Consider the following 72,089-nt stretch of genomic DNA (forward strand, 5'->3'; position numbering starts at 1 on the left):
CTAATATGAATAAAGTGGGAGTTAAAGGATCTCCTTGTTTCACCCCTCTTGTAGATCTGAAAAAGCCTTGTGGTTGGCCATTTATCAGAATTGAATACCAATTGTTAGATATATTATCCTGAACACCATATCAATCAACCTTTCCCCAAATCCCATCTGTCGTAGGACTTTAGTCAAGAATAACCAAGATACCCTATCATATGCCTTTGCCATATCAAGCTTGAAAACCACATTAGCAGGCTTGCTCTGATTCTAATGTCATGAACAATTTCTTGCACTAACAGAATGTTTTCTCCAATGTTTCTCCCCTTAACAAATCCAGATTGTTGAGGTGAAATAAGATCTGGTAACATCTTTACCATTCTGTCATGGATTATCCTTGAAAAGACCTTACTAGTAATGTTACTCAGACTTATGGGTCTTAAGTCTGAGAAAGTAGTAATCTCTTTCTTTTTTTGGAATAAGTACCAAATTGGGGCAAATAATATACCTGGGTAATTCATTTCCACAGAAGAATGCCCTCACCATCTAGGTCATTTCTTTGCCAATTGTATCCCAGCATGCTTGAAAGAATTTTCTGGTAAACCCATCAGGTCCTCCAGCACTATTTGCATTTAAGCCAAAAACTGCTCTTTTAACCTCTTCTTCCTTTGGCATTTCATGCATTCTTTCATTTTGTACCTCACTGATCATTTTAGGGATATGTTTTAACATCTCAAAATCAGTAGGAATGTTTTCTTCACTAAATTGACTTGTGAAGAAACTGATGGCCTCCCTTGCTATGTCTTCCTCTATCTCTAAACTGATGGCCGCCCTTGCTATGTCTTCCTCTATCTCTAACCAGTCTCCCCTACTATTTTGAATTCTTTTAAGCTACAACCTTCTTCTTTTTCCAGTGACATGAGCATGAAAAAACTTAGTATTTTTGTCTCCATCTTTACACCACTGCATCTCTGCCTTTTTTTTTCCAGAACTTTTCTTCAATAGCATAGAACTTTATCAACTCTGCCTGTACTTTTTGTAGTCTCTGTCTATTTAAACTAGTGGGATTTTGCTCAAATTCTTGTTCATGCACTTGAACCACCTCCTCTAATGTGGCAATTTTCCTAAATATATCCCCATAGGTCTCTTTGCTCGAAATAGAGAGGGATTTTCTCGCCTTCTTAAACTTATTGTGAAAGTTAAAAAATGGATCAGAACTGAAATTTGAAGCCCAGTTATTTCTAACCACTTCCTGAAAAGTCTCATGCTCCAACTAGAAATTTAGGAATTTGAAAGACTTCTTGATTGGTTTACTATCCTGTTTGAGACTTATCAATAAAGGAGAATGATCTAAACCTTGCTTGATTAAGTGTTCAACTTCTAAATTAGGATAAGTGTTCTGCAAAGCTAGATTCCCTAGGCATCTATCCAACCTTTTGAAAATGCAGGCCTCATCAAATCTCCCATTCCACCAAGTGTACATGCTCCTTGTGAAGCCAAGATCCACCAACTGACTTGAATCAATGCAGTGTCTGAAATCTTCAGTCTCTGTATACTGAACTGGAAGCCCTCCATATTTCTCAGCAGCCTCTGTAATCACATTGAAATCTTCACCTACCAGCCAGGGGAGATGCATATGTGTAGTAATATCATATAAATCATCCCATAATGCAATTCTAGTTCCTCTATCAGTACTAGCATGGACTATAGTCATAATAACTTCATGTTCTCCATCAAAAGAGGTGAGCTTGAAGGACAATAATTGATCAGTGTCCTTCAAAATTTCCAATTGAAAACCGGTTTCCACAAAGATCCATATCTTCCCATTTATATTGTAAGCAGCAGTCTCCATATTCAACCACATTTTATACATATCAATATGTCTAAAATGTTGAAATGGCTTCATAAGGGCTATAACATTGAATTTTTTTTGTCTGTGTAATAAAATTACTCTTTCAAAGGCCTGCTGAGTGTTAACAGATCTAATATTCCAAATGAGAGAGCAATTCATTGAGAAGTGGATTTGGCAAGTGCTTTCCTTGTTTGTACACCTCCTGTTAATTTAGGAGGTACACTTTTGTCTCTTTGTATATGTTGCCTAGTCTCCTTTCTTGCCTTTTTAGCCTGTTTTGGAAAGTTTTCTGCATTACTACTAACTTCCAGCAGCTTTCTTTCTTCATCCACATCATTTCCAATGTCAATATCATGTTCCTCGTCATTGTCATTAATTGTCTGTTGATTGCCATTTCTGATAGTGTGTTCCTGCAGCTGCATATTAACTTCATCTACTGTTGCAAAGTTCGTTGTCTCCCCTGTTATGTCCTGCATTGCCCCTTTGTTGTTATGAATTTGGTTGTGATTTTCTTTGCTCATGGTTGTATCTATTTGGCCCTCTTGACTATCTACTCTGGCTGATGTTCCAATGGTAACTGATTTCGCAGTTAATCCAATTTAGGACAAATTATGATCATATGCTGCATTGTGATTATCATCCGGTGGCTTTTTTGGAGTGTCCTTTTCTCCTGAAATGGATTCTGCTTGTCCTCCAACAGAAATAGCTTGACCTGATCTCTGATGATTATTTTCCTGATGTTGCCCTATCAGAGACTTTTCATCTTACTGCTGCTTATTGTCTCTGTCAATAGACAAACTATTGTAACTTTTTTCTGCATCAATATCTTGTGGCGTTATCATTAATTTTGCTTGCTGCTCTTTGACTGCATCTGCTTGTGTTTCACCTATTTCTGCCTTAGTTGATTATCTTTGTTGTTGCTATCTTTGTTGTGACTTTTTGTCCTCTTCCTTTTCTCCTCTTCTTTGTTCTTCTCTATATCCTTGCAAGCTTCACTTTTCTTGCCAAAAGATGGCTCTATCCAAGGCTTGGAAGTCTCCTTTTGGTCTTTAATGTTGGATGTGTGGTGTTCCTCTGATTTCTTGTTTGTCTCCTCGTGCATCTCCTCGGTTAAATCCACCAAAGTATCATATTTGTTTGCTATTACTGTAGACTTAGAACTCTGTTGTATCACTGATTGTGTTGCATTCTTTGCATTGCTTTTATGTTTCCTGTTTTGCACTATGCACATTCCAATTCTCATACACCAATTTTCCATTCTTGTACACTCCATTTTGATTTAAATCGGCAGCTAGTTGTTTCTCAGTTGATTTGTTGGCTTCCTCTTTGGCTTTACCCTTAGCAATATCATGTTTTTCTTCTTTTTGCTCCTCTCTTTGTGGCTTGTGTTTTGGATGCAGGATCCAGCAGCCATGGACATCATGGCCTTGCAATTTGCAGCGTGTACAATATTTAGGCAAATAATCATATTGAATTTTTTGCCATTTTGATCTCACCTCTCCTATCTCCTCATCGAAGCAATTGATTTGAATTCTTTTTGGTAAATCTTTCAACAAATCCACTTCCACTTTGATCCTAGCACAACTAGGTCTCGTTTGATTATTTGTGGCCTTTTCAAGCACCAATGGTGTACCAACCGCAGTTGCTAGAGAGAACATTGATTCTTTGTCAAATAGGTTTGTTGGTAATCCAGGAAAAGAGATCCAGGCAATGGCTATGGTTGTTTTCTCATCCGGATTAAACCATGGATCCCATTTTATAAATCGTAAGGGGAAATATCTATTTCTGACCCTTAATTCCCAAGCTTTTGATAGTAACGCTGCATAATCTTCCAAAAGTGACAATCTAATCAAAATGTGGCGCTCCTCCAAGTATCCCATCTCGCATTTTCCTTTAACTTCCAACTAGATTGGCAACATTTTCCTCAATTCCGCTAGATCTGGCCTTTCATAGGAAAATTTTGCTACAATAGAAAATTGTAAATTTTGTCGCCTCGTTAACTCTTCGAACTCCATCTTCGTCCATGTCATAGTTGGTTCTCCATGTAGAAAAGTAATAATTTTTGGTTCAAAAGGTTCAGTAGTTTGTTGTGTCAACTCATTAGGTAATGCAGTAGCATAATTCATTGGTGTAGGGTTAGTGTTATTTGTATCAGAATTGACTTCACAGATCTAAAAGATAAACAGTGACGTAAAAAACATGCACTAGTAGCCAATTCAACTCCATTTAAAGAAAAGGCTCAATCTGTAAAAACTACCCAAAATAAATATTATGATCTCAACATTCACAATTTCTCTGCCATATCTCTTCCCCTTCTTCTCTTCTTCTCTACCCTTCCTCTATTCTCCTCTGTGGCCCCACTATATCTCCTCGACCACTCCATCTCTTAGAATGATTTAGGGACTGTTTGACCATGATTTCAAATTATGATTTGGAAGTATTGATTTAAAATTAGATTAATTTGAAGTTAAAATTTATTTGGACATGCAATTTGGATCTTAAAAGTTGTACTCTTTCTTATAAATATGAAAATCTCACAATTTATGAAAACTATCAAAATTTCTTCAACTCTTACGATCTTTCCAAATGAGCAAATCATAGTTCACAAGCAATGTATCGGAATATCATAAGGCGTCGCATTAATAAATTTCATAGCTCATGTTCCTTTTATAAATAAATGCTTGCGATTATATGTGTTACACCTGGAAAATTTCATGTCGTTATATGGTAGATGGACTAACGCAGGGTGAGAAGTATATGATGTTTCTACAAGTAAGAAGTAGTGCTTAATGGTTCTAATGAAGATTCCAAAGACGTTTGAAGCAAGAGAAGAGATTTCATTGAAGAATGTTAAGTATAAGTCATGTCTTGAAAGGGGTTGCAAGTACCGAGTTAATGTTGATCTAATGAGGTCTTGAGGAAAAGTTATAACGCTCCTTCAGTTGTTAATGAAGTGTCAAACAAGTGCTAAGAAGGTTCCATAAGGATTGGAGATCAAACGAAACGACGGAAATAATTTCAGAAAAATGGAGTTATACGACCACTTATACAGTCCGTATAACTTTATACGGTCCATATAACCCCCTGATGGTGAAATACGGACACTTATACGGACCGTATAAAGGTCCGTATAAGTCCCGACGGACTGAATAATTTCCAAGTATAAATACATGTTCCCACTTTTAAAATTTCATTCTACCAATTTCTCCACTTCTCTCTAAGTCTCTAGAATATTCCACACACTTCATTTACAAGAATTCAAGGGAAATCAAAGATCAACTTCATCAATCCAAGGAAATCAAGTGCAAGGAAGCTCGTTAGGGTTGCTAGAAGTCAAGAATTTCTTTGGAAGAGGAACTAAAGTTTTCTTCAACTGAAGCATTTCTATTCAAAACCCATTCCTACACAATCAAAGGTGAGTTTTATGATCATTTCATGTTATTTAGAATATTGAAGGGTTGAAAGACTTAGATTATGGAAGAAGGTAGAATATGGAGCTCAAATGTGAAATAATGGTGTTCTTGAATAATAGTTGACATGAACCATAATTTTTGAGATGTTATGAGTATAATCTTGTTATAAATAATTCTAGTATGTTTCCGATTATCTAATTCTAGTACGAATTCTCTTGAATGTAGAATCGTGAACATCGGAGGAAAGCATTTAATTGATAAAGTTAGAGAGACATCAAGGTATGTGATGCTAGTCCCTTCTTTTCTTAAGGCGTGATTCCTATGACATGACTCCCTTTATCTTCCTATGACTTTCTTACATTCCGGAAACTATGAGTCTATGTTTATAAAGAGCTTCTCATGAGATAAAGATAAGAGATATGTTACGAATATGATAATGATGATGATGATTCTAAGTCTAGAGATTTCAAAGCTTATGATACGATATTCTTATGAAGCTAATGATTCCTTGATGTTATTCATTGTTGCTAGACTCACCTTATAATGCTAGTTCCTTCAAGGTGAGGCATGATGATTATGACTACTTCATAATGGAATCGGGGGTCCTCGACCTTACGTCACCCCGATAGAGTTATAGCTTGTCATTGAGTTTTTATGCATGCTTTATGATAAGTATATGGTGATGAGATTACACCGTGCCTATATGGCCGGGCAGACACCGCTAAGGCGGGCGGCATATACACCATGTCTAGAGGGCATGGGCAGACACCGCTAATGGGCGACATGAGATGTTTACCGCGGATGCGGGAGGCCTGGACGCGGGCTAATGATGATCACACCGTACTTATATGGTCGGGCAGCTTATATATGCATACTTGATATGATGATGTTTATGATGTAAGTTAGCATGCATTACTCTATCTTAAGTGACATTCAGTTACAGGTTGTTTCCTTACTTGATGTTCCCTCATCTCTTTGATATGTTATTGTTGTATATGCCTTACATACTCAGTACAATGTTCGTACTAACGTCCTTTTTTTTTTTACGCTGTGTTTATGCCCACAGGTAGCCAGGGAGGTGGCCCAGATTCCTAAGAGCTACTCAGCAGATTTACAGGAGCACTCCATTATTCCGGAGGTGCCATTTTTGAGATGTTATTTTGTGTATTTGGGCACGACGGGGTCCTGTTCCGTCCTTATGTCATAGTACTCTAGTAGAGGCTCATAGATACATACGCGTGGGTAGTAGTGGTCTCATGGATATATTAGTGTATATTCTTGTACATTATTTTTGGTAGCCGTGAGAGCTTATATATGTGTGTGTGTTGCCATGGAGATTGTGTATGTCCAGGTTGAGCAAGATGATTAGCATAGTAAGTGGTGCTCGGTAGCCAGCTCCGGGTACTCGTCATGGCCCCCTAGTCGGGTCGTGACAATATGCTCTTACAAACTTTAAAATACACATAATTTTGAAGATCCATTGGTCTAATAAATCAACAATAGCAGTAACTAGCTATACTTTACTATAGTCCTCTCACATGGTACAGACAATCTCTTCACATCAAGTATGGGTCTTTTTTGGAATTGAAATCCTACCTTTTAGGTGAATTTGGAATTTGAAATCAAAATTTGAAATTGAAGTTGAAGTTTTGTTCAAATGTCATAAACAAATACTGAATTCAAATTGAAACATCAAATTTCAGCTCCAAATTGCATGGCCAAACACCTACTTAGTGTTTGAAGTGGTTGGTAAAGGTTGCCCAAGTCTGAAATTGTTTGAGAAGGTGTGAGTCTTGTGGAATTGTGGATTTCAGGTGTTTGAAGGAGCTTTGACGGTGGTTTCACGTGGTGGAATTTCGTATGTTCGGATCTACGATGGTGGATGGTATTTCATAGAAAATAGGAAGTTGTTAGTGGCTTCACGGAGCCGTGGTGGTTGTTCTAACCTTGGTAACAATTGTTAGTTGCTTGTTGAACTTGATATTTCCAATTGTGGAATCACAAATTTTGTCGTTAGTGTATAATCAATGCATACTTGATGAATAATCGATATATAATTGGTGTATCTTAATGTATAAGTGTTTATCATATCTCATCTTCCTTGGATTTCTTCCTTTTTTTAGCTTTCGGAAGAAATGTATAGATTGCATTTTGGGGTCTTTTTGTGGTGGACCGTTAAGTTAGACCCAAAGTGCATCTCTTCGCATCCCCCAAGGACACATTCGTTATACATCTTGATTCCAACATTTTTTCACCTTTTAGTCTTTGGACTGCTGGAAAACCCTGTAGTTTCAGCTTTATTCAGCCGCTATACGAGCCTTGTAACACTCTATTATTACACTACACCACCATGAGTAGGGATCCCTCACTTTTCCCACATTTTCTGTTCCCTGAAGAGGAATCTAGCTACAGTCAAATATTCTAGTAGACACATAGTCTTTCAGTTTATCAACACTACCTCCTGACTTACTGGCTTGGCGTTATCGTTCCAGAAAGAATGTTAGTCTTTGCATAATGGCAAAATTTTCAAACAATAGATTGGAAGTTTAATTAAAGGAGCAGCAAAAGGAAACAAAAAAGGTTGCTCCAGTTCCAAGAGCACGCAACTTCTAGCCAAAATATTAGAAATGGCTTGGCGTTATCGTTCCAGAAAGAATGTTAGTCTTTGCATAATGGCAAAATTTTCAAACAATAGATTGGAAGTTTAATTAAAGGAGCAGCAAAAGGAAACAAAAAAGGTTGCTCCAGTTCCAAGAGCACGCAACTTCTAGCCAAAATATTAGAAATGGCTTGGCGTTATCGTTCCAGAAAGAATGTTAGTCTTTGCATAATGGCAAAATTTTCAAACAATAGATTGGAAGTTTAATTAAAGGAGCAGCAAAAGGAAACAAAAAAGGTTGCTCCAGTTCCAAGAGCACGCAACTTCTAGCCAAAATATTAGAAAAGGGCCACTGTTCCTCTTGGACAGGGGAGTATGGAGGTATACCATTTTCAAAAGTGATTTCAGTGACTTCCAAACATCTAATTAAGGTATTTAGTTAAGGCAAATGTTTTCCACAAAAATTGTTCTTAAAATAAGTACTCCCTCCGTCTCAAATTATTTATCGTTTTTTTGTTTTACACGCCTCTTAAGAAATAAATATCTACTTAGCCTTTTTTATTTTGGTTCAAAATAAGTGTTCGCTTACATAATTAAGAAGGAATTAACTATATTTTTAAGCGTCCAATTACATAATCAAGAAGGAATTAACTATATTTTTTCATGTTTGCCCCTATTCACTCAAGGCAATAAATAGGCAACAATCTTATTAATTAATGGTTGATTAGTCAAAATACCTACTTAGTTAGTGTTTTCTTGTAAGTGTTCAGTGTTTTCTTAAGAGGTGTGAAAAAAACCGACCGGAAACTTATTTTGAACCAGAGGGAGTATCAATTAGGAGGGATATTTTGACCTACTTTACCCTTATTTATGTCTAAGTTGTACTCTCTATCCATTAAATGTTTACTCTATTTATGTGTCATCTCCATTAATGATAAAATTCAACTAAGAGTAAAATAGAAAAAAAAATTAATTACCTTAAACTTCTAAAACGATAAATAATTAGAGACAATTATTTTTAATAACCACAACAAATAATTTGTGACGAGGGAGGAAGAATTATTTTTTATGTTTGATAAGTAAGCTGATATTATCCCAAGAGACGTGCACACTTATACCCCCTCCGTCCCATTTTAGTTGTCCACATTACTATAAATATCCGTCCCGAAATACTTGTCCATTTACAAAATCAACATAGAATTAATTAAATTTTTTCTACTTTGCCCTTAACATTAATTATTTTTTAAAGTAACTGATATGAAATAAAGTGCAATTAATTGAAGAGAAATAAAGGTAATGTAATAAAGATAGATTTTTATTTATGAGTTCTTAAAGGACGTGTAAAGAAAAAATGAACACGTAATATGGGACGGGTAGTGGGATGAGAGGAGGAAGGGAAAAATGGGGAGGGGACTGGCAGTTAGGAAGAAAACAATTAATGTGGAATGTCTCTTGTTGTCCGAAGCAAGTTATTTTTCTGACTTTTAAGATACTTCTTTCCCAGGAGAAAAACATTTTGACTCATGAAAAGTTGTATCAAAACACCACACTCGGGTAGACTGTCAAATTATATCATAAATGTTGCCTCGAAATATATGTAGTGCAAATATGAGAATGAAACGACAACTTTCAAGCAAAGTCATCCACGCATTTATGTGTTCAATGTGATCAGAAGTCCTTTCTGATAACCAATATACCAGATGATGACTTGTTCATAGAAAACATTTTCCTAAAGAATCATTTCTAGTCAATACCATACACCGCAAAATAAGAAACTTTTGGGGACCTTATAACCCAAGTAGGTCCATAATTGCCCGACGATCAATCGCAGAAACAGATCATCTTCTATTTTAATTGCTAAAATTCAATAGCGACCGGCAAAAATGGAAACCAGGAGGTCCATCTATCTACAAACATCTAAAAGTAAATAATTAATATTCAAGACTGTTCAACGATGGTAACAGTACACAAAAAATGGAGGCAAAAGTTCACTTCTACAATTTACGTGGGTACAACTTCAGCATAATCCGGTGATATCTGCAAGAGAAACAGCCCAACGACAACCAGCAACACCAACTGTAATAAAAAACAAGTGCTGTACTTACAGACTCTCTTCTGTAGCTTTAGCATTTCATCGATGGTCATGATATCTTCACCGCAATTCTCAAACTTCGTAGCCTGTGTTTTAAGCGTTGCAGCCTTCAATTCTGCTTCTCCAAGCTTTTTAACAATCTGCGCTTGTTCTGAAGCTAATTTCTTTTGTTCTTCCAAGAGGTTAACTTGTTCAACTGCTGCAACTCTCAACTTTTTGACCGCTCTTGATACAGTCAAATACTCAACTTCAGCTTCAATTTTCTGTCGGAAGAGAGCCTCAACCTCACTTTCAAGGTCGCTAGTTCTCCGATGCAACGCAATTCCAACACTCTTTTCTTCCTTTTTTGAGCAACTATTTGAGATGGTGATAGAATCTTCTTTTTTAATTTCTCTGAAGCTCCAAAGTTCTGCAGAGAAAGCACATCAACCAATTGATGTAACTGGAATAATGAAACTCCAATGAGTAATTGATTTTTCAAAAATGTAAGAAATATAGTTTTACCAAATTTGGTAAAAATAAACACGGGCAACGCCGAGGACTATATACTAACACAAGGAAAACCAAATGCAACGGGAAAAGGTTAAGGAGTGAAACAAACTGGTCAATGGTTACAAATCCCCCAAAATACGCTTTGAGATCCAACACTAATAACTTCAATATGCTGAACAACACATCCTTACATGCAATGAGATGGTGTCTAAACTACCCTGAGCTACTTAGGCCTCTGTCCACTAGATTCTTTAGAAACAATGAAGCGTATCAATAACCCTCAAGCTAACGTAACGCATCGTGCCTCTTGGTTGTTCAATTTATGTACTGTTTCAAATAAAGACCAGCTTTGATGTAGCATCATCAAACAGGAAAATTAAACAAAACAATTGCAGAAGAATCAGCCAAACATGTGAAATCATTTTTTATTTGCTTGAGAGGGTTCTACAGCTTAAATAAGTCACTTCATAACTCAATGCTTTATTAGTTATGTGGAGCTAAATATCAGAAGCCAAACACCGTATTACTAATACTGCTAGGAGATATTAGCTTGTGTTCTTCCAACTCGAATTCTACCCATATCCAAGTATCCCCATGGCGTTATTACTCTCCTAATCACGGCTTTACCCGAATTAAATAGCGAAAATTTACAGGGCTTTACGGGCAATTCATGGCGTGGGGAATGAATATAGTGGGCAAGTTGCCACAAGCCCCAAGTCAACTATGCTACATGCTAGCATCGACTGACGTGCTTCTCCAAATGGTTGAAGCCAGTGACTACGCCAAAGTAAAAGAATTGGATATAATTAACTTTTTTTGAAAAAAATATAATATGCAGGTTCAGACTGTCAAAAGAGACCGCATGTGATAACATCTCACAATTTATCGAAAAAGGATTCTGAGCCTTGTGTGAGGAGTGGGTTATTCAATTAAACTTTTCAACCGCAAGATACCATCAGTCTAATGGACAAGCTGAGTCCAGCAACAAAATAATAATCTCCTCATTTAAAACATGGCTGAACCAAGCCAAAAGAGGTGGGGTGACAAGTTTCCCACATAAAATAGAGGACTATCGAACGACCGCCCGCACTTCAATAGGTGAAACTTCTTACTTCTTAGTTTATGGAGCAGAACCCTTGCTTCCTATTGAAGCCGGTGTACCCAACCCAGATACACGTGGGGAAGAGAGGAACCAAATAAAGAAGTAACAACTGACTAGACTTCATAGACGACTGAAAAGAACAAGCATATCTCCCAAGTGCATGTACAAATAAAAAATTGCTTCATATTACAATTAAGATGAACAAGCTTGAATTTCCAAACGAGGGGATAGGTTCCTTGGACACGTGTTTCTAAACACACAGGACCCAACTTCTAGAAAAATGGGGGCCAAGCCTGTACCAAATAATAAAAGTGGTCAGACAAGGGACATATAGACTCCAAAACCGGACAACATGGAACTTCAAAGAAGTTGGAATGCCAGATACCTGAAATTATACTATTTTTGAGAAAACCGTTGATTTATATAAATTATTTATTTCCTGTCAACTCATATACTTTTGCACGAAATTAAAAGCACAGAATGAGAAGTCCTATGCCGCCAAAAGAGAACAAGGCCCCACATCTTGTTGGTCTTATAGCTTCGAAATAAATGGTTGGACAACACACCTTGTGACTAAACTTAAATTTACATACCCAAATAGGCGAGGATTTTCAAATACAAATGCAATACATGACCAGCTCCCATTAAACAAAATATTTGATTGTAGTGTTAATGTGTTGGCATTGACCCAAAATATCCATAAAAACTCAACTTGACTGTTTGGGAATTGATCTAAGCCGGATGCGATTGCAGATTAAAGGCAGGAAATGGCATGAAGATATGCTTCTGGGAAGACAATTGGTTAGAACAAGGCAATTTGAAACTCTTATTCCCAGATATATACATCCTCAACCAGCCACAAAATGCCTCTGTGGCAGAGGTATGGTCTAATCAGGGGTGGAATTTGAGTTTTTTTTTTTTTTTTGGGAGAATGGTAACATTTATATTAACATCCACAGGTATACTACACAAAGAAAGTGTAGTCCCCCTCAAAAGAGTTCACTTACAAAAAGGGCTCCTATATCTATTGCTAGTTACAAACTGTCTAGAACATTGAAAATATCTTCAGTTTGTGTTGCTAATTCCTGTTTACACCAAAAATAGAAAAGGCCTAAGCAGTTCATCTTGAGCTTCTGAATATTGCAGCTTTTGTTCTCAAAACATCTCTGATTCCTTTCTGCCCAAATACACCACCAAATAAATGCAATTTGGGTTTTAGAAGACTACCAAATGACTGGAAGATGCAGAGACTAGCAGACTTCTACAAGATCTGGGAGCAATTTAAGGGACCATCTGATGATGAAGACTGTCTAATCCAGCACAATCACAAACTAGGCAAGTTTTCTGTAAAGGAGGCATACAAGAATTTTAACGTTTTCGGAAGCCAGATTGACCACGGGCCATGGAAATTGATATGGAAAGCTAAGATCCCTTACAAAGTTTCTTGTTTTGTCTGGCTGCTAGCTAAGCAGGCAATACTAACTCAGGAAAATCTCATGAAAAGGGGTTTTAATTTTTGTCCAAAGAGTTTCTTTTGTGGTGAAGAAGCAGAGACTGTTAGTCACCTCTTCATTCACTGCAAGATTACCTTTCAGATATGGAGTTTATTCATCAATTTGACAGGGTTAACATGGATCATGCCTGAGAAAATTGTACAACTCCTGGAGATGTGGAATAGTTATGCCAACCTTTCTGGCAACAAAGAGAGATGGAGAATTATACCAGCTTGCATCTGGTGAAAGGAACCTTAGATGTTTTGAAAATAGGTGTAATTCTTTACAGAAGATGAAAATGAACTGTCTTGCTGTATTCTACTTTTGGTGTAAACAGGAGCATATGGAAGATCTAGAATCATTTATGGATGTCTTAGGTTCTATATAAGTTTTTGTTATAGGATTGAAGATCTTCTGAATACTCCTTTGTAACTATGGAGACCTGTAACCGTTTGTGGCAGGTCTGATTTTTGCATAAATATATAAGTGTTACCTTTTCAAAAAAAAAAAAGAGAGAGTCGGATGGGATTGGAGAAAATTCCCAAGCTCCATAATCTAACTATTTCCCCCACCTTGTAATGCCTTCTTCTATACTGTCCAGGTTTCATGTGAGGGAAGCATGAGTCGCGAGAGGTATCATGCGGCCCGCTCCAGGTTTTTCAGTCATCTCAGGCGGAGGGCCTCCCAAACCCCCTGAACTTTCTGCTTCTACTTGCTCGCCCAGGATTGTCTCTCGCGACTTAGCGCGCGAGTCGCAGCGAGAGGTCCTGGACTTCTTTTGTTTCTTTCTTCCTTTTCACTTCCAACATTTGTCCAATGTTTCTGCTATCAACACTCTCCTACTCATACCATGAATATTTTAATACTCTTCAATCATCTCTTACTCTTGTGTGGATCCCACAAAACTCAGGTTGCTTTAATAACTTTATTTAAGCCGAAATTAGCCTAAATAAGTTATAAAAATTTAAAGGGCTTTACACTATTGCCACAACATTAAACTATAAAATAGGCAGAAATTTGAATTTTCATGGCAACAAATTAAATCTTTTGCCACAGTAGATTACCTTGTGATGACTGATGACAATATAAAGATTTCTATATATTTCCTTTGTCGTAGCAAAAGAATAAGATTGTTTGCTATATTTCTTGACCAAAGAGTACTACTAATGTATGTACAGCATAATAAAATTTTATAGTACTCCCTCCGGATCAAAAAGAGTTTCCACTTAGCCCTTTTTTCTTGGGTCAAGAAGAGTGTCCACTTATCAAATCAAGAAAGAATTAACCTTATTTTTCCATATTTGCCCCTATTAAGTGTTATGTGATCAAATCCCAATACCTATTTAATTAGGGCAGTTTAGTCAAAGTACCTATTTTTGTCTTAGGAGTTAGTATTTTCTTAAGGGGTGTGCAAATGGCTAAGTAGACACTCTTTTTGATCCGGAGGGAGTAATAAGTAATAGTCCTTAGCCACAAAATATGTAAAGTTTGCAGCTAACTTTTGGCTACGCCATCTTGCCACGATATTCTACAAAAGAAATAATTGGGGCCAAAGTGTTTAGCCACGACAATTTTCATATTTTGTAGTTGATGGCATCAGGTGATGATCACATTCCTCCTTTTTGGGCGCGACAAAAACTATTACTTTTCTTCCCATGAAGAAAAAAATAGTTATATAAGAAATTCATAATTATATGATCTGAAAAGGGTCAAAATGCGCTTAACGTATTAAAAATTGCTCAAAAATGTCCTCCTTCCACCTATTGGACCAAATTTTCCCCTCATTCTACCTATTGGATGAAAAATGCCCTTAAACGTATTAGAAATGGCTCAAATATGCGCTCCTCCACATGTTAATTGATAATTAAAAAGGGAAGCCCCGTGCACATGTGCGGGGTCCGGTGAAGGGCCGGAAGGGTCTACTGTACGCAGCCTTATCCTGCATTTCTGCAAGAAGTTGTTTCCATAGCTCGAACCCATGACCTCCTGGTCACATGACAGCAACCTTACCAGTTACGCCAAGGCTCCCCTTCACACATGTTAATTGATCATTATATGTTAAAAACAAATTAATACATATTAATTACCTAAGTATACTATGTACCAAACTTGTGCGATTACACTGGGTATGTTGTTGTTATTGTTGTATTATGTACCAAACTCCATATAGAAGATAAATGATGAGTTGTTTTAAAGCATATATCGATTATGAATACAGTATGTAGAAGTATTGCTTAATCAAGACATTTATGTATGTTTTACTTAAGAGAAACTATGCAATTATGGCTGTTATTCCAGTTCAGTTTTGCATTCTATGTTAAAAAAAAAAATTGGCTAACTACGTTAAATATTCTTTGCGGAGATAACTCTAAGTTAGAAATAATGGATTCAAAGTGCGAATTATTTTTTATGCAATTAGATGTATGTGTGCCTGTGTTTTTTCTTTATCCTTTTTAAATAAACAGATGGACTAGTAGCTGTTGTAGTAGGATATCTTTTGTGGCTCTGTTCATCAGAAGCAATGTATTTCAACTGCTGCTTTTATGAGGTTATCTTTATCAAATTATGTGCTAGCATTAAGATAATTAAAAGTTGTAACTTCCCTTTGTATGATGATATGTCTTTAATATCTAATATAAATTATACGCTTACTTTCTTCTTCGCATCTTTAGATATACTAGTTTCTGGGTCTCGTGTCAACGAGCACAAAGTTATGAATAAATACATAGATATTACTATTTAATTTTAAAAGCATGTCCAGAGTATCAAATAAACGTAAAAGAAAAAATAAAGATAAATTTAAAGGCGCCATTTGCACCAAATTATATAAACTTATCACATTAGTTTATCGATTAATTGTGTTAATTTAAAACGAGTTTTGAGTTAGGTTGGTTGTTTTTAACATATAGTGATCAATTAATATGTTGGAGGGCATATTTGAGCCATTTCTAATACGTTAAGGGCATTTTTTATCCAATAGGTAGGAGGGGCAAATTTGATCCAATAGGTGGAAGGAGGGCATTTTTGAGCCATTTCTAATACGTTAGGGCCACTTTTTACCCTTCTCCGTCATATGGTTATGAATGGTAAAATATCAAAAGCTCACGTTTGTATGATTATAAAAGGTAAAAGTATTAAAATACTACCCGATTGGACTAGATATTGTTTAGGTCTCATACCTTTTCCTACGGCTTGCACGACTAAAATGTATCACAAACCCTTTTATCCATCAAAATATTGAAATATGATCCAAAAATGTTTTCTAAGAATATATTAACATCTTTTACAGAACAAATTTTCCATAGGATCCATTTTTTCTATCAAATATGCCCTTGTCACCAGTTAATTATTTGCACTTCCTAACTCCAAAAATAATCACGGACTCTGACATCTCAAATTCAATTTGAATTTTAGCAATTTAAACTTCTTAAGAAAAATTGTAAAATAACTTCCTTAGAACCAGATTACGCTAATCAACTTATTTAAAATTTGGACTACGATCTCAACCAACTCGAAACTTTTTAATTTGACTACAGTGACAAAATCTGTTAGGCATCTATAAAAGCCGCACACCTCTTCAAGTTTTTTATGTTCTACTACAAAAGGAAGTGCATTTTTATGTTTGAGAATCAAATATGGCTAGAAAAAGGCTTAGACATACTAGGAACTGTAGTGAAAATGCGAGAAGCTCAATCCTTGATAGTAGAACAGCAAGTTTATTTAAGAAAGCAGAAGAGTTTTCTACTCTGTGTGATGTAGAAGTCACCATAATTATCTTTAGCCCAGGGAAAATCCAACCCATTACTTGGCAATCTAAAGGTCTGGCTCAGGATGTAGTAATGAGGTATTTAAGTATTCCTGAGGCCGAAAGGCTTAAAAAGTTAGTCCAACATGAAACCTATCTTCTAGAAAAAATGAAGAAGAAAGAAGAACAAATTAGCAAAATAGAGAAAATAAACGAGGAGAAGGAAATGGAACTCCTCTTCAACCAAGTTGTGGAGGGAAGGAGTTTTTATGAATTCGATACTAGACAAATTAAAGGTTTGTTAAAGTTATCTGCTTCAAAGATGGCTAAACTTAATGAAATAAAGAAACAGCCCATTCAACCTCCAAATCCTCCTGCCAATAACGAACATGTTACCCTACCAGCAAGTTTAATAGAAGATTTGATGAATGACCCATGGTTTGTTGAGACTATGGCTATATTAGGGGATGGAAGCGGTACAGAGCCAGCACCAACGGAGGGCGATGACACCAATGCTAAAGATGATGGAGATGCCAAGGACCTCAATTGAGAATGAAATAATTATGTTGTTCTATGATTGTTTTTTTTCATGTTGTTTTTCCATGCGGTTCGCGGTTCGTCTTAATCTGTTGCATTTTTCTATCCATTGCGTGTCATTGTACTTCTTATTTCAATTATTTATGAAGGTCATTCTGTTTTGTCAGAAAAATGAACTAATGTTGTTCGGATGACCAAGTTATTTGTGTCAAAATTTTAGACTATGTTGAATCTTTATTTTTAGCCATATGCATTCTCTTTCTCTTCAGTTTAGCAACTTGTTTTATTTGATCCAAAAGGTATGTCATGTGCATTTTAAAATTTAGTATTTTTAACCTAAATATGGCAGCCAATTCAACTCCATTTAAAGGAAAGCTTCAATCTGTAAAAACTACCCGAAATAAATTTTCTGGTCTTCACAATTTATAGCTGATCTTTCTCTTTTCTCTGCCATATCTCTTCCCCATCTTCTCTTCTTCTCTACCTTTCCTCTATTCTTCTCTGTGGGCCCCCTGCATCTCATCCATCTCTTCGAATGATTTAGGGACCGTTTGACCATGATTACAAATCATGATTTGGAAGTATTGATTTAAAATCAGATAAATTTGAAGTGGAAATTTATTTGGACATGCAATTTTAATCTTAAAAGTCGTACTCTTTCTAACAAATAGGAAAATCTCACAATTTGTGAAAACTATCAAAACTTCTTCAACTCTTATATGATCTTTCCAAATGAGCAAACCATAGTTCATAAGCAATGTATCGGAATATCCTAAGGCATTGCATTAATAAATTTCATAGCTCATGTTCCTTTTATAAATAAATGCTTGCGATTACATGCTATTACAAACTTTCAAATACAAATAATTTTACGAAGATCCACTGGTCCAATAAACCAACAATAGCAGTAACTAGCTATACTTCATTATAGTCCTCTCACATGGTACAGACAATCTCTTCACCTAGAGTATGGGTCTTGTTTTTGCAAAATATAACCTTATGGGTCAAGTTTTTAATTTGAAAAAATTGAAATCACAAATTTGGAATTGAAATCCTACCTTTTAGGTGAATTTGGAATTTGAAATCAAATTTTCAAATTTAAGTCGAAAGTCGAAATTTTGTTCAAATGTAATAAACAAACACTGATTTCAAATCGAAACATCAAATTTGAGCTCCAAATTGCATGGCCAAACGCCTATTTAGTGTTTGAAGTCATTGGTAAAGGTTGCCCAAGTCTGAAATTGTTACCACAGAGCTTTGTTCGAGAAGGTGTGAGTCTTGTGGAATTGTGGATTTAAGATGTTTGAAGGAGCTTTGACAGTGGTTTCACGTGGTGGAATTTCGTATGTTCGGATCTACGATGGTGGATAGTATTTCATAGAAAATAAGAAGTTAGTGGCCTCACAGAGCTGTGGTGGTTGTTCTCACCTTGGTAGTAATTTCAAGCAATTGTTAGTTGCTTGTTGAACTTGATATTTCCAAGTGTGGAATCACAAATTTTGTCATCAGTGTATAATCAGCGCATACTTGATCACTAATCAATATATAATTAGTATATCTTAATGTACAATGTACAAGTATTTATCATATCTCATCTTCCTTGGATTTCTTCCATTTTTTAGCTTTCAGAAGAAATGTAAAGATTGGATTTTGGGCTCTTTTTGTGGTGGACTGTTAAGTTAGACCCAAAGTCCATCTCTTCGCATCCCCCAAGGACACATTCATTATACCTCTTGATTCCTACATTGTTTTCACCTTTTAGTCGTTCGACTGCTGCAAAACCCTGTAGTTTCAGCTTTATTCAGCCCCTATACGAGCCTAGTAACACCCTATTATTCCACTGCCCCACCATGAGTAGTGATCCCCTCACTTTTCCATTTCTGTTCCCTGTCCTGTCCTACAGCCAATGAAGAAAAATATGACAAGGGCTCTTTATAGGGCCACTTCTCTCCATCTAGTGCAAATTCTATAACCACGCAACTATTCATTACTCCTAGTCCAAATACCGATGCTGGTCTCCTGTAACCTCTGAAGATATCCCTCAGATTGTTTGCAACAAATAGGAAATTTTGAAAGCATTCGCTTCCTTCTTTTCCATATTAGAATTTGCTAGAAAAAAAATATTTAATCCCGATCATATTGTACCAACTTGAAAATGTTAAAAGAATTACAAAAAGGACAAATGAAGAACTGTAAGTATACGAAGTTACTGTAGAAAGTGAAAATAGATAGATAGATAGAGAGAGAGAAATGCGAGAAACAAATAGAAAAGGCAAACGATTAACATATCCTTGAAGAGGAATCTAGCTACGGTCAAATATTCTAGTAGACATATAGTCATGCAGTTTATCTAAACTACCTCCTGACTTGATGGATTGGTGTTATCGTTCCAACAACAATGCTAATCTTTGAATAACAGCCAAAATTTTCAAACATCAAATTGAAATTTTAATTAAAGGAGCAAATAAAAGGAGACAAAAGAGGTTGCTCCAGTGCCAAGAGCACACAACTTCCAGCCAAATATTAGGAGTTCAAGTCACAGATGGCGCAAAGTGGGAAAGGGCCACTGTTCCTCTTGGACAGGGGAGTATGGAGGGTTTACCAATTTAAAAAAAAAAAAAAAACGAAAAAAGGGAAAAGGAATTAACACAAAAAAAAGGGGGACATAAGGAAGCTGTCAACCAAGAACTCTGATAGTTTCCACCTTTCTATTACTTTTCGAATTTGGAAGAGACTTTTTTCACGCGCTACGAGTTTGGAATAGACTTAACAACAAAGTTATCCAATTCACACAATATACTGAAGATGCAAGCGTAACTAATCATCTCCTACTTACCTTTTCTTAAAATTAAAAAATAATAATAATAAAAAGAGCATGACTAATCATATCCACAAAGAATTGCATAAGCTAAGTAGAAATAATATATCGAAACAATGGACAAGAACTACAAACCTACCTCTTTCAAGTGCTTCTTGAAGGGCCTGGAGGGTGGAGAGCGAGTCCAGCATAGGATCATGATCTGCGGACGAGCAGTGATTCTCGCTCTTCTCTTTCTCAGCCTCCTGAGGTGATTCAGCAGCTAGATCTTCTTGAGACACGCCTCCGACCTCCCCATCATTTCTTCTGTCAAGATCAGCCTGAAGTTCCTCACCAACTGCTCTTTCTCTATCCTGAGTTTCATCATTCAACTCTCCGTCATGATTCATTGACCTTCCACCGTTTGTATAATTACTCACTGAATGATTACTATCCTGCAAAAACAGGGAAAAAATTGAAGCTTCACGATTCAGATTCCATGCAGGAATGAGCATTTTTCTCTCGATTTTGACCTTTTCTCCTCTAGACTTTTTATCAGTTTCAGCCTCACCCTTCCCCTGATGAGATGGTTGAGCTGGAATCCCATATTCTTCCTACTCAAACTACTTAGCTCATTCTTATCAGATGCATAAACCTTGAACAGAGATGCTTTGTACCTTGCCTTGGCAGCTCTAGCTGCAGCGCAAGACTTGCTACTTCGATTATCACACTTATCCGAGTCCATCCGACCAAGAAAAGGTGACCCCAGCAAATCCCTGTTTGGATGGTTCTGGCACAAACATGAATAAGTTTTGCTGAAATTGCAACCGAGTTTAACAAACTTTGCTCCAACAACTTAGTACTGTACTACTGTCTAAATTACTATCCCCATCCTTGTGAATTTCCCTATTCTTCCTTCTCCATTTCTTCAAGCAAAACCCTTTTGTAGTCGGTGGCTATTTCTTTAAAATCTCAATAACTTTGCCTTTTTATTCATCCAAAATATTAGTGCTATTCACAACATCGCTGGGTTGATTCCTCATATGGTCACTAAGCTAATAGTTATTACCTCAAAAAGTCACCTCTCTTCTTGATTCCAATTTCCTTAGACAAAGAAAGTGACTTTCTGAGATAATAACTATGTTGAGTGACCATTTGAGAAATCAACTCCAACATTACTAGACCCATTATTTTTGACATTTTGGTCTGTATAAAAGCATTTTTGATGGGGTGATGACAGGCGGATTTAGGAGAGCGGAAAAGTGTTCACCCAAATTTCCTCAGCAAAAAAATACACTATATACATAAGATAATTTTTTATGTACATATATATATATATTTTGAATGCCCTGAACACAAGACCAGAGATCAGGGGCGGCTCCTACCCTTGCCCGAGGGGTGTCAAGCGACACCCCTTCCCCGGAAAATGACATTGTATAGGTAGGTGAAATTTTAGTTTTATAGGTATCTATACCAGTGTTGACACCCCTTGACACAAGTTGAAGGCTCGGCGCAGTGGTTGAAGGGTTGCAAAATGTTTTTATATGAATGTTGGCTCCGCACTGCTAGAAATTGGCTCATAGTTCCAAGTTCAAATCCTAGGCACTACATTTTTATTTGTCGAACCCTGTTAGTGAAAATCCTGAATTCACCACTGGATGGTGATTGCTTAATTACCTTCAACATATCCAAGCAATGTTTATGCCATGTGTCCAAGTCCAGCACTAAGGAACGGGGAAATGACTACATGTAATCACGGGCGGAGCTAGTATATATTGAATCATGTTAGCTTCTTCGTATAATGCTTATTGTTTTATATTTTGAATCTCCTTAGTGAAAATTCTGGTTCCGCCACTGCCTTTAATAAAGCACAAGCTAATACAAGCGGGGCCCACGAATAACAGCTGAATATTGTTTAGCAATCCAGCCAACCATAGGTCACAGGATTAAAGTCTAGGGCTATAACTTTTTTATTTTTTTGTGTGTGGACGATATGGAGAAATCAGATCAAAATCGAGAAGGAGAGACCATTATTCCAGTTCATGCAGAACGAATCTAGCAAAATTCTCAGCAATATCAGTTTAACATGCTAGTGTAAATACGGTAAAAAAGAACACATTGATCGAAATTCAATTCATTGCAATTTCAAATTTATTATTAAGTAGAAAGAAAGTGGGGAAAAAGAAGAGAGAATTAGACGTACCTTTTCGGTCATAATGATGAATTTGCACAAGGCAGTGGCGGTGGTGGGATTTGAATGTAAACCTGGATTTGGAAATTTGCAGAAGGCCACGAAAATGGTAGAATGAATAGTTACGAGAGAGAATTTATGTTTTTTTTTTTTTTCTCAGTTCTGGAAAGGTGAAATAATAATCATTATTTACTACTATATATATATATATATATATATATATATATATATATATATATATATATATATATAATAGACAATCCAAAGAGTTTTGTAATACTTAATTACATTGTAACAATTTAGTTAGCTTGTGAACTAAAAAGGATTTGCTTCTTCAAATATTTGCCCTTATATGTGTTATTTATTACTTCATATATCAAAGTATACTTTTAATAAATCAAGATGTTTTCAAACCCTTTTTGGTAATACATGGCCCTTTAAACTAATTTTTTGGAGGTGAGGTACGTGCCATGATTTTTTTCTGTCTTATTTTTAGCCCTACATTATTTTTTTACTTGGATTGCCACATCCAATATAGTACATATAATTTGAGCTCTTTAAAAATACTTAAAAAGTTATGCATGGTGATGATGTCATCTAATAGAAATAGTTATGCACAAAGATAATCTAAAATGGTAATAATAATAATTTTGGAGAACTCATTTGGTACTGACAGAGCGTCGGCCATAAATTTCTCTTGATCTAAATTTTATTTTAAAAAATTATTTTGAATATATAAAATTTTAATGATGTAACACAATTATATTATAGAAAATAAATTTCAAAATAAAATATAAATCGATAGAAAATAAATTTCAAAAGCAATCCTTAAAGAAAATAAAAATGAGGAGAAAAATTATTAGATATATACGTCTTTGCACCGAGACATGATTTAATTATTTAAATTTAGCCAATGCTAATGTATTTGGGGCTACATCATAGTTATAATATTATTATAACGCAAATTTAGAAAATATATTAGATAAAGAAAAAAGAAAAGAAATATATTTCCTCACATGCATTTCTTGAAAGGAAAAGAAAATTTTTAATTAAGAAAAATCATTATTTTTTCATATATCTTTTCAATATTTTGAATAGTCAAGTATTGAAATTTATACTCCCTCCATCCCAAAAAGATTGTCTTAGTTTGACTTGGCACACAATTTAAGAAATAAAGGAAGACTTTCAAAATGTGTGGTCCAAAACAAGTCTTAGATATTTGTGTGGCTGTAAATCATCTCATAAAGTTAAATTATTTTTAAATATAGAAAGGTGTCAATCTTTATGGGATAGACTCAAAAGGAAAGGAAAACAATCTTTTGGGGACGGAGGGAGTAGTACTTTTTACATAGTTTTTAAATATGTAAATTTTCAAAGACTTAAAGATTCTATGCCCGAATTCACTATCAAAATTAAACTATTTGACACTCGAAATTTAAATTTTGGCACATAAATTGAAACTTAGGGATTACTTTATAACCTTGATCTTGGGCCAGGGCTCAGCACGGGCTTCCCGACACTAGTACTCCTGAGATAGGTGAATTAGAAGATGAAAGAATCATTACTCATTGCGTATTTACGTGATATAGTTTATAGTTTGACTAAGCACTAGACACAGAATTGAAATAAATAAAGACTTTTAAAACTTGTAATGTATAATAACATAAATTTAAAGTTGAGAAAATAGTCAAATACCCCCTCAACGTTTACTCGGATTAATTATGACGCACCCAACCTTAGCGGGCGACCTATTTCCTCCCAGTCTTATTTTTTCAGTATTTTAGTGACCTTTAAGTGGGTCTTATTTAGTGACCCCCATTTTTTTAACTCACGTGTAGTACACACGTCTTTTAAAATTCCAAATCAGCATCTTAACTTCCTTTTCCGTTTACCCCCTTAAACTTAAACCAAAAATAATTTCACTCCTCGCTCTCTCTCTCATCGATTTTCACTGCATTTCCACTATTTACCTTGATACTTTTCAAGCGATCTTCTACTATATACACTATTTCGCGTAATACGTAGTGATTTCTAGGGTCATTTTTGCATTCTCAAGTTTGGTGAAGTTTGTTTTGCTGAAGAAAGGTATCATTCGTGATTTTGCAGTGTTTTTTTTTTTTTTTTGTTTTGTGTATTTTGTAGTGTATTTCTCTACTGATATAGTTTTCTTGTTAGGGTTTTGACACATTAAATTATTTGCAGGCATTCTAGGGTTTTGAATCGAGTTGTTTGTTAATTTAGGGTTCTTTTAGTAGAATAACTTAAATGAATGAGTAACTTTAGGGGTTTGTTACTAATTGTTGTTGATTTTGTTAAAAATCATATCTTTCCCTTTGATGTTGCTTACGTTAAGTATTGTTGCTTTGTAATTTAGGGGTTTTGTTAAGTGTTGTTACTTTGTAACTTTCAGGTATGGCTGATTTTATGTATGTTACTTTGAGATGGTTTTATAGTGGGGTATTTGATTTAAGTAGTGGTGTGCCATGATATGAGGGTGGTAATTGTACAAACTTCTTAGATGTTGATGTTGATAGGTTGTCATATTTTAAGCTTAGGGACTACATAAAAGAATTAGGATATAGTCCAAGTTGTGGTTTTAAGGTGAAGCCCCCCTAATAGTGACATTCTTGTAGATATACTTACTGACAAGGATATTTTTGACCTTTCCCTAAGTTTGAAAGATGGGGACATTGTGGAGATTTTTGTCTGCCACATGGTAGATGAACCAGATGTGCCCCCATTGCCTTTGGAATATATTGTTCCCAACAACCAAACAAATAGTGATGCTTTTAATAAAGTTGGTGAGGGTATCCAATGTGAAATAAATGGTTCTCAAAGTAACCCTAATGAGAACCCAGCCACTGAAAATACACCACTTGAAACTACAACCACTACTACTTCACCCTCTCAATTTCCCACTAATTCTTCAATCCCACAAACAGAAGCTGCTGAAAATTCACCCCAACAAACTGAACCTGCCGATGGTGAAAATGCAAAGCAAGTAAGTAATGACCATGTTGACTCTCACTCAACAGATTCTGATGTTGAATCTGATGTAGAATCTGACCATGTGGCAGTATTTGATAGTCCAGATGGTGATGATGGATCTGATGGACATGAGGAAGTTAGAACATTTAGGACTGAAAGGAGGGATTATAAGAGAAGGACTAGAAGAGAGAAAAAGGGGCACCCTAACCCTGATGATGTATCTTTAGGTGAAGTTGAACAAAACATAGGATTTGATGAATCAGAACCTAACAATTTGGAAGGAGGGATAGGTGGTGATGAACCCTTGTACTTTAGTTCTGATGCATATAGTTGTACATCTGATGAGGATGATGTTGAGGAGGGGGTAACCTTGAAACCTAGAAGGGAAAGTAAATACATAAGGTTTGACCTTACATGTAAGAAGGTAGTATGGCAGCTTGGTATGATTTTTCAGAGTGTTAATGAGTTTAGAGATGCTGTGACTAGATATTCACTTCAGAAGCATATTCAGTTAGATAAGTTTGTCAATGAGCCTTCAAGGGTGAGGGTCACATGTAGGGATGGTTGTCCTTGGTTAATTTATGCTAAACTGAACAATTCAACCAAGAATTTTCAAATCAAAACATACTATCCTAAACATAAATGTGTTCAGACAACAAGAAACTATATGTGCAATTCTAAGTACCTAGCCAGCCACTACAAAGCTAGAATTACTGAACAACCAAACATCAGAATTTGCAAAACTCCAAGAGGCAATTAGGAAGGAACTTGGTGTACATGTTAGCAGGTCCACTGTTAGGAGAGCTAGAGCTGAGGTTTTACTAGAGATCATGGGTGATCATGTAAAAGAGTTTGGAAGAATACTTTATTACAGAGATAAAGTGTTGAGAACAAATCCTGGAAGTACTTGTATGGTGAAAGTGTCTACTATAAAATTTGCTGATGATGGTAGGCCTTGCTTCTTAGGTTTCTACATCTGTTTTGATGCCTTGAAAAGGTCATTTTTTAGTGTTTGTAGAAAATGCATTGGGTTAGATGGTTGTTTCTTAAAGGGTTGTAGTAAGGGTCAACTGCTAGTTGCTGTGACTAAGGATGGCAACAACCAAATATTGCCAATTGCTTGGGCTGTTGTGGAGTATGAGAACAAAAACACATGGACTTGGTTTATGAAAATATTGATTGAAGACCTGAACTTAGGGGATGGGAGTGGTTACATAGTCATTTCAGATATGCAGAAGGTACTAAACTCTTGATTTATATTGTTTATGTTGTTACACTTTGCTGATTTAAACTGTTCCTTTTTCAGGGGCTTCTTGCCACTATAAAAGATCTGCTACCAGAAGTGGAGCAGAGGCAATGTGCTAGACACATCCTTGTAAACTGGTCAAAAGATTGGGGAGGCCTTGAAAGGAGGCTGATTTTCTGGAGATGTGCTAGAAGCACATTTGAGGCAGATTTGAGGAGAAATTTAGACAAATTGGAGTTGCTTAGTGGTAAGAAGATTGTCGAGGATTTACTCTACTACAAGGAACACACTTTTTGTAAGGTATACTTTAATACTGAAATTAAGCGTGACATCATTGACAATAATATGGCTGAGACCTTTAATGCTTGGATCTTGGCTGCAAGACACAAGACTATCATAACCATGCTAGAAGATTAGGGTGAAGGTAATGACTAGGATAGGTGTGATGAGGTCTTTTGTAAACACTTGGGTGACAAGAATATCTCCAATGGCATTAAGGACATTAGAAGAAAACATGAGGAAGTCAATGAACTGTAACATTGTGTTTAATGGTGAGCATGGGTTTGAGATTAGTGATGGTCCATATCAGCACACTGTTGATATTGTCAATGAGTAATGTAGTTGTAGGTCATGGCAGCTCAAAGGCATACCATGTCCATATGCCATTTGTGCCATGTTGTACAAGAAGTATGAACCTGTGGACTATGTCCATGACTACTACAACAAGGAGAACTGGTTGAAAACATATTGTCACTACATTCAACTAATGACAAATATGGCAATGTGGCCTAGGTCTGCTAATCCTGCTATTGCACCACCAATCATCAAAAAAATATCAGGCAGGCCCTCAAAAGCAAGAAGGAAAGAGGCCAGTGAAATAAAGAAATATGGAAAAATGCCAAGAACAGGCATGCTGATGACTTGCAGCCAATGTGGAGGTAAAAACCACAATAAAATAGGCTGTCAGAGGGTATGTCCTTCCTACAATTTTTTTTTTTATCTTTGCACTGCACTATTGAGTTTTTATAACTTTGCATTTTACTTGTAGAATGGAACATGGGCTAGTTTTGCTGCTTCTCAAACCACTACTGCATCTCAAACATTTGATGCTTCTTAAACCTTTGATGCTTCTCAAACCTTTGATGCCTCTCAAACCTTTGATGCCTCTCAAACCTTTGATGTCTCTCAAACCTTTGCTTCTTCTCAAACAACTACTGCTTCAAACAATGCTGGACCAAGTATTGTTGCCTCTCAACCTGGACAAGCTACTGTACCAAGGGCTGCTTCAAACAATGCCACGAGGCCAAGGGGAAGACCAAGAAAAGCACCTGTGGTACCTGAAACTCCTCCAAGACCAAGAGGTAGGCTAAGAAAGGAAAAAACTGTGCCTAGTGCTCCTCCAAGACCAAGAGGAAGGCCAAGAAAAGAACCTGTAGTTGCTCCTATTCCAAATCCTAGAGGAAGGCCAAGAAAGGTAACAGAGGTTGCTGCTAGTCCCCCTACTTACCCAAATAAAAGATCAAAAACAGTTAGTATGGGAGTCTTTGTTGCTAAAAGTGTTTATACATCCCTGAATGTAAGTTTAATATTTTCTTTACAATAGCATTGGTATGTGAAGTTATGAAGTGACTATTTTTCAAATTTGTTTATTGCAGCATGGCATGCCTACTAGCAGAGTACTGAATTTTTTCTGGTAAACATCAAGCAAGCCAGCCGATAAGATCTGCTGAAGTCACAGGAGACCTTGATCACAAGGCAAGGCAAGGGATGAGGTACAAAGGCAAACCATGCTACTCAAGAAGCATTCTTGATAATATTATAAGGGACAAACTCAACAAGGCCACTAGCAGCAAAGGAAAGGAGCCATGGAAGTGATGACATTATTTGGATGACTAGAATTAAGTTGTTTTCGGATATTAAACACTTTGTATTATTTGGATTACTTGAATTAGGTTGTTTAGAAGACTTGAATTAGCTGTTAGAATGACTTGAATTAATTTTTTCTGCTCAATTAAGTGTTAGAATGACTTATTAATCATACTTGTTAGTGTCCATTGTTTGTGCTTAATTAGCTGTGGTACTACATACTGCATTTTGGTGTTTGGATGACTTATTAATCATACTTGTTAGTTCCATTTGTGCAGTGTGTCACTTGAGCAGTGATTTATGATTTGGCCAGTGTGTACATTGAGCAGTGAAGTTAAATGTGCAGTGTGTGTACATATAAATGTGGGCAGATTTCTATGCCAGCTTGAATTCGTGTACATTGACTTAAATGAATTCAGTCAGCCTTCATTGGGCGATTCAATTCAATGTAATTGAATCAGGTACATTGACTGGTAGTTGGGAAGACTAATGGGAATTGTAACCATTTAATATCATCAACCTATAAAAAGGCTATTAACCTGTCCATTTCAATTCATCCCTATAACATTCTTCCTCATTCAAACGTCAAATTTCACAGCAAAATGCCTCTTGGTCAAGATGAACTGGTTTACTTCGAGAAGAAACTAACCAAATCATACGTTGACAACGATGACTTTGTAAGTGTTATTTTTCAAACTTATTTCAATTGACGTGTTTCATTATTCATAATGCCTCATGTATTTTGTGCATATCCTACCTTCTGACATACAAGATGTTCTTCCAAAAACAAATAAACAAGTTGTTGTTTTCCATGAGGAGCGTGAATACAATATGACGTATAAGGTTGGCGTGCATACCCACCTCTGCCAAGGGTGGAAGGATTTCATTGATGCAAACCTTCTAAGGGAGGGACATGTCTTATGCTTTAATGGTTGTGAATATAATGAGAAAGTAACCTTCTTTGTTAATATCAAGAGGGAGGTTATTGAAATCGATTAGGTCTCTCCCTATTATGTAAAGTTTATGAATGAGCAATGAAATCTATATCTATGAACTTTATCTTTATCTATGGTTTTTGTTCTCAAATTGAATGAAGACAACTTTTTGATTGAACATCCATGACATGAAACTCCTTCAACTTACATACATAAAGTGAATAACAATCACTTAAACATCCTTCAACATACAAACATGTAATCCTACTATGACAATCGACATTGTAATGCTTGTTCAAGAACACCCAATAAACCAAATGACAACACCAAAGAACATACACAAAAACAAAAACTTGTTAATAGTAAAGCATCTACCCTTCTTCTCTTCTTCAAGCTTCATCACTTTTATCTCTTCTTCAAGCTTTGACACTTTTATCTCTTCTTCAAGCTTTGACACTTTCATCTCTTCTTCAACCTTTAACACTTTCATCTCTTCATTTGTAGTGACATTCTCATTACCGATGGCTATTTCACTATTGTCATTACCAATATCTCCATCAATGCAAGAAGACTCTCCTTCTTCCATTTCCTTTATCAAACCAACTTCTTCCGCCATTTTCTTCTTCAATTCCACTGCTTGCTCTTCCATTTTCTTAATCAACTTGTGAATAACAAACTTAGACCTTTCATCAATAGGATCATCCCTCCATTCAAAGAACTTACATTTCTTAGCCTATAAAAAAAAATCAACTCACGTTAGGTACACTGTAATGTGTGGCAGAAATAAGACACGAAACATAAAAAAAAATTTATAAATTCATACCCCATAGAATGGGCATGTCCAAAATCTTCTTCCGGGATTATTATGAGACCAAGAAATCTGCATTTTTAATAATACTCCGTGCTGGCATCGCACTTGACGTTTCATCTTTGGATCGTCATTTTCAGTACAAAGATTGTTCAACTCCGATTTGAACTCTTTCTTTAAAAAGCCTAGAAAATAAAATTAAGTGAAATTACAAGAAATCATTGAACTATAACATATAAATAAAAGATGAGAATAATAATTTAGAGAAAATATAATACTTACCACTACAATCCATCGCACAGATTTCAAAAAAAAAAAATTCCTTCAAGCTATGGCAACAATGGAGTAAATTTTTGAAAATGAAGAAAGGAAGAGAAAATAATATGGGGGGGGGGGGGGGGGGGGGGGGGGGGCGTTTACCGTTATTTTTGATCCACGTGGCCAAAAATAACACATCAAATACCCCCTCACGCACTGCTTGATCGTGTAGTCACGCACAGTGCCACATCAGTACTTAAAGGTCACTAAAATACTGAAAAAATAAGACTGGGCGGGGGGGGGGGGGGTTAATAGGTCCCCTGCAAGGATTGGGTGCGTCATAATTAATCCGAATATACATTGAGGGGGTATTTGACTATTTTCTCTTTAAAGTTAGATTATTTTATATATAGAAATATCATTTTTTTGGACTGATTAAAAAAAAGGAATATCAAATAAATTTTGACAGATGGAGTATTATTTATTGGAACGTGTAAGAGAAAGGAAACATGGATGTGGGGAAGTGGCGCGCAAATGAGGCGGATGATTATTATGGGAGCGAATTTGATCCAAGTAATGTTAAGTGTCACATTAGGTTTATGCCATGTGTCCAACTAGTACCTAACGGGTGGATCATCTCTTTATTTAAATAAGGTAAAAGGCCAAATCTATCCTTGTAATATTAGAAAAGGTTTAACTATATCCCTATCGTTATATTTTTTATTCAAATATACCCCCTTCATTTATATTTTGGCATTGATTTACACTTATTTTTAACGGACCGACACGTGTCAGCTCAAAAATAAAAAGGCTCGTTCCAATTTTTTTTTCACTACCCGATCTAATTCCAATGCAAAGAAAGAACTAATGGACAAAAACACACCTCAACTATCATCAATTTTTTTTTTGTTTCCTACCTAAAATATAGGTGTGAGTGTTTTCTACCTAAACTATCACCAATTAGTTTGCAAAACACATCTCAACTATCAGTTGTTCACTTTTAAAGAGGTATGTTTTGCAGACTAGTTGGTGATAGTTTAGGTAGGAGATTATCACACCTGATAGTTCAAGTAGGAAACTCAAAAAAAGTTATATTTGAGGTGTGTTTTTTACCCTTTAACCTGCAAAGGAACTATAGCATGCATATATCAGCCAAGTATCGATATATTCGAAACCTTTGATGAGGTAAAACACGACATCTTCTTAACTTCCACACCATCCAGTCTTAAAAAAAATTCTCTTAAATATATATTTCTTCTGCACATCAGCTCTTTAGAGAAGGGCAAGTAATCTATGCAGGCTCATTAGGTCGACATTCTCAGAAAATTATTGAGTATTTCGAGGTACTTTAGTCTTTATGATTGCTGAACTATATATTCAAATTACTAAACAACATTTTCTTGCTTGGGAGTGTTAACGAAAAGTGCACTAATTCAACTATCTAATGCAAGAAATTCCACGAGTGAATTGGGATTATTTTGAGAAGATGTCGTGAATTTCTTTGCTTTGGAATTAGGTCGGGTAGTGGGTAAAAAAATTGGGGCAGACCTTTTTATTTCTGAGTTAACACGTATCATTTCGTTAAAAATAAGGGTAAATCAGTGCCAAAGTATAAGATGAGGGGTATATATGAACCGAAAGTATAACGAGGGGTATATTTAAACATTTTCTAATAGTACATGGGTATATTGGGCCCTTTTCCGCTTTATTTATGGCTTCTAAAAGGAGTATAAGTAGCATTTAGAAAGAGATTTCAATGGCCACATCTGGACAGCTTTGAGGAGTTATATGATGTGCTTGGCGATTTTAGTTTTGGGGATAGAAACGAAGGAAGAGCTGCACTTTTAGAGTTTGTTATAGCTTTCAATTTGGTGATGGCTAACTCGGGTTTTCAGAAAGCAGAGGAACGCTTGGTCAGCTTTCGTAGTACGGTGGCAAAGACTCAAATTGATTACTTACTCCTTAGGAAGAGTGATAGAGGTTTTATGTAAGGACAGTAAGGTTATCCCGATTGAGAAGCTCGTAACCCAACATAAGCTCTTGATAATGGATCTAGAGATCAAAAGGAAGAGGAAAATGAGAGCTTCGTATGAACAATTGAAGATTAAGTGGGGTCCTGACTAAGGAAAAACTCCAAGAGTTGGGCTACAGGGGCTTGGGATATTAGTGGGGGCACGGTAGCTTATGACAACTAATTGTAGTAGTAAGAGAGGTGTTAGGAATCTCGAATGATAGCTTTGGGGTACATAAAAGGTATTGGTGGTGTAATGGAGAGGTCAAGGTGAAAGTGGAAGCCAAGAAGTTGTTTACATGAGGTAGTGGAGAGCAAACAATAAGAGGAAAGGAGGACGTACATGGAGAGGTATAGGAGCAAAGAAGAAAGCGAAGATGACGGGTACGACAGTTAAAATGACAACTTTTAAACACTTGTATGAATAACTAGAGGACAAAGTGGGTATAAGAAGTTGTATAGACTTGCCAAGGTGAAAGAATCAGAGAGAGAAAGAGGGGAGGGCTTGCGACCTAGACCAAGTGAGGAACATTAAAGACGAGGATGACAAAGTATTGGTGGAAGAGGCCCATATTAAACGTAGATAGCATTTCATAAACTCTTTAAGAAAGGGGGAGACATAAATATTATGTCGGGTGAGTTAGAGCACTCTGAGAGTCGTCGAGATTTTGAGTATTGGAGGGATATAAATATTAAGGAGGTTAATGGGGCATTCGTAAGATGAGAGGGGCAAGAGCGACTAGGCTAGAGGAGAACCTGTGGAATTTTGGAAGAGCACATGCAAAGCACATATGGAATGACTCACAAAATTGTTTAACGTCATTTTAGGATGGCCAAAATGTCTAAAGAATGGATGTGGAGTATGTTAGAATTTTATTATTCTTATGTGTGGTCCAATTAGTGTAAAACCCATAACTAATACTTAATGACGAATAAATCTCATCCGTTAGATCGGTTACTTGATGGACGAACCGGATTAAGTGACAACTCCTATAAATTGGTCCTCCCTTCCACCCATTAGGGTTACCACATATTCTCTATACCTTTCCATCGTTGACGGCTGTGGTGACGTAAGGCTAGGGCAAGGAGATAGAAATTAATTTCAAATTAACGTTTCCGCTTTTTTATGCGATAATGTCTTCCGCATCAGGTATGTTTTCTATAACATCTCTCTGTAAGATTATCATGTTCAAGATCTTGGTATGTATTAAGTTAATCTTATATGTGGCATTAGCGCCCGGAACTGTTAGAACAAGGATAGTAATATCTTCCAATTGCTCGAACTGAAGTATCATCAAATTGTTAGAATACAGATAATCATAATAGTAGAAACCCAAAATAAGACTTGCTTGGCTTAGAGGCACGTCATGACATTTCTTGAAGATAGTCGGAGTCTCTCCTAAGAGCAAACGAAAGAAAAAATGACAACAATATCTTCGGGATTCAACTAAGCCACACAACAAGTAGCATTCAAGAACGTTTCTCTTCTATTCTTGAATTTGTAATTTCACCTTTTGATTAATGCCTCTCAATTTTTTTTTAGGGGAAATTGTTTCTTGAAGTGCTTGCATTTTTCAAAAGAATGAAACACTATTTATAGGATAAAAATTACATAACATAAAAGTTTTCATTAAATAGAATTTATAATTGGTTCATGAATTTTTCTTAAAATACATGTAACTTTCATGTAACTTTCAAGAACCTAAAACGTAAAATACTAAATGACGAATGTATCTTCAAATTCACATTCATTTAGTTTGGAAATTTTTTTATCAGATGAAGTGTTTCAAAATTAATTGAAACATTAATCTTAACAATCCCTCACTTGTTTCAAGAAATTTTGATTTTTTTTGAGACATTCATCTAGTAATATGCATCAATAATGGTGTCTTTTGGACTTGAAACATGAAGGTCACACTTCACACCAAGAACCCTAACGAAGGAAAATTGGGCCCGAACTGGGAAGGGCCATACAAAGTCACCGGCATTACCGGGAAAGGTTCCTATCAGCTAGAGAGTGAAAATGGAAAACGACTTCCAAACAACTGGAACGTGGCACACCTAAAACGATACTATTGTTAAAGGTACAGTAACCTTTTATATTTTTTCTGTTCCTTTTAGTCTAACCATGTAGGCATACATCGATGTGAACATCGGAAACATCATAATGGAAGCTGAGAAGTCATAGTCTTAGGACTAAGAGTACGTGCTGAACTCTTTTTCCCTTCGATCCGTTTTGTCCCGAAATGGGTTTTCCGGCAAGGTTTTTAATGAGGCAGCGCCGTATAGCGTGCTACTAAATTATAGAAGACCGATCAAGAAATGGGGACTAGGGATTGACCACATCGGATCAATAGTACCTGAGCCCTAAAACTTCGGACTCAAGTACTAGGGGACTATCATACCCTGGGCTAATCAATACCTATGTAAAGCTAAGGCTTGACCATACCCTGGGCTAATCGATACCTATGTAAAGCTAAGGCTTGAACGATAGGATTTTATGTAAGAGCCAAACGATCAATTGAATCGTGTTAGATTAGCTTGTTCTTGCCACAACAACGATTGTAATTTTGTCTCCGGTTCCATCAATTAAATGAGGAAATTCCTCAAAGTATCGTCTTGACTGAAACTGTCCTTCGCATTAATATTACATTTCATCGGACCCCCAAGTATCCGAAATGTGCAAACTAAAAGACTACGGTCTAAATAGTTAAAGACTATGGTCTAAATAATTAAAGACTACGGTCTAAATCAGTAAGGCCTACGGTAAAAGACTATGGTCTAAAAACTCAAAAACGACAACCCAGATTGTCTAGCCAATTACGGGCAAAACGAGGACCGAATTCATTTAGGATTTCTACCTGATCACGTTATGCGACTCAGAGACGTCTAAGTTCGCAAACAAAGCCTTTTGTATGCCACATATTCATCAACTTGCTAACGATTAACGAACAACCTCGGTATCGTCTCTCAAAATCGATACTAGGATGATATCAAAACGGTAACACTCGAGATCGAGTCACTGCCGCTTTAAATTTTCTTTTTTCTTTTTTCTTTTTTACTAAGGATTTTTTTTTCTTTTTTACTAAGGAAATGATACATGCTGAGGCAATAGCACGCATCAGACAAACATTAAACCAAGCTAATAAGTGTTCTAATTTTTAAACACATAATACAAGGCAATGAAAAATGGTGAATAAGCCGGGCAAAATCTTCTTATATATATGTGTCAAAAGATTTACAAAGGCCCATATAACGGCCTCGAGTTTTAAAAGACAAAAAGAAACCTAAGACTCCTAAGCTTGATCATCGCCCGAGCTCTCGGCGTCACCCTCTGCTGATTTGAGGTCACTATCCGACACCTCAGGATCATACATGGCCTTTGTCTCTGCCTCGAGCCTCTTGGCTGTAACACCCCGTACCTTTAACGTAAGCTTTGACCATGATCCTAGACTTAGAAATCAGGTAAAGAATGTGGGAATTGGAATTTCCCTGTTCCGTTGAAGGATGGGAGTTTACGCCCATGAACAGTGACCGTATTTCAGTTTACGGTCCATAATTCAAGTCGTAAACTTAAACCAAGGATTTCTGAGCATTCTGGAATTTGGCAATTGGATGTCAAATGGTTAAATACGGACCGTATTTCAAAACATATTTGGAATTTGGGACAACTTCCTTCATGAAAGTTGTATATCTTTGAAATACCTTTCCAACGGTATATTATGGGGGTCAAACGGACATCTGTGCAAAGAGTTATGGTCAGTTTACTGAAGAGATGCAATGCAGTCCGTATTTCAAAATACGGCCAGTATTTCAAAATACGGCCTGTATTTTGAAATACGGCCAGTATTTAACTGGGCCGAAAATTTGATTTTTCCAGAATAGTATATATTCGTCCATATCAGTTCAAATCATTATTTTTCATTCCTTCAAGCCCTAGAACGACCTCCTACCCTCTTCCATCATCAAGAACACCAAGGTAAGCCTACTCTAATTATTCCAACTCAATTCTAATACCTATCCTTGTAACCTAAACAAGAATTTATCATTCCAAAACTAGGGTTTTCAAGAAAACCCATCTCAAGGTTCAAGAATTCAAGATTTTGGAAATCTTCTTCAAAGCTCAAGTCTTTAATTCAAGTTTTGGAGCGACTAAGGTATGTAGAGTTACTATCTACGTGTGGGAACATCATTGTTCTTCCCCACGCCTCATAATCCATAAAATTATGATTCTCTACTAAAACTAGGGTTTCAATACCATGCTCATGATAACCCTAGGTCCATGTCCATGATTATACTATCTATGAATTGTTATAATTCCATCATTGAGTTCTTAATATTTCTTTATGATTATTGAGAATCTGTCCGTAATCTATGAAAACCCATATCTTGTATTCCATGGGTTCTTGCATGCATGTTTTTGACTAAGAATGATTATTTCATGAATATCCTACATGTCTACAAGTTTTTATGCAACTGTATTATATAATTACTTTCATGCTATGATACAAGATACATACATACTAAATACAAGTTATTTCATGAAACTATGTTTACAAGTTATTTCGTGAAATCATGATTACAAGACAAGTACAAGTTAATTCACAAAAATCATGGGCTTCTTAGCCAATTATACTATGTTCATGTTTTTTTGGGAGTTGCACGAATTACCGAGAAGGCTCAGATAGCCTGAAACTATGTAGCCACCATAAGACAAGGATCGCTCCGCCCAGTTAGGACGATACCTTAATTTTACACTAAATGGATCCATCAGGAACGTTACCACCTTATACCCTGGCAAGGTATGGGGGCTCTGCTGGTCCGGCGAGGTACCAGACTCTACGCATCCACGTGGTAATATCATGTGTCGGTTTATGAAATGCTCTCCCTACTTATCATGTTTTACTTATGTTAAATATATACATGTACTCATGCTCATGTTCATGCTCATGTTCATGTCCACGTTTTCAGTTTCGGTTCTTATCATGTTATTCCATGTCCCATGTTATTTCTTTCAGTTGCTTTACATGCCAATACATTCAATGTGCTGATGTCCCCTTTTATTGCCCGGGGGCCTGCATTTCACGATGCAGGTACTGATATAGAGGACGACACATCTGCTCAGTAGGACAACATTCGTATCAGCTTATTGGTGAGCCCCATCTCATTCGGGGTTTAGTCAACTTTTGTTTCATGGTTAGTTATGCATCTAAGGTATGCTGGGGGTCTTGTCCCAGTAAGTATGTTTTCCTGTCAGACTCATGATAGAGGTTTCATGGACTAGACAAGTCAGTTATGTTATGTCAGACATTTAGAGTCGTATAACCATTTGGCTCATTCATGTTATTTCCGCACTCACGTTTAACCAAGTATTTTTATTAAGTATTATGACTTACTACGTTTTATAAAGGCTCATCATGCATTCACGTTATATTCCGCTCATGTTATGCCTCATAATGATTCAGCAAGCCATGTGGTTCGCTCGGTCACATGCAGTAAGACACCGAGTGCCGTGTTTCGCCCAGGCCATGGTTCGGAGCGTGACATTGGCTTCCTCGATCTGACCCGACAAATCCACCTCGGTGGCATGAATCTCTTCTAGGGTATCCCTCTGGGATACCGTATACACTTAGCCCGGGTGTCGCTAACCCTCTCGGTCGCGGTCACGTCGACTTTATACTGAGCCAACATCCCATCACAACTCGAGATTTGGCCCAGGGCTTCATTTTGTTTGGCCCACAGATCGGTAATATCCCGGCGAAGGTTATCACGCTCAGACTCGACTAAAGCTAGTTTTGATCGACGTTCAGCAGCCTGCTCCGTCATCACACGAAGCTGGTCCTTGAGAGCGTCCCGCTTGGAGGCAACACCAATCATTTCGTCCTTGAAGCCCTCGAGCTCAAGCTTGATCTCGCTAAGCTCCGATCGAAGTTGGTTGATCTGGCTCACATAATCCCGGGCCTAAGAAGGAGTAGCGTTTTTGCATCGGCTATTAAATGCTTTTTATAAATTTTGAAAGCCCTTTCCTTCTCAGCTAGGAGGTCTTGTTCCCGTTTGGCCTCGATGGCCTCATTCCGGGCCCTATCCAGATCTGACTCAAAGGTGGAGAGGTCGGGTAAGCTTGAGATGTACTCCAGGTTCTGCTTGTAAAGCTTTCTAAGCAATTTCGCTTCTTGAGTCTTCTTCTCGAGTTGATCTTTAAGACAGTTTGTCCCCAACCTCAGTCGGTGAAAGCTTTCACTGATCAAGCACGGAGGCCTGGAACAAGAAAGGAAAAGTTGTTAGAATAAGAAAGAAAAATAAAGCTAAGTATAAAAATGGAAAAAAGGAAAAGGGCATACCCGGTTCAAAGCTTGCTGAGCCTCGTTGAAAATACAGGATTCTCCGCCATCATTTTCTTCCTATATTCTGCGGTCACCGGATGCCACAAATAACTGGTCACACTGATCGACCCAGATAACATGTTCATATCAACCGGCACCGTAAATGAGACCTTCCTTCTTCGGTTCGGTTCTACGCTTGGGGCTGAAAAATATTTCTCCAGTCGGGGATCAGAATTAACCCTGAAACAATCGGTTGTAGGGATGGGTAGATGTTCTAACCCTAAATAGCTCTCGACCGGGACATCATCTTTCTCGGGCAAATGACCAGTTGTATTTTCCGGTGCTGTGAATCCCTTGGTCATCTTGCCTTTGGCCTTAGAGTTCTCGGACTGAATGGCCATTGGTCGAAGCAGCGAGTCCTATATACAAATAAGGGTCTCAGACGAAGCCACAACTTGTATCGGAAGGACATAACCTATACCATATAAGGGTGGAATATAAGGTACCTTCTAGCCTGAGAAAGTCGGCGCTGTCCTCGATTTAGCCGCTGCAACTGTCTCTCTCCCCAATCCTCAGACGGGTGAAGACTCAGAGGCAGCATCTTTATTTTTTGAGCCTGCCGGCTCTTGACTTAAACTTTCCACCAATGGTGGAATGGTTTCTGTGGAGCTTCTCAGCTTTTGGTTGGTTTTTTCCTCAGAAGGCCGGTGCCTGACTAACGGTGTGCCCTCATCATCGGAATGGCTCTTGAGAAGGTCAATGGCCTCGAAACCCAGAACACGGGCTCGGGCATCTTCCTCAGAGGCCTCTTTGTCGGTAAGCCTCGATCTCTTTCTGCCCTCGGAAGGAGCACTAGAAGATTCGGAGGGTCATCTTTTCCTCTTCTCTATCCTATCTTCCTCGGCAGCCTCGACCCCGGTTCGCAGATGGGTAGGAGGCTTAGAAGGGACTTTGATGTCGGCTTCATCGTTCGAGGCCTCTTCTTCATCATGCCTCCGGATCTTGGTGGCCTTTGAAAGGCCTGCAAAGAAGAAAGAACAAAATAAGTAAGTAAAGTATGGCGTAATATAAAAGAAAAGGTAAGAACCTCGGTTAGAAACTCACCATGATTCTCGACCTCCCATCAGCCCTTGGATAACGAATGCCAGTTGCGTCTAGAATAGGTGAGTTGAGAACAGATTGTCTTGATCCACTCCTCCAAGTTGGGAACTATGTTGAAGGTTCGGGAAATTGCTGCAAACACATGAACACTGTTAAAATTTATCGCAAATAAAGCGTCAGAAATACCACCGGACTGTTTGAAAATATAAGCAGCTTCCGAGTTGGTTTCTACTTCTCGGGGAACGGCATCTTGTCGGCAGGGATCAGATCCTTGGTCCTGACCCGGACAAACCTTCCCTGCTAGCCTCGATCCCTGTTCTCATTAAGGATAGATAAGGGAGCTTTCCTTGCTCGTTTTGTAAGCTTGATCCGACCCCTCCCCCAAATACCCGAGGACTATACAACCGGAGGAGGTGGTTAACCGTGAAGGGCTCGTTCACGTTATTAGTAAAGTAACGAAGAAGCACAATGATCCTCTAAAACGAGGGATGGATCTAATCGAGGCAGATTTCATACCTTTTGCAAAAGTCCACGATCACCGGGTCAAGTGGACTAAGCCCCTGTTTGGCCATAAGAATTATTCACTTTATTCCGAAATTTGTTTTCACTTTTTTTCAGAATTAGCGTTTGGCCATGAGAATTCCGAGTACAACTTGAAGTTGTATTCCGGAATACCAAAAACTCAAAAAACTTGTTTTTCAAAATTTTTCACTTTTTTACAACTACATTTCATCAAAAACTACAATTTCAAAAACTATGGCCAAACACAACTCCAACTCCAACTCCAAAATTAAAAAAAAATGAATTTTTCTTTGGTATCTATGGACAAACGGGGCCTAAATGTGAAGGGGTATGTATAAACACTCAAATACCCCTCCACATGGGTCGTTATGGCTTCAGCGTGCTCGGGAATAACGACCTCCATATCTTTCCAACCGCAGTCCTCCTTAACCTGCTCGAGTTTATTCCGGGGAATCGTGCATATATAGTCTGATATATCAACATCCCGGTCCCCTTGCTGAGAAGGCCTCTCGACCTTGAAATCCCTTGTCGTTACGTAGTCAGAAGGGACAAAGTCTAACAACTTCGGTTCTGATTTTGGAGCCGAAGAAGTCTCACCAGTTTTTGTTTTCGAAAACTTGGTCATTGTTCTGGAAAATAGAAAGGTTTAAAGGTTTGGTATGAAGGTTTGAAGGTATGTGAAAATCTGTTGAAGATATAAAGTTGGGAATATGAATTTATGAACTTATGAACGTATAAAAGTAGGCATATGCAAAGGGACGGTGGTAAAATTTTGGGAGTAAAATTTCTGAAAGTAAAAAGTAAAAAGAAAAATTTGGCTTTTATAAAGAAAGGCCGAGACGGTTGGCATTCTGTAACCGACTTCTCGCCCAACCTGGCCGTGATGATGGGGCTGGTGTCAGAGCGACGTGACGGATGGGACTCTGATCTTATCCGTTTATGTAAAACTTACAGGGGAAGGAACCGGACATGCTTCCGCTTCTCATCGCCTCGTGCTATCTAGCCACGGCGATACTTGTTCAACCGTGACCGAGGGCGATCAAGTATCGATCATAGCCAGTTATGGCGTGGACAAACTAGGAACACCGAGCTGGAACGAGGAGCAGCTGAACATGGGGGCGGGTCGTTAACAAGATGTTTTTATCTTTTCCGCATTACTTCAATACTTACAAGTCAAAATAACCATGGGTCTAGCATTGCAAAAACATAAACGAGGGTAAAAGTTCAAACAGAAGATCGAAGTTACATACATTTAACAAAGCCTGGTATCAGACCGATCAACAGAGTTCTATTAATTTGCTTCATACAACGAGTTCCCGATTTTCTCGAATGCATCATTCCAACAAAAGAAAAAAGTCCTAATCTACGGCCCCAAACTAGGAACAAAGGAAATCCCAAGCCGGTATAGCGGGCCAAAGGTTGAGAACTTCGGCCTATACCTTAGGGTGCAAAAATAGTATGAAACATCGACTATACGATCCCAGGACTGTCCTCGAGAGCGGTCGGATTAGGGATATTTGGGTCCGACAGGTCTTCCTTATCAAGAACTACCGTCGATGGTGGTCCACTATGGGGTATCTCCCGTCGAGTCTCTATGATATGGCGCGTTCTGGCCCGAGAACTAATCCCTGAAGGAATGGCCAATATGCTTGTAGTAACTCGTCGACTGGGCGACCTCACCAACGCAGACGACGCCTTTCTTCCCCGAGCGGAATCCTCAGTGCCCTTTTTGACAATGGTTTTTCCTTTTGAAGATGCTTTTGTTGGGAGTCCTGAAAATCGAAGAATCGGGGTTGGAATACGATACGGGAAGATATAAAATTCCACAAACAGAATGAAAATTACCATAGTTTTTGCTTTTCTACCCTTCAGGTGCCATTCTCCTCCAAGAATGGCCTGAATTGCGAAAGGCTCTTAGAAGTACGACTACCTATTCAAAGATAGTGGTGACAAGCTCAGATTTGATCGGATTCGGGGTAGGGTTTCACATCTCCGGGAAATCTATGGATGAAGGACGGTGAAGTTGGGTCGTGCGTATCATCACGAACCGATGTAACCATCCCCGGTCATAATCATCTTTCGGGTCTATTATGCCTCGAGCTCTTCCACGAAGCAGATGAACCATCCCCCCTTGGATTACCCGGGGTACGTATATGTGTAACAAATGATCGAGGGTGAAGGGAACCCCAACTAGGTTAGCTAATATTCAGAAGCAGTACAATGGCCTCCAAATTTGTGGGACGATTTGGCCAATACAAACTCGATATCGACAACAAAAATCCTCGATCACTTGAGGAGTGAGAAGAGAAAACCCAATGGCGAAAGGATAGGTATAGGTCATCGAATATCCGACCATGTGATGATTAATCCTCATTCCTTTCTCAGCAGGGCGAACATCGACATCAACACCAAGGTTGCAATCCCCCCTAATCACAGGGATAGTAGCCTCATCGATGAAGGATTCGAATTTATCCACAGGGTTGAGATGGAAAGATATTTTACAGTCATTCTCGTATTTGAAGCCGACTAGAAGGATATCCGCAGCAGGTGATTTTAGTTCCTCTATAGAACCGATGGCCCCCGTCTCGGACAAAGGTGGTGAATGTGGTGGAGACACAGAATGATCCTCACCTAGAGTTAATAGTGGTAGAGGATCCATGGCTAAGATTAACGCGTGGCGTCGAACATAGGAAGATAATGTTTTAGGGAAAGGGATTCAGAACTAAAAAGATACGGAACTTGGCAGAAGCAAAAAAAGGATTTTCAAGAGAAAATAAGGTTTAGGGTTTAGAGTCAAAGTGTATGGCAAGGATTTTTATGAGGGATTCGAGGATTGTGACGATGGGCGGATTCCCAAGAATAATTAGGTGGCTAAAATAATGATGGAATGGATTCCCAAGAAAGATTAGGCGGCTGAGATAATGATGAAGCTGACATCGGGCAGAATGCAAGGATTTGATAGGAACGACTTTTCCTGGGCAGATAAGCATGGCTTACTCGGTTCTATCCGGGTCCATTTTCCGCAGTCAATACTTGCCCTCAAACAATGGGCGGGACTATCTGTAGACGGGTAAAACCGAGGACAAGAATATCCTCGTTTCTCGACATGGGAATTGAGTTCAGTTCAGTTGGCCCAAGTTGTTGAGTTCGGTTGGGGTCGGACACCGAGGTACGATGAGAAGGCAGTTGATCACCATAATAGGAAGACCGAAATATCCGCCACCAGCCGGATATTCTGTCACCGATCTCGCCTGTCAGATAACAGAAAATTGCATGCCTCATTTAGACTTGTACTAGGGTTAGGTATCCTCTACTATGTAAAGAGGAGGTCCCCCTTTAGTTTGGAGGTTTTTTTTTTTTTTTTTGCTTCATACACGCACAAGTACAAAAGCAATACAATTGTTAGCAAAGTGTTGATTCATCTTTCTAAGTGTTTCACTACTGTTCATTGTCCATTATCCTGCCATTATGGTTCGATCTTGGTTCCCAGAACTCGAGGCCGCTCATTGTCCACTGTGGTCAGATCTTTTATATTTGTGTTTACTTCATTATTTATCACATAATAACTCAATCGTATTAAATCAAACCGCATATCCTTAGCATCGCGTACAAATTCAATTGTTATCCATATTTAGGGTAAACATATAGTTTGTTAGTCATCAAAGTGGCCAAACTAGAATGTTAAATATTTACATATACATTATCTTCATGTTAACTTTATGCATGTATCATGTTTATATAGTTTGTTAGTCACCAAAGTGGCCGAATTAGAATATTTATGATTTATACATATATAAAGTTATTTATTGTTTATTTATGTAAGTGATTATGGTTTTATAGTTTGTTAATCACCAAAGTGTCCAAACTAGAATTTTTAAAATGTACGTACATAAGTTATGTATTTATTTTATGCATGTATTAATGTCTATATAGTTTGTTAGTCACCAAAGTGACCAAAATAGTATGTTTGTGAAAGACGTGCATATATAAATATTGTCGTTTGTCCATTAAACTAATGAAATGCCTATAATTGAAAATAGATGGATAAATTGACATTCACTATTGCTAGAACTTAAGGATTAACCCAAAGGTGAATCAATTATTCTATGAATAGTGAATATAATGGGGTAAATTAATATTATTAGTCAAATATATATTGTATATCCAAAGATGACGTATATGCTTGATTAAAAATATTTAATTGCCCATTAAAGATTAGATGGCATTTAGATCATTATAGTGTGTCGTAGTATCTACCCAAAGGAGAATTACAATATACTTTTATTGTTTACTGAATCCATATTATAATATCTCTATTTTGCATCTATTCCTCTTCATTCGCTTGCTCCATCTGTTACTGTGTTCAACGGATTGAACTTCTCTGAGTGGCATGAATAAGTCCAAGTCCACTTAGGTGTGATGGATCTTGACTTGGCTCTGCTGAAAGAAAATAAAAACCTGTTGCTATTACTGATACGAGCAGTGAGAATGAGAAGTCTTTCCATAAAGCATGGGAACGCTCTGACAGATTGAGCCTTATGTTTATGCGAATGACTATTGCTAACAACATTAAGGGTACTATTCCACAAACAAAGTGCTAGGGAATACCTGTGTGGAAGAACGTTTTCGTTCTGCTGATAAGTCTTTCGCTGATACACTAATGGCTGAACTCACGACCATGAAGTTTGATGGGTCGTGTAGTATGTAAAATCGTATCATCTAGATGACTGATATTGCAGCAAGACTTCAGACCTTGGGGATGAAGGCGGATGACGCCTTCCCGATTCAGTTTATTCTAAACTCATTGCCTCTTGAGTCTGGACAATTCAAAATTAACAACATTTAAGATTAAGTAAAATGTTAGTGAATTGTCCAGTATTCCTATTCAAGGGTAATCAAGACTTAAAAAAAAACAAAGAAGTCATTCCATTAACCTCATCCGTTAAGGAGCTGGTAAAGGAATTAAATGAAAGCTAACAAGTTCAAGATGAAGAAAGCATCTACTAAAGTTTCACAAGATGCTAAGAAGGAACAAAAGGCAGATGTATGTCCTTTCTTGTAAAAAGGAAGGACATTATTAGAAAGATTGCCTGAAACGTAAAAGTTGATTCAGAAAGAAAGTTACTTTTAGTGCTTTTGTATGCTTCAAATAAAATTTAGTAGAAGTTCCTAATAATACTTGGTGGCTTGATTTTGGTGCAACTACTTATGTATCCACTATTTTGCATGGATTTCTTACGATCCAAACTACAAATCCAAATAAGGATTTCTTGTTCATGGGAAATCATATGAAGGCTCTAATTGAAGGCATAGGGACTTATCGTTTGATCTTGGAGACTGGACATCACCTTTATCTATTACAGACTCTTATATTCCTTCAATTTTAGGAATTTGATTTCTCTTTCAAGACTTGATGTTTTTGGATTTGATTTCTTTTTAGTTTGGACATGAATGTTTCAATTTATATAAGAATACTATTGTTTATGATTTTGGTGTTCTTATTTATGGTTTATATAAATTGAAACTCGATAATGTTTTTTTTGAATCCCTTCTTGCTATTCATCAAAATGTTGGAATTAAGCATAGTTCACCGGAGGAAAGTTCTGTTTACTTGTGGCACAATGGTTTGGGTCATATATCCAAAGAAAGGTTAGAAAGACTAGTAAAGAATGAGATTCTCCCGAATCTAGATTTTACTGATCTTGATATATGCTTGGATTGCATTAAGGCCAAGCAAACCAAGCATAGTAAGAAAGGTGCCACAAGAAACACACAGCTTCTTGAAATTATACATATCGATATTTGCAGACCCTTTGATGTTCCATTTTTGGTGGCGAAAAAAAATAAATATTTTATCACTTTTATCGATGAATTTTCACGTTATGGATATATCTATTTGCTAAAAGAAAAATCTCAAGCAACAGACGCCCTCAAAGTGTACGTCAATGAGGTTGAAAGGAAATTAGATAGAAAGGTGAAAATCATTAGGTCAGATAAAGGTGGTGAATATTATGAAAAATATAATGAATCGGATAATGTCCAGGTCCATTTGCAAAGTTCCTCGAGGAACACGACATATGTGCACAGTACTATGCCAGGGACACCTCAACAAAATAGGGTTGTAGAAAGGCGTAATTGAACACTTATGGATATAGTTAGGAATATGATAAGTAATTCCTCATTACCCAAATATTTGTGGATGTATGCTCTTAGTACTGTTGTGTATTTATTAAACAGGATTCCTACTAAGGTAGTGTCAAAGACTCCTTTTGAACTGTGGAATGGAAGGAAGCCTAGTTTAAGGCACCTGCATGTTCGGGGTTGCCCAATGAAGGCAAGAATTTATAATGCACATAAAAAGAATTATATTCTCGAACAGTAAGTGGTTACTTTATTGGTTACCCAGAGAAATCTAAAGGGTATAGTTTTTACTGTCCAAACCATAACTTGAGAATTATTGAAACTGGTAAAGCAAGATTCATTGAAAATGGTGAGGATTAGTGGGAGTGTTGAACGACAAAGTGTGGAAATAAATAAGTCAGGGTTAATGTTTCATTCCCCATGAATGTGCCTGCTTCCACACCGATAACAAATATTGTTCCTGTTGTCGAAGAATACTTTGACAATACTGAACAACATTTGAATGAAACACTCCAGGAAGGAACTAACTCACGAATATCTGACACAACTGAACCTCAAAGAATGCCATTATGAAAATCGGCTATTCGAGATGACTACGTGGTTTATTTACAAGAGTCAGATTTTAACATTGGGCTTAATAAAGACCCGGTTTATTTTTCACAAGCCATAAAAAGTATTGAGGCTGATAAATGGATTGATGCCAAGAGTTAAAATCCATGGAATACAACAAATTATGGGATCTTGTTGAATTGTCAGAAAGATTTAAAAGAATCGGGTGTAGATGGGTCTTCAAGACCAAGCACGATTCAAATGGCAATACTGAATGATATAAAGCCAAACTTGTTGTCAAGGGTTCTACTTAGAAAGGAAGCATTGATTATAAAGAGACCTTTTCATTGGTCTAAAAAAAGACTCGTTAAGAATTATTATGGCTTTGGTGGCCTCGTTAAGAATTATTATGGCTTTGGTGGCTCCTTATGATTTAGAGTTGAACCAAATGGATGTGAAAACTGTCTTTCTTAATGCAAATCTCGAGGAGGAAGTTTTAATGGACCAACCAAAGGGTTTCGAAATTAAAGGAAAAGGCAGATGGTGTGTTAATGAAAGAAGTCAATGTATGAGCTTAAATATATCTCATGACTATGGTATATTAAGTTTTAATAGTACTGTAGTATCTTTTGGATTTAAGAAAAGTATAGTTAATCGATGAATATACCAGAAGATCAGTGGGAGTATGTTTATATTTTAACCCATATGTTGATAATCTATAATTACTTGCTGCTAATGATTTGGTGATTATACATGAATGTTTTCTCTCAAAGAATTTTAGAATGAAAGATACAAGTGAGACAACTTTTGACATGAATAAGATATTTCATAATAAGTCATACTAATTGATGGATTGTCTCTGAAATTGTGTCTCTTAAAACTCTAGAGAAATTGCATAAGTATTCACCTATAATTTGACAATAAAAAGATGCATAAAGTGTTGTGGTACCTGAAAGGAGCAAGTGATAAATGTTTATGTATATGAGATCCAATATAATGAAAGTTGATTTGATACTCAGATTCAGTTTTACCAAATATTTTTGACAGTTAAAAATAACAATTAAAATTAAACTTAAATATTTGTACCTATTATGTGAAGGAACAATGGTGTGAAATAATGTTAAATAAACTGTCATTATATTACCATTCATGGAAGTGAAATTTGTGACATTATGTTTGAAGTCACTATTCACGCTAATGACTGCAGAACTTTATTTAGACTTAGGGTTGTTGATGCCATTATCAAGCCGTTGGAACTTATGATGATTAATCTACAATAGTGTTCTTCCAAGAATGACAAGTACTCTAGAGGTACTAGACTTATGAAAATAAAAGTACATTGTCATCAAAACCGAGGACATGACCTTAGATAGGAGGGTTTGGAGGACCCAAATTAGGGTAGAAGGCTAGTAGATAGTCTCGTTATCCGTTCTTATTAGTAGTCGCATTATTGCAATATAATTTCTTGTGCTCCTATTTCTGTTATTATCTGTTATTTCCTGTGCTTTGATTATCCTGTGTTATCTGCTCCGATTTCTGCTATTATCTGTTATTTCCTGTTCTTTGATTATCCTGTGTTATATGTGTCGCTTGCATTATTTCATTTCCATATCGCTTTGAATCTCTTATCCGAATCTTTTAACCTTATCTGACTTCTTTTTATGCTTTTATTGAGCCGAGGGTCTTTCGGAAACAGCCGTCCTACCTTGGTAGGAGTAAGGTCTGCGTACACTCTACCCTCCCCAGACCCCACGATATGGGATTTCACTGGGTTGTTGTTGTTGTTGTTGTTGTTGTCTTCAAAAGGAAGATTCAGAAACAAAGAGTGTCTACAAAAATGATCTCATGATTGTAGATCTATTAATGAAAGTTTTCAACCAAAGACTTTAAAGAATATGTACATATAATGAGTCTTGGTTGTACTTATGACTGATGTACTTATGATGTTTTGACACTCCGAGCTCAATTGTGTGTTTCTGATATACATTAAAAAATTTGTTGTTTCTCATAATGGTGTACACATTATTGTTTTGAGATATTACAAGGTAAGTCTCAATGAGACATTATTGTGGACCATAATGTTAAATGTTTTATAGCTTATGAACCTGGTATGATAAGTTGCTAATGTTGTAGTATATGGAATTGAATATATAGCAAAATAATATATATAACTGCCATAACTCACATTAGTGGTTTGTCATATTATGGTATGTATGATGGACAATATAGAAGAGATTTATTTTATGCAGAACTAATGTTTATGTCATTATATATTAGTGTTGTGTGGTCATTGGGCCAAGTAGGAGAATGCTAGAATTTTATTATTCTTATGTGTGGCCAAATTAATGTAAAACCCATAACTAATATTTAATGACGAATAAATCTCGTCCGTTAGATCGGTTACTTGATGGACGTACCGGATTAAGTGACAACTCCTATAAATTGGCCCTCCCTCCACCCATTAGGGTTACCACATATTCTCTATACCTTTTCCATCGCTGACGGCTGTGGTGACGTAAGGCTGGGGCAAGGAGGTAGAAACCAATTTCAAACTAATGCTTCCGCTCTTCTATGCGATAATGTCTTCCACATCAAGTATGTTTTCTGTAACATTTCTCTATAAAATTATCATGTTCAAGATCTCAATATGCATTAAGTTAATATTACAGAGTATAGTGGTATCGTCGTACAAGAACAAGGGAGATATTCAAAATATAATCTAGCATGGAAATATCCCTCATGATAACCTTTCTAACATGGAACTTTACTTAGATAATTAACTAATGAGATAAATTAATCAAATAAAACATAATAAGCAATTAAGCCTAGCATGTCATCCGGTGGCCGCATAGGCCGTCGTTTCCTCGCCTATACATCACCTCTTATTCTTAGATCATTTTACTTATTTATTATTTGGTTGGGAAAAACTTTCTCCTCGAAGTTAACGTCTTAGCTTACCTCAAATCGAAATGAATGCTAAACACCCAGAAGCATCGTCGCCTTTCCTTAGAGCGTCTGCATGCTCCCAATCTATTCAAAATATACTTTACAGGGTTAAATAAGTCCAACAACACTCATATTACAATATAAATAGCCGTACAAAAGTCTACAAAAGTCAAGGTTGTGCCCCGGGGTCAAAATATGAAATTCCTTTTCAAACTTGGGTTACTGATTCCTTAATTAAGGGTTCCAAGTCTAAAATTACAAGTCAAACCAACCTCGACCTTGAAAATATGAAATTCCTTTTCAAAATTGGGTTACTGATTCCTTAATTAAGGGTTCCAAATCTAAAATTACAAGTCAAACCAACCTCGACCTTCAATCGTCAAATCAAAGCTTCTTAATATTGGGCTAGAAACCCCTTCTTTATACTATGAAATCACGGTAATCATCAAATTTAAGCAGGTAATCAAGTATAATAAACAAATCCAAAGTTATAATTTTTACCTCAACTAAAATGGTGGAAATATATTCTCTCAAATTGTCCAAAGTTGAGCTCCAAAATCCACAAAATATGCTTTGAAATGACTTAGACCTGATCTGAAATATTTTCAATTCGTTGGGTAACCTTACGCGATCGCGACCGCGAAGAGCAGTCAAGCGAGACCTTCTATGTGACCGCGACAAGCTCCACGCTATCGCAAAGAGTCCCACCTCCTTCTCCGCGAAAGCGACCCATAACTCGACGACCGCGAGGGCACCTGCTGCACCAGAAAAGTGCCCCCCCCCCCCCCCCCCCCCCCATACCCTCACTTCATAAAACATCAAATAAACCTACGAGAAGTTTCAAATAGGAAAAAAGGGTCCTAAAATTCAAAACGACTGAACGGGTTAGTACAATAAATTGTCCTTGAAGATTGAAAGTGCAAAACATTTCCAACAAATTGTGCTGGAGTTTCACTCATCAAAATTTGGAACTCCAACACCATGTGATGGAGTTGTTCTAAATTTTAGCTAAGGGTATTTTTGTCAAATTTTACTTTTAGATTGAAAGTGACAACTCTCCAATTATGTTTTAACGATGACTAAATTTTAGTTGCCGGCTCAAAATTGATCCTCCGCTTAATTTTTACGTTATATTCGATGTTTTAAAGCCAACCACATGGATTGAAATAGTACTAACTTTATAAAGAAGGCGAGAAAAATATAAATTTATACCCATTGCGTGTAATAATTAAAAAAAAGCAGGTTGGTGGATCACGCACTTTGCTATCTTTCGATCCTTTTCAATTCAATTCAATTAATTTCGTCTTTCCTTCTGAATTCACACTTGACAACACTAACAAGAAAGCTATAAACAACGCACATACATTTAATAAGTATCTTCCCAAAGGGAATACTTCCTTAAACAGCCCGCAATTAATCTCCCACTATATTCTTCATTCCCAGATTTTTTTTATCTGTATCGATCTTGACCTTGATGATTTCTTGGACATAGTTGGAAAATAGACAAATTATTAAAAGAATAAACAGAAAAAACCTAATTTTGATCATTCTTGATCTTTTGATGAAGATGATGATGGAAGAAAAGGTACAATTTTGATGTTGATGTGATATGGATCTGAAACCCTAAAAAACCATCAGTTTTGGAACTCAAGACAAAAAAAATTGCTTCATTTTTCACCAAGGTAACACTAAATATTTAAAGCTATTTCAATTGCCATGGATTTAATTAGACTCTTCACTTTAGGGTTTATGAACAAACAGGAAATTGCAACAAGGAAAACAAAATATATAATCCCTCTATGTCTCAAAATACTTGTCATGTTTTTTATTTACAGTTGGATTTTGAGAGTCAAATAAAAAAATCCTTTAAATATTTTAAATTGTTAATTATTGTGACGTATAGTATTTTTATGCAGTTTTTAACTATGTAATTAGTCTTCAAAAAACTTAAAAATTATATGTCCGAATTCAGGATCAAAATAAAGAAGTTTGACTCTCGAAATTCGAATTGTATCATACAAATTGGGACAAAGAGAGTAATTAGGAGGTGTGTTTGACTATTTTATCCTTATTTATGTCTTTAAGATATAATCTCTCTTTATTGAATATTTGCTTTATTTATGTGCCATTATTGAGGTGTTTGTAGTCTTCAAGAACAATTACTACTGAGGGTAAAATGAGAAGACGTAAATTTCAATATTTATTTTGAACTTCTGAAATGACAAGTATTTTGAGACAAATAATTTTAATAAGGACGCTAAGTCTTTTGAGACGGAGGGAGTACGTAGTTACTAATTTTCCGAAAAGAATAACAACATTCGCAGATTGGTCTTTAGCTTGAAATTTTGTGTAAATAATTGGGATTCTTATTACTTTTTATGATTTAGGGGAAGTGCTGTTGAAGGAACCAGAGCTGATTGATCATTGACGGAATTGCAAAGACAGACACTTTTTTGTGGAGTAGTTACTGCCTACTTAGCTGATAAATACTCATATAATCTATTGAAACATGCATGCCAGATATCGCAATCCGGTAAATGGGAATAGGTCTAGTTCAATGGGGTTTGGGGATGTGGGGGCTTCGCCTGAGCGATTCGTGAGAGGTCGGGGTGAGTACAGAAACTATAACCGTGTGGTTTTTGGGCGTGGCCAGTCAAAGCATTTTGCAATGCCACATGGAAATGAAATTTTCATGGAAGCTGGACGGTTAGCGGCTGAGTACCTTGTTTCCAAGGGGTTATTGCCGCCAAGTGCTCTTTCTGGGAAATATCAAAATGGTAGCTTAAAGAACCCGGTCGGAGAATTTCAGGGGTTTAGGTCACAGGAGGCTGATTTTATGCGGGTCCCTGTGGAAGGTCGAATATTAGGAGGTGATGTAGGCCATGGTAGGAAAGGTTTTCCTGATGAATATAACTCAATGGGTTCAAGAAGCTCTATGAGAGAAAGGAGAAGAAATGGAACCGTTAAAAGTTATGGCTCTGAGTTCAATCGAGAATTAGGAAGAAGTGGGTCGTGGAATAGAGTCAGGAACTCTCCTGATGTGGATGGTCTAGATAATGCTTTTACTCGGAATAGAGATGAACAGCAAGTAGCTAAGGATAGTGATGGGGTGTTGCAAAATTCTCCTCCCAGGAAAATAAATCATGAAATTGAAAGTTCAGGCAACTCACTGGTTGATTCGGAGCCTGCAGGCCAAAACAAGGCAGAGGATGATGCCGGTAAAAAGGCAAGTCCTATTAGCAGTGCAAATAATCATTCATCAGAGGATGAACGACAACATAATGAGGACTGTGTTGAAATTGACGCCTCAAAAATAGAAGTTGACCAGGTTGATGATGCAGGTAAAAAGGCAAGTCTTATTAGCACTGCAACTAATCTTCCACCAAAGGATGAACGACAAAATAATGAGAAGTGTGTTGAAATTGAAGCCTCAAAAATAGAAATTGATCAGGTTGATGAAAACAACAGTAATGGTGATTTGGAGAGAAAAGCTGCCAAGGACATAGCAGATAAGCAGCCGAGCAAGAGTAGTAATGATTTACTTAGTTTCTGGAGGTTTGAGCAGGTTCCCAAAAAGACTCGCTCTTCATTGGCAAATAGAGTTCTGAAGGTTTGTGATAATGCAGTAATCGAAGATGAGAACTCCCGTGAGATGGAGATTCCTAAGGATACTCAAAAGCACTCAGAAGTGAACCATGTGGATGTTTCCCCTGGTGTAATTTCATCTCCTCATAGTCATGATGCACGAAACCTTGCTTCTGGCAAGTCAGAACCTCTTGATTTGGAGGAAGAATCATGTTGTTCTCACGTCATTAAACAGGTAAATGAGATGGGTTCCTCGTCTTTTGGAGACAGTATGGTAATAAAGAAGGGTGAAACAATTCTGGAGTTACCTGGATTTGAAAGTTGCAGTTCTATTAACTTGGAAAGAGGAGAGAAACGAGCAGTAGAGCTTGATGATGACTTTACAGTGGGAACTAAGAAACCTAGAGAATTGGCTTCATCAATGTGTGCTCTCTCAGATGGTATTCTGTACCATTCTAACTCCATGGACGACTGGCCGAATTCACATGAACCAGATGAGAAGAAGTTGGTTGACGTTCCTCTGATTACCAAGAGTGACATGGAGCCAGGCACTGACTTTACGGAAAAACAACTTTTTCCAGGCTCCTTGAAAACTTATAACCTCAATCTCTTGGAAGCTTCTGATGTGAATGAGACTCAAAATGCTGATCCTGTTCATATCTTCCCAGGGATAACTGGAAGTGTAAAACAAGAAGCACCAGTTGATTTTGATCTGACCATGAGTAACAACTGCGATACAGCTAGTAAATATGCTAAATCTGGCTTTGATGATATTGACATTGAGGTGATTGATTTGGAAAATGATTTTGAACAAGAAGACAAGGCTTTAAATAATCCAGAGACAAGGTAAGTTCATAAAATTAATATATTTGTCCGTGTTCTAGGTGAGTCCTAGGTGAATCGCATTGCTTGCCAAGGTTCTATTCTAAATTTGGGAAGTCATACACAGGTCTGAAGTTGTATTTACTGGATCAGATGGTTTTTCTAATAACCCACATGGTACCGACAATATTCCTGATGTTCATGACGGTTATGGACTGATGATATCAGAATTGCTTGGGAATGATATACCAAGCTGTTCTTCTGTACCAGAAAATATGAGTTCTTTACACAGTGATATGGGCCTGCATAATGGAGAGGTACTAGTGCCATGATTTTCATAAATGGTCTTTGGCAGTTATTTATTGAATTGATTCAATAAATGTTAATTTTACTATAGTTGTTTTCTCTGCTTCACTTGCAGCTGAGAACAACATAATTCTTGATCAATGTTTTTCACGAACCTCTTGTTGAATGTTATTTTTGATTATTTTTTTCTACAGGGAATGCTTGGAGATGATGATTCGATATATATGTCTTTGGGAGAAATACCGATAAGTATGCTAAAGATCTTTTCTCATGCGTTTGAATCTGATCTTACTATTTGAGGGTGTTTTTGGAGGAAATCCTGTGTGTTCGGAGACATGGTTGTTCCATGATCCAACCTATATTATGGTATTCACTAATGGTTTCACCGATTGCTTGTTTCTGATTATTGTGCACATTAATGTTTTCGCTATTCATTTGATTTCTAATTATTCTGCACAATTTATAAGCCTTTTGATTTGGTAATGATGGTTCATTCTCATAAGATGTGTTTCATTGCTATCTAAGTCTCTTACTGTCAGAAGCTCTACATCCTCTGAACAGTATCATGAATTTTGTAGAAAAAAATAGTCCGTAAAAAGAGGGGGGAAATTGATTGATGATTATAGAACGGGTAAGCAATAATGAAATCCATGGTGATGAGAGTGACCTTAGGCTTTTGAAACTATTATGCATGTTGTTGAATGACTTGTAGTTTAGCTTGGTCAGTTCATTGATGTTCAGCTCCACAGCCATAGGCATATGCAAGAATATGTACTGTGCCTGTATATTTGTGCACGTCTGTGTGTGCTTCTCTGTTTTGTAGGTGAAATCTATGATCCTATAGCTGTCCGAGATCTTGTTTGTTCTCTAAGTATGCTTAATATATTTGTGTAGGCCTTCTGAGGGCCTGGGAGCAGCAGACACAAGAATTCGGTAAGCCATTTTAAGTCATTACCTCTCCAGGTTTTCGTGAAATATAGTATGCAATAATCATCTGTATAGCTAATTTTAGTTGTCAAAGATTAGGTCTATGCTACAGCAACTTCATCTATTCTTAATGCCTGATGTAAGTACCATCCCCCCGCCCCTCCCTCCCTCTTCTCCTCTTCTTCTCTGTTGAAGGGACGTAGTCAAATGTATTTTCTTTACTCCTTTTCTGTTTCGCTCTTTTTTAGTTTTATTACACAGTTGTCCACTCTTGATTAAAAGATTAGCAGTCAAGTACTTCCCTGATTCTCTGTTCTATATAATTGATATGTGAAATCAAGGGAGTGCCTAGAAAAGCGCTATACTTTATGAATAACTGATGTGTTTGGCCAAATGGTATAGAACTTAAGTTGATGGAGACTGTTGAGAAAGACACGGGAAGCGTTGAGAATTGTCTGAAATGCACCATATGGTTCAGTTAATATTTAGTTTTATGGCCAAAAAAACGTTCATCTTTGTCTAATATCCTTCTTTTGATAGATTAATGGGTAATGATAGGATTAACTATGTAAATCGAAACATAAACAGCTCGGGGCCTTTTCTTCTTTTTTCTTTTCTTTTTATTTTATTTAGTATTTATATGTCAAACATATATGCTATGTGGCATATAAAACGTGAAATGAGTATATCGTGTTAACACTGTATTTTGTAAGTAGAACTAAGAGGTAGCTTTCCTTTGATCCTGTCAAAATCGATTATAACTCTGTTTCGTTAGTTACAAATGAATTTGCAAATACATCTCCGGAAAACGATACGCTACATTTTTCGTTGTCATACATAAAGTTGTCAAAATATCTTTCAAATAATCCTATATTCCTGTTATCAAAAGTTCAGTGTTGCAAAATAGTACTCCCTATGTTCCAACTATATTTAGTAAGTTAACAATTCGAACATCGAACATGATAAGTTTAAGACCACAAGATTCAATAGACATTTTAGTACATTACATATATCTTTAATTCAGGATCACAAGATTCAAAAGTCTCCTTTAATTTCTTTAATTTTGTGCCCAGTCAAACGAAGACGCTTAAATTGAGATGGAGGGAGTAGTAGACGTTACACTTAAATTGAGATGGAGGGAGTAGTAGACGTTTACATCAAAAATCACCTATGAAAAGAATGGAATAGAAAATTATTATGCAGTTTCAGGCATATTATTGAACACCTTGGCTGCATCAAAGTTCTCCCCTCTTCTTTACAACCTTTTTCCCCCGGATTACAATTCCATGTACTTAGTGTTGTTGCAGTTTGTGCAATTGAGGCCAATAGTGAACTCTTAAATTTGAAAAATACAATGTATTTCTCAAACTATCAAATTTAAATCTTCGAATTCGTCTCCGTCTTGCAACACACAAAATGACAACTAGCAAAACGATCTCCTTAAAATTGTAAAACTTTTGCATCCGATGTCTATACCAAACTATACTAATTTATTTCTTTCTCCTCTACGATTATTTCCTGCATTATTTAATTGACTTGGAAAATATAGGAAACTTTATGAGCACAAACCGGTAAATGAAAAGGAATCATTTTACCACAAAACAATAAGACATCTATTTTCCTTCTCCTAACCCTTCATGGGTTTATTTCCGTTTTCTACATTGGCTTAAACTCATGAAATAAACCCTAATAATTATTTACCCCCGCCAATCTTTTACCCAGCTAGAGCAGACACGTAATAATGCCCTTTGTTCCATATGATATCCTATTTTATGTTCTTATTAGTCTGCCAGTTAAATCTTTGTTACATTTTCAATCCGTTTCTAAGCCATTGGATACTATAATCTCCGACAAAAAATTCAAGAAAACTCACCATGATCGTTCCAAAGCTTTGGGATGCCTAAAGTTCTTGTTACAAAAACGAGTAAGGAATTATACTTACGACCGTTATGACAGCATTGATAAATCGAGTTTATAGAGTTGAAAAGTCCCCGAGTCGTCATTGAAAAGCAACAGCTACCTCAGACGAGTTCTCAAATCATATGCTCACATGATGGATTGGTACTATTACACAGACATAAGGCCGCCTAGCTACGATTCATTTGTATTGCGGAATCCATCAGCAAGACAACACAAAACTCTTGTGTGTCCATATCTGCACAGATCCACCGTACTTCCTAATGCTTGTAGGTTGTGTTATGATTCTACCAACGATGATTACAAGATTATATTGATCTTTAGTTCGTTTTATGTTGTCTATTCTGTGAATTAGAATGTTTGGACGGCGAAAAAAACTCTTCCTATATTATTAGAGCAAAGTTTAGAAGGTCATTGGTCACATTTATATAGTGATGCTATTAAGGGCGGAATTAGCACTACCGAAGGTTGTGTATATTGGTCTCTAGACAAAGCTTGTGGACCAATAGATAATAAGAAGCCTCTCCAATGGGTACGTAAAACTTCTAGATTAATATGCTTTGATGTGAAGTCAGACGAATTGAAGGAGCTTCCAACACCGGATTTTGTAGGTGAAAGAGAGTTGTTTTGTCTGTCTACTCTGAAAGGCGGCCTTAGTTTATATGGTGGAAAAACCCATGCACACGAATCAGACATCTGGATCATGGAACAAGATGGATGGAAATGGTTAGTGAAAGTACGTCGCTTTTAAGCATTTTTAGAAGAACCTAAGCTTCTATGTTGCACAAAGGATGGTGAATTTATCTTTCTCGGACCAACGAAGAACCATATTTCCATCTCTAATCCTAGACAACAATTTTTTTGTGTGCAAGCTTATAAACCCGATCTTTCTGAGTATGTGTTTCGTCTTATAGATCCAACATATTTGGATAGCTTTTGTTTTCCTAAGACTTAGCAGTCATCCAATTTAGTAATCTTTGTAATAGGCTTTTGTCTGATTCATACAAGTGTAAATTGAAATTTATCAGTATTATTTATTATAAAAATTAGTATAGAACCTGTGCCGTTACAACAATAAAGAAAACTAATCTTAGCCAATGGTGTTCTTGGTGAGTTTTTATCTATCGCCTGAATTTTCTCGGAATTTCTCGACGGGCAGTTTCATAGGTCAATGATTAAACAATCTTGAAGATTGCATATACGTAAATCCACGACCTGAACAATTTAATCTCTTTGCCCAATAAACCACCTTCTACTTGAATTTAAACTTGAACATTGTCAAAATTAGCATTAGAATCTCTACACAACAAAAGAGTTGAAACAAAGAATGAAAATAAAGAAACAATAGAAGTCTTTGTTTCTTCCCTCCTCAATTTATCCCAACCTCCTTGCGCTGGTTTTATAGAGACCAGTGACAAGCGGTGTCGGCATTTAAAGAAGTGGGCAAATGAACAAATCACGGTAACAACATCATATTAAAAAAAATAAAAAACACAATTGAAATAATATGAATAAAGCATACTCAAGTACTCCCTCGGTTTGCTTTTACTTGTCTGATATTTTAAAAATATTTTTTCCATTTATTTGTTCATTTGCTAAAATTAAGAGAGATTTTTTTTTTCAATTTTAAACCCTTGTCATGTAATTATTTCTCATAATTTATTAGAATACTAGTAAAAAGTTAGATTTCGAAACCCAAATTAATATGTACAACTTAGTAAAATAAGTACTTAGAAACTTATCATTGTGGAAGCCCCCAAAGAACTGAAAATATTTAAACAAAAGGATAAAAAAATAAGCAATCCACAGGGTATGGAACCCCTGACAATGGTTTAAGTAACTACACACCAGACCATGCCAGCTAGATGTTCTTTTTATTTAGCTATGTCTGCTTATATTATTTGTACAGATTTCCTATTTTTTTTCATACTAATTAAATATGCATATTTAGTTAATTTTTCCGGCGAAGGGGTGTCGGATGACATCCCTAGAGCCTACGTGCGTCCGCCCCTGATAAGGAGAGCCCACAATGCTCACGAGTTTTTCATACAACCGTATTTTCATTAAAGTTCTTCCCTTTTTTTAGTAAGTACTAGTTTAGCGTACGCGCTTTGTGCGTGAACAAAGCGTGTATCTTATTTGATAAAACATTATATAGGAAAAAGAAGTTGGACTTAGATCCGAACTTCAAATTGCTTATAGCTAATTAGTGTTCTTCCTTCTCGTTCGTGTCTATCTCTAGTCCTAACTTATTCTTTGTTAATTTTAAATTTTCATACAAAAAAAAAAAAAAAAACAATTACATAATGATTTTTGTGTAATGTAACTTTTCTCTTCATTGGTTAAAACAATCGAGGACTTTCTTAACCACACATATTTATAAAGGATTCGTTTATGGATTTATTTACAGTAGAATTTAGAGTTCTCTATTGATCAAATATGAATTGTGAAAAGTTTTCCTCGATAAAGATATCATGCAGAAGTTGTTATCGGATGGAATTAAATTTTATGTTTTTGACCAATTAATATGAATTTTTGAAATTATAAATACTAAAAAATTCTAGATTATAAAACTAATTGTAGATTACACGTATTGTGATGAAATATACATACAATTTAATGTTTGATTTTAACTTGGTCTCCGCAATGATTTGGTATCAAAAATAATTTTTTTATAATTAAAACATTCTATAAATCCAAAACAAAAAAAATTATAGCATCTCGGCACAAGCAGTAACAACTTGAGCTTAGATTAAACCTTACCAGCAAGAGACCCCCTAATGAGAGTCTAGACTACAAAGCGAATCTCTTTTAATCTTAATGTTCAAAAAAGACCCCAATATATGTATCTTGCTATCTGCAATTACTATCCTGGTCTGTCTTCGTCTATAGCAAATTTCGTCTTTCCACCTTTCCCCGCAATCTACCAATAGCTCTAGACAAATGCTCACCTTTAGCGTCTTCACATTCTTAATCTCAACTGAATCGACATATAACTCATCGAGACAGAGCAAAGCAATTGCTTCACATACTTCAAACCCTAGCATGAAAGCATGAACAACTGCTTTAGAATGCAACGATCCAAATAATCAGTATAAAATTGTAAATAAGTCAATTTCAAATCATTAATTGCATAGAGACATTATAAACAAAAATCACAACTGAAAACTTCTCAATTAGCTATAGTCTATCAAGAATACACGATTATTTATTATTGTATAATTTCAAGAACATACTAAATTTTTAGAAAGCTTACCTCAAATCACAAGTGTACACGGTAAAAATGATATGTTTACATGTGGCACAGACTTGTGGGGGAATGAGAGTAACTGATGCCGTGTTTGATGAATGAATACGAAAATAATGGTTTTATAGAGATCCGAATCAAAGGTTACGGTGCAATTACCACGGAGCGTTAAGTGGATTTTAGATGTTACACAATTGTCTTAGATATGTAGTCAAACAGTACAATTATGTAATTAAGTAGCATTTATTGATTATTATTACCCATTATGAGACACGATTCATCATTTGTTGGTGATAATTAACACCCATAAAAAGAGCCCAAACTCAATGTAACAATCATCCAATTCACAATTTTCACTTTCGCACCAAAGCAATTTATAGTCATTTTTGTTTATTTGTTGTTCCGGATTCGAAGCGTTCATAATAAGCCAAAGTGTTCATTCAGAGTCTTCCTTATTGAGAAATTCCTTCGAGCTCATACGGCCCAGGCTTATTTTATTTTATTATTATGTGATATTTACCTGATTTCATTACTTTGTTACTTTTTATTAGTTCTTACGTATAACAAATCAATTCACGTATCTTTTAAACAACTAACAAATTCAACTGTACCTTTTTTGGGGTAAACAGTTTAGCACTCACCGTAGGGCTAAGGATAATTATGATATTATTTTGTTGCTCTAATTACCTTGCTAATCACTTGCAATTCTGTGTAATCAGGACTCTAAGAATTATGGCAAAACTGGAAATCAATTCAACACTGCTAGCGAGTTGTTGAACAATGCAACTGCTCAGGAAGTTGATCCAGTTACAGGAGAAGTCAGGGCAAGGAATGATGAGTCCATGATTTCGCCTCAGGGGTCCAAGCACACAGGGAATGATTTATCCCTGAATGATGATGACGACGCTGAAGGAGAAGTACAGGTCGCTGGATCAAGGCTAGCATAATTTTTGATATGCTGGAAAAGCAACAGAAGGCGATTGTAGACCTACAAACGAAGAAAGGAGGTGCTGATACAAATCAAATGAACACATCGTTGGATCAGGGAGAGGGTAGTGGCAATGGTTCCGACAATAACGCAGCACCGGAAGTCATGTAGTACCTAAAAACTTTGTTTAGTCGGCTAGAAAAGAATGAAAAGGAATTGAATAGCTGATTGGACTAGAATAAAAAAGAGTTTTGAGGAGTTTAATTCATGGATAGATCAAATTCCAGATGCCCCACCGGTATTGAAGGGACCAGATTTGAAGAGATATATGTTGACACCCAATTTTGTCCCGCCTCTCCTCCGAAATACCTATTTATGCTTCTAAAATTTTTGGAAAAAATTAAAAAAACATAGATATTTATATTTTACTATAATTATTAGCCTTTTATCAATACTGGCGTTTCATTATTCTATTACAGTTACTAGCCATCATCATCATCATTTATTATTATTATTATTATTATTATTATTATTATTATTATTATTATTACTATTACTATTACTATTATTATTATTATTATTATTATTCACATTTTTTATCACTTCGGCATTTTACAAGCTCACGCACACGCATCGCATTTATCTTTGCATAATTAAATAATAGTGTTTATGTACTGTGGATTTTCGAAATATTATTGCACGGCTATTACAACGCCATTTTTTATCTGAGCATTAATAATTGCATATTTTTATATTAAGTAATATTTTAACACAAGTTATTTAAATAGGTCTTTTATTTAAATGTAGTAGCCCAATCAACTCATACTATTTTCGGACCAATGCACAAAACCAGTCCACATTTTAATTCACCTGGCATCATTTTAATTTACCAGCCCAACTTAATCCACCCCAGCCCAAATAGTTAACCAACATTTTCGGACCAGCCCATTCTTTTAATTTTACCCAGCCCAGCATTTTAAACAATTAGCCCAATAATTAAAACAACCCAGTCCAAAATTCGACCCGGTCGACCCATCTCCTTTAACAAAAGAAGATGAAACCCTAGGGGTTTCATCTCCTTCCTTTCTCATTTTCTCCGCCGCACACCCCATTCCCTTTCCCGCTCCCCTCTCCACTTCTCCTCTCTCTCGCATCCCGCTCCTCTCCACTTACCCTTGTCCCCCACGTTGCTCACTGCCACCCCATTCGTCTTGTCCCCCCCGCTCCTCTCTCTCCTTCTTCAACACAAAAGCCCTATAAATAGTTGTGGTCGGAAATCAAAAAGGAGGGATTGAAAACCCAAGAATCCCCTTACAAAAAACAGGTTGGAGAACCCCCAAAAATTGCCTTGCAAAAACAAGTTCTTGAATCGCCTCAAAATCTCCATAAAAATCAGTTTCTTTAGCAAATCGTAATTTTATTTTTATCGGGTCAAAATACTAGATCTCAATTTATATTCGTTTGCCTTGTTGTTGCTGTGAATCTGAGTATATCGAGAATTCGAGTCTCGCAACATCGAATTTGAAGTGTTTCGTGTGTGAACCGAAGACCCGTACCCACTTCGCTGCACCCGGAGAAGGTAATTACCCTTTTCTATTTGTTTTCGCATCCTTCAGTTGCTATTCTATATGCTGTTTAGTTAGAGTTGATTAGCTCAGTTTAAATAGTTTGTTTGCATGTTGATAGTAATTCAGACTTAATTTGTTTGGTATGATGGTTTGATTATCGAGCTTGGCTCTGTTTGTGTAATTACATGTATTAGGTGCGATAACTGGGCTTTAATTGATTCAAATGTGTGGTTTAATCATGTTAGTTGGTTTAAATTGCGTATTGTTATACAAATCTGGTTAATTAGTCAGTAGGATATTCGAACCCGTTTAAGGGTTGTTGTTAGGTCAGGCATAATTAGTAGTCGAATCTGTGGATGATTTCTGTTTTACTTCTGATTATATTAACGAAGAACACCTCTATAAGTTTGTTCAATGTGGTTTAATAATATCATAGTAATAAGGTAGGTTAGCACAATCCTCGGAGATTCATTGATACTTGTTTATGCTCAGTTTTAATTAGTTTCAGTCACCTGTAATTTGCTGAAATGAAATCAGTATGATCAGACATGCTATTAGTATAGTCCGTAGATTTTGTTTGATATTGAAGTAGCCTGGGGATGCTGTTTGGTTTTGTTAACTGAATCAGGATTCTGTATTGAATTATTGACTCATAATTTGTGAAAACATGGTTAGTTTAAACTTCAATAATGTAGAGGATTTTGCCTAATCCAATCCAGTCTGCATATGTCACTCTAAATTGGTCTTTGTGTCCAAATTCGCATGATGAATTACCTGCAATTTAGTGGTATATTTAATTAAGACCTTCTGCCTAATATTTAAGACTCTGGCTGTTTTATTCTTATCATGTTATACTTTCCCCTTATTTCTCTGATATTTTCCTCTGTTTCTAAGTATCTAGTTCATGCCCCCTGTTAAATAGGAGTCCAGTATGCAAATCTGTTTGTTTGTCTGTTGTGTGTTGTCTTTTTGAGTGCTTGTTGCAGTATCTTAAAATGATGTCTTAAATATGCCAACAAATTTGAAATTTGCTGCTGTTTGAGTATTCTTTATCATCATAGATAGTGCATTACTGAACATTTTCTTAAGTCTGAATATAGGTTCGGCTGGTATTAGTGTACTTAGTTGTATTGGCCTCTCTTCGTTTTATTTTTCTATCTGATCCTGCTGCCCCCTGTTTGATTTATATTTATGATCCAAATGCTCAGTTGGCTTATGTTCAGTTTAGCTTAGCTTAGTAGCTTTAAGCATATTCCTGTTCTCGTTAGCTCAGTTTCGTTTTAGTAGTTAAAATGCTTAGACATTCATGTTTCAGGTGGTTTAGTTTCCAGACTAGTAGTTAGCAGAATCTGCCTATTCATGTCTTAATTCAGTTCAGATGATTTTAGTCTTATTAGCATGTCTGTCTTCATATGTAGCTCATTTGAATATGCTGAATGCTCATTGCCTCTGTATGACTGAAATGCCTCTGTATGACTGAAATGTACATACCTATTTTTTTAGTTCCCTTGCCCTTCCCTCTGGTAAGTAGGTAACTGTGGTGTTTGAATATTTTGTTGGAAGTCTTAAATGAATGAAGAATAAGTTTTTCATTTAGGAATAAGAAGTACCTTGGCCTTTTGGCAATCTGCATATATAAATCTGAAACTGTCCATTTAGGAATACATTTTGTTCTCTTAGATTCACGCTTAGTCCGCTAGTCTGTCAAGCATGTGTAGATTGGTATATCGGTTTGGGTTTGAAGCACATAAGTTGACATGACAGTGCATGAATTTCCTTTTCTCTTGTTTGCATTTTTTTGAAATCTGCCCATGTTGGCTTATCTCCTTCTATTCCTCATCTAGTTTTGTTTATGGTATGATATACCTCGAAGTATACATAGTATATGAGCCTTAGTATACACCGAGTGTATACAAGGGTTGCACATTAGTGTATACCTTTCAGGTATATCAAGTGTACTATGAATATTATGTGTATACCAGCCTTCGCATATGTCCAAATTCTATACACGTTTAAGAATAATGAATGATACACTATTTGATTCTGCCCATGCTTGAGTATTGCCTGTTTATATGTGTGTGGTGGCTAATTTGTGTATGCATGGATTATACTTAAGTATACGTAATATATATATATATATATATGATCTACGGAGTTGTTTGAATTTATATTTTTTACATGTTTAACCTTATTGATCGTATACTAATCCTTTTCCCTTCATTTTCATGCATGACCATCATATACGAGTCCGAGGGACTCGTTCTTCTTCCGCATTCGGCGTTGGGCTAAAAGCCCAACGAGATCTTCCCTCGGTCCACCCTTGTCCACAGCAAAAAATGGAAAATACAAAATTATGGGCCAAAGCCCAATAGACAAAAACAGCTGCAGCAGTCAATATAAAGAATTTGCTGGGCCGAAGCCCAACAGCAAATAGGTCCAGCAGTTCCCAAAGGGGCTGGCCCATTCGATATTTATTTACCCCTTTTATTTTATTTTGTGCATTTAACTTGTATTATGCAACTAACCCTTTATCTTGCTTTATTTTCTTAAATTAGATGAACCTTAGCAAACTAGTGGGGTTTAGTTTAGTAATGGGTAGTTGAACTGATAATTAGTACCATACGTTTCACTCTCTTTCAATTTTTATATTAAAATTTTTTAGTATTTGTCTTCATTAGAATAATTGATTTTCAAAAGAGCATGACTATATATTTTGAGCTAAGGAATCATGATTAAATATTCAACGTGCCACTAATATGTAAATATTAATCCAACTACATTCTATAAATATTCTAGATTGATTAGATTATAAATATATTTAGCTAAATATAGTTAAATAGAGTCAATATAAAAGAGAAAACTCATGCCTCTTTTCATCATATTAAAAACAAGTCTAGGCTTCTTTTTTTACATAATATAATTTCTATTTAAAGTTCACATCTACTAAATCTTCTCTTAAAAAGTTATTATATTTTAAATAGCACTATCATACTTTTATTGGAAGCCTTAACAACCTTTATAAGTCTTATTTCAACATGACATTTAAAGTTTTCTTTTATACAAGTTATTATATTTTTCTGTAAATCTTATTTTAATTAACATTATTTTATTTTTAAAAACTTTAGCAATATTTTTAAGTCATTTTCTAAAATTTAAGCACTGTATTTAATTTAATTAATTAACCTAAGTTTGGTCGGATAACCGTAAGTTAACGGATTCTAAAGGATGCCTAACCCCTTCCCTTTAGGATAGTATAGAGCCCTTACCTAGAATCACATTGGTTAAGCAGACTATTAACAGAGATTTAGTTTTAACTTTACCTTAGTTAACATCTAGGTGTCCTAATTCACCGTTAAATTAATTAGGTGGCGACTCCTTAAAACAAAATAAATAGGAATCACCAATACGTTATACTCCTAAATCAACCCGGTTAAAAGGGGGTATAACAGCTTGGCGACTCTGCTGGGGACTTTAGGCTCTAACCATAACAAACTTAGGTTAATAGTTAATTTGTTGAATATCTTGTTTGTTTTCTTTTGCCTTCATTATTGCTTTTCCCTTATATGCTTTTGGGTGTTTGTATTTTATTCCTTATGTAAATTTTTCTATGTAATATGTATGTTATTTCTTTCCTTAAATTGGCATTCCGCTCATACTTCTTCCACTCCTGGAAAACTCACACATATTCACACACTTAAAGCGGCTTCGCAGTTTGCGCCCGTGCACTACTAAATTACCCCTTTAGTTGGATTGATCTTGTGGATTTAGTCGATCGGCGGTGCAGTCGACGGCCACGGACTTTCCACTCCCAAGTTGTCCGCTTGGGGGAGCCTTGCGTCTTAGGAAAACCACTCTTAGTCTACCTAGGTAGAGCGAAAACCAAAACCTTTTTTAAGACATGCACGAGCCTAGGAGGCTTAATACCCTTGGAGTATTAAGTTCATTAGTCAACCTTACCAAATGTCCAAATGAGTCTATGACTCTAAGTGACACTATTCACTATCTATGTGCATTATTTGAAGGACAAATATGTGGAATATGTGGACCTAGTACTCTATGGATAGATATTTCAGGAAAGCTGACATTTTGTTGCAGGTTGTCGTGGAGCATCCAAATTAATGCTGGAGGTTGAAGACAACCAAAAGAAATTAGTGGAGTTGAAATATTAGATATCTTAGATTAACTTTGAGATGTATTATTGATTGGCATGTAATAATTTCTATTATTCTTGTAAATTAGTTTTAGGAAGAGTTATGGAATGATACACAAAAGACATGTTTGTCCTTCAAATATTCGTTAGGCCTACCTCTGGCATAAAGAGGTCCCTTGCAATATAGAACGCGATGTATTATGTGCAATAGTGTGTTTATGTGCAATAATATGTCATTATCGTATACTGACTCGTTTTCTTTTTTTTCTTTCTTTCTTTTATCTTTTATTTTAAACTCATTTTCAAAACAAAAGGTTGACTTGTGCTAAAAGGGGACTGGCGGAACATTCATATTTCACACAGTCTAAAGCCAATAAATTAGACTCTGGCTCATCACTAATCACCTGGTTAACCAAAAAGTCTCGTTCTAAAATGGAGCAATTTTGATCAATGCAACCACTTCATCTGATCCATCTCTTAGTTTACCGATCACAAGTAATCCCACATCCTCTAATGAACCAGAAACACATTTGGAGATCAATCCTCGTCTTGAGCAACAGTTGCTGAATTAAGCCATATGGTACTTCAAAATCGTTCATTTTCTCAAACTCCACCACATATGACTCCATTTCGCGAGGGGGGGGGGGGGGGGGGTTCGTTAGACTTTTCCTATGCCAGATTTTCAAAACAAGCAAGCTATTTTACCTCTTCTCGACCAGCTCATTCCAATTCAGGCGCCCACCTCATAATGCAGGTATTTTTAAATTTCAATTTAGGCAACCCACATCGGGTTCGACCCTCCCTTTTATTAAAAAAAAAAAAAAAAAAACCTCAAAAGTTTTATTTTAATCACGAACTACGTCTGGCCTGATTCCTTTGGGATACGTAGGCAACCCGAGGCGGGTTCAGCCCTTCTATTTTAAAATTTTCAATATCTTCGGTTTGTCCAAACCATTTTAGTTCCTATAAGATACATAAGGATTTTTATATAAGATTTGGGTCTTCCCACTGTATTAAATTCATGTGTCTTAGTATCCTGAAACTGGGACAAATTTTTGAAATCGGTCAAATCGCTTCCAAAACTTTCATTATAAGTTCTCACTTTTCAATTGTTTAGAACCAAGTGCCTCCAGGACTTGAAACTGGGACAATTTTTAGAAGTTAGCACAAAAGTGGTCTTAAATGTTTGACGATTCTAAATAAAAGTCCGCCCATATCTTTCTAAAAATGTTGATAAATTCAAATTCGAGTCTTCACAATCATTCTATCTATTAGAGCCACTAAGTATTTCCCTTCGAAGTCATCCAAATCTCGTTATTCTCAAAATACACTTTTATTACTTATAACTGAAACTCCCGGGCAAAGCAAAATATCTAGTGGGACATCGAAGAACGTGGACGCGATCGAAGCAAAAATCAATTCAAGGGCCAAGTTCCCCAACAAGCACAAGTCAACCAATTTTCTTTAAACTCACAACTTTTCTTTGATGAGACAGGTTTCAATTAACATAGATGTGGCGCATATTTGACTCTTCTTCAATTTTAGTTATGGACGTGAACAAAGAGTTAGCCTTCTGCAAAAGGCAAATATTCTTCAATGTGGATGTAAATTTAGCTTGCGCTAAACGGTGGATGTTGTTCCATTCTTCACGAAATTTTGGTCGCAACAGCGGACATGAATTTATCTTCTCAACCAAGGGCTGTGAGCATAATTCTTTCAAACCCAGCTATTTACATATTCTTATCACTAACAGTTGTTTTAGCTCGTGGCATTTCTCGATGGATCAAGGGCACATAATCGTGGAGTTATCTTTCTTCAAGGTGGATACGGACATGGTCACCTATTATCGGAAGTGGATTTATTCATTACACCGTATGATACAGACATGAAAGTAGAAGTGGATTTATTTTGCACCGTATAATACGGACATGGAAGTAAAAGTAGATTTTTGTTTTTTGCACCGTATGATACGGACGTGGAAGTAGAAGTGGATTTATTCATTACACCGTATAATACGGACGTGGAAGTGGATGTGGATTCACATTTTTTGTATTATAGAAGTGGATGAGGATTCAAATTTCAATTCAGGCACCCACCTCCGAATGCGGGTATTTTATATTTCAGTTCAGGCGCCCACCTCCGAATGCGGGTATCTTATATTTCAGTTCAGGCGCCCACCTCCGAATGCGGGTATCTTATATTTCAGTTCAGGCACCCACCTCCGAATGCGGGTATTTTATATTTCAGTTCAGGCGCCCACCTCCGAATGCGGGTATTTTATATTTCAGTTCAGGCGCCCACCTCCGAATGCGGGTATCTTATATTTCAGTTCAGGCGCCCACCTCCGAATGCGGGTATTTTATATTTCAGTTCAGGCACCCACCTCCGAATGCGGGTATCTTATATTTCAGTTCAGGCGCCCACCTCCGAATGCGGGTATTTTATATTTCAGTTCAGGCACCCACCTCCGAATGCGGGTATCTTATATTTCAGTTCAGGTGCCCACCTCCGAATGCGGGTATTTTTATATTTCAGTTCAGGCGCCCACCTCCGAATGCGGGTATCTTATATTTCAGTTCAGGCACCCACCTCCGAATGCGGGTATTTTATATTTCAGTTCAGGCACCCATCTCCGAATGCGGGTATCTTATATTTCAGTTCAGGCACCCACCTCCGAATGCGGGTATTTTATATTTCAGTTCAGGCACCCATCTCCGAATGTGGATTCAACTTTCGAAACAGGGGTTGCAAGTGTAACTTCTCCAACCCTGTCTTATTTACACATATATTTCTTTATTGCTAACATTTGTTTTTAGCTGGTGGCTTTGAACAATATCGAAGTTGGCATCACACATCAAATCGTGGAACTTTTTCTTCGGCAGCGAACTGGGGCAAATTGTCGGGAAGGATAATCAGACTTCCCGACACGGGTCAAAGATCTACCTCGAACACTCGTCTCTAATCACAAGTATTCTTTTGCATTCCAGCAATCCAATTTTCAGAATTCTCAAGTTCTATCGTAATACCCAGTGTCATCATAATTCGACACTGCGACAATGTTTGCAAGATTCGCGTCAATCGGGGTTCATTAGTCATTCAGGTGTCGTAATTGTCCCAGAACTACACTCGACCTGATTCTCGTGCAGCCCGGGATATGTAGGCAACTCAGAGACCGGAGTTCGGTCATAATCTTCTCAAATTTCCTTTAGCCGGGACAAAATAGGCTACTGAGTCAACGTCTTTGCCCGACAATTCTTTTCATCATTACCGGGCAAAGAGGGACAAGTTATTGACACCCAATTTTGTCCCGCCTCTCCTCCGAAATACCTATTATGCTTCTAATATTTTTGGAAAAAATTAAAAAAACATATATATTTATATTTTACTATAATTATTAGCCTTTTATCAATACTGGCGTTTCATTATTCTATTACAGTTACTAGCCATCATCATCATCATCATTTATTATTATTATTATTATTATTATTATTATTATTATTACTATTACTATTACTATTACTATTACTATTATTATTATTATTATTATTATTATTATTATAATAATAATTATAATAATAATAATAATAATAATAATAATTATTATTATTATTATTATTATTATTATTATTATTATTATTATTATTATAATTCACAATTTTATATCACTTCGGCATTTTACCAGCTCACGCACACGCATCGCATTTATCTTTGCATAATTAAATAATAGTGTTTATGTACTGTGGATTTTCGAAATATTATTGCACGGCTATTACAACGCCATTTTTTATTTGAGCATTAATAATTGCATATTTTTATATTAAGTAATATTTTAACACAAGTTATTTAAATAGGTCTTTTATTTAAATGTAGTAGCCCAATCAACTGATACTATTTTCGGACCAATGCACAAAACCAGTCCACATTTTAATTCACCTGGCGTCATTTTAATTTACCAGCCCAACTTAATCCACCCCAGCCCAAATAGTTAACCAACATTTTCGGACCAGCCCATTCTTTTAATTTTACCCAGCCCAGCATTTTAAACAATTAGCCCAATAATTAAAACAACCCAGTCCAAAATTCGACCCGGTCGGCCCATCTCCTTTAACAAAAGAAGATGAAACCCTAGGGGTTTCATCTCCTTCCTTTCTCATTTTCTCCGCCGCACACCCCATTCCCTTTCCCGCTCCCCTCTCCACTTCTCCTCTCTGTCGCATCCCGCTCCTCTCCACTTACCCTTGTCCCCCACGTTGCTCACTGCCACCCCATTCGTCTTGTCCCCCCGCTCCTCTCTCTCCTTCTTCAACACAAAAGCCCTATAAATAGTTGTGGTCGGAAATCAAAAAGGAGGGATTGAAAACCCAAGAATCCCCTTACAAAAAACAGGTTGGAGAACCCCCAAAAATTTCCTTGCAAAAACAAGTTCTTGAATAGCCTCAAAATCTCCATAAAAATCAGTTTCTTTAGCAAATCGTAATTTTATTTTTATCGGGTCAAAATACTAGATCTCAATTTATATTCGTTTGCCTTGTTGTTGCTGTGAATCTGAGTATATCGCGAATTCGAGTCTCGCAACATCGAATTTGAAGTGTTTCGTGTGTGAACCGAAGACCCGTACCCACTTCGCTGCACCCGGAGAAGGTAATTCCC

At 36.6% G+C, this 72,089-nt stretch overlaps 3 protein-coding genes across 5 annotated transcripts; 2 read left to right on the forward strand and 1 right to left on the reverse strand.

The window, feature by feature from the left end:
* Positions 1-9,540: 9,540 nt before the first annotated feature.
* On the reverse strand, positions 9,541-22,473 carry LOC132636270 (WPP domain-interacting protein 1-like). Of its 2 annotated transcripts, XM_060353049.1 has the most exons (4): positions 22,308-22,466; positions 20,782-20,894; positions 20,265-20,559; positions 9,541-10,347 (listed from the first exon to the last, which is right to left on the reverse strand). In XM_060353049.1, the coding sequence occupies exons 3-4, from the start codon at positions 20,512-20,514 to the stop codon at positions 9,848-9,850; spliced, it is 750 nt and encodes a 249-aa protein (XP_060209032.1). In that variant the 5' UTR covers positions 20,515-20,559; positions 20,782-20,894; positions 22,308-22,466; the 3' UTR covers positions 9,541-9,847. The 2 variants fall into 2 exon arrangements, with proteins under 2 accessions (XP_060209032.1, XP_060209031.1); XM_060353048.1 differs by lacking the exon at positions 20,782-20,894 and having other exon boundaries at positions 22,308-22,473.
* LOC132636271 (agamous-like MADS-box protein AGL36) lies at positions 16,470-17,482 on the forward strand. The gene has a single exon (XM_060353051.1). The coding sequence runs from the start codon at positions 16,661-16,663 to the stop codon at positions 17,318-17,320; it is 660 nt and encodes a 219-aa protein (XP_060209034.1). The 5' UTR covers positions 16,470-16,660; the 3' UTR covers positions 17,321-17,482.
* Positions 22,474-51,221: 28,748 nt separating the features above from the next.
* Positions 51,222-55,935, forward strand: LOC132636272 (uncharacterized protein At4g26450-like). Of its 2 annotated transcripts, none has more exons than XR_009581153.1 (5): positions 51,222-51,671; positions 52,377-54,420; positions 54,524-54,713; positions 54,897-55,068; positions 55,597-55,935. XR_009581153.1 is itself a non-coding variant. In XM_060353052.1 (5 exons), exons 2-5 carry the CDS (start codon positions 52,499-52,501, stop codon positions 55,647-55,649), a joined length of 2,220 nt encoding a protein of 739 aa, XP_060209035.1. In that variant the 5' UTR covers positions 51,224-51,671; positions 52,377-52,498; the 3' UTR covers positions 55,650-55,935. The 2 variants fall into 2 exon arrangements, 1 of the variants encoding a protein (XP_060209035.1); XM_060353052.1 differs by having other exon boundaries at positions 51,224-51,671; positions 54,897-54,951.
* The last annotated feature ends 16,154 nt before the right edge of the window (positions 55,936-72,089 follow it).

The sequence above is a fragment of the Lycium barbarum genome, chromosome 4, assembly GCF_019175385.1.
Source record: "Lycium barbarum isolate Lr01 chromosome 4, ASM1917538v2, whole genome shotgun sequence".
In the NCBI taxonomy this organism is placed as follows: domain Eukaryota; kingdom Viridiplantae; phylum Streptophyta; class Magnoliopsida; order Solanales; family Solanaceae; genus Lycium; species Lycium barbarum.

Excerpts from the sequence above, each read along its gene's own strand:
- LOC132636271 (XM_060353051.1), top strand. The coding sequence starts at position 16,661 with ATGGCTAGAAAAAGGCTTAGACATACTAGGAACTGTAGTGAAAATGCG.
- LOC132636272 (XM_060353052.1), top strand. The coding sequence starts at position 52,499 with ATGCATGCCAGATATCGCAATCCGGTAAATGGGAATAGGTCTAGTTCA. Across the intron at positions 54,421-54,523 it reads TTAAATAATCCAGAGACAAG|GTCTGAAGTTGTATTTACTG; the intron begins GTAAGTTCATAA and ends AGTCATACACAG. Across the intron at positions 54,714-54,896 it reads TGGGCCTGCATAATGGAGAG|GGAATGCTTGGAGATGATGA; the intron begins GTACTAGTGCCA and ends TTTTTTCTACAG.
- LOC132636270 (XM_060353048.1), bottom strand. Across the intron at positions 10,348-20,264 it reads TCAAGAAGCACTTGAAAGAG|AACTTTGGAGCTTCAGAGAA; the intron begins GTAGGTTTGTAG and ends CTTTCTCTGCAG.